At 37.2% G+C, this 72,089-nt stretch overlaps 2 protein-coding genes across 2 annotated transcripts; one reads left to right on the plus strand and one right to left on the minus strand.

Annotated features, from left to right (window-relative positions):
- Positions 1 to 30,755: 30,755 nt before the first annotated feature.
- On the plus strand, positions 30,756 to 34,066 carry LOC113271392 (photosynthetic NDH subunit of lumenal location 5, chloroplastic-like). Its single transcript, XM_026521244.1, has 7 exons — positions 30,756 to 30,849; positions 30,952 to 31,140; positions 31,321 to 31,471; positions 31,620 to 31,708; positions 32,307 to 32,361; positions 32,527 to 32,612; positions 33,676 to 34,066. Exons 1-7 carry the CDS (start codon positions 30,826 to 30,828, stop codon positions 33,829 to 33,831), a joined length of 750 nt encoding a protein of 249 aa, XP_026377029.1. The 5' UTR covers positions 30,756 to 30,825; the 3' UTR covers positions 33,832 to 34,066.
- Positions 34,067 to 45,372: 11,306 nt separating this feature from the next.
- Positions 45,373 to 47,637, minus strand: LOC113271393 (ACT domain-containing protein ACR4-like). Its single transcript, XM_026521245.1, has 6 exons — positions 47,379 to 47,637; positions 47,244 to 47,289; positions 46,996 to 47,110; positions 46,238 to 46,905; positions 46,041 to 46,145; positions 45,373 to 45,923 (listed from the first exon to the last, which is right to left on the minus strand). The coding sequence occupies exons 1-6, from the start codon at positions 47,450 to 47,452 to the stop codon at positions 45,624 to 45,626; spliced, it is 1,308 nt and encodes a 435-aa protein (XP_026377030.1). The 5' UTR covers positions 47,453 to 47,637; the 3' UTR covers positions 45,373 to 45,623.
- Positions 47,638 to 72,089: the final 24,452 nt, after the last annotated feature.

Below are 72,089 nucleotides of genomic sequence, written 5' to 3' on the forward strand. Positions count from 1 at the left end.
TATTGACATGACATAACGATTAATGTTCGCTCACAGCTGAGTAGCATGAATCTCCCGAAGTGTCAGGATTAAGATCTCCATGAAAGTACTTATTTGGAAGCACACTGCGCTGCTATCTGAGAATAAAATTAGTGATTTTGTTCCAACGCACAGAAATCATCAAATTTGATTAATTTTGTGACAACTCACAAAATTCAATTTTTAACCTAATTTTACCAATTTACAAAGATTAGGTTTTTGTGGCCTGCGCAATATCTCGAACCCTATTGGTCGAGACCAAATCTAAGTAAGCTAGGAGATTGATCCACCATGGACTAGTATGAGCAAAATCCTACCAAAATTCAAAAAACAAGAAATAAAGAGGAATTGCGGTAGGTAAAGGCAACAACAAAATGGATGCGACCGCGCCACTTCGCCCTAGATGGCGCCACCGCACCATCGGCCTGCCATTCCCATATTGCTGCCTGCCGGCCCCTCTTTCCTATCGACCAATCAAATCGCTCTAAATGCGCAGCCTACAATTTTTAATTAAAGTTGGAAGTTGGCTGGTCGACAAACCTAATTCCTTAAGGAATCGAATATAGGCTGCCCACGTCAGTCTTAAAACAATCACGTCCGCATGATTTGGCGGGCCAATTTAACAAGCTTGGACTTCTCCCAGCGAGACCAAACAAGCTCCGTGGTGTTCACCGGAGGTCCCACTACTATTCCAACCTATCGAAATTCTTCTAACTCGCCAGTAACAACCCAAATCGCTGGCCAAAAGTAGGCTAGTTGCGGTATTAACAAAGGGTTTAACGAGTTAAGACTGGCCATGCAAGTCTCAAATTCATCGCATCCGTCCAACTTAGCTAGCCTAGTTGGATGTCTTAGATTTCGTATTGAGCAACCAATGAAGTACCAGTATGCTCACTGGCGGCTTGCCTTCAGCCCTGACTAATCGAATTGCTCACAGCCAGCAACTAATGCCTCAAACCGTTATCCCAAAGTAGGTTGGACACACGGCTTCAAAACCTCAAGGTCGACCAACGACAGTATATAACCGCCGCAAAGAAATCTCGACCGTCTAACTTCGCTAGCCGAATCGACCGTCCAAAATCTGGTTTCAAGCAACTGGAAAGGCGCGATCATGTTCACGAGCGGCTCAACAATAGCCCCGACTAATCGCATTGCTTCAAATACGCCAGCAGTGCCACAAACCGATCAGCCAAAGTGCGCCAGTCACGCGGCTTTAAAAACCTTGAATTGAATCAACGGCAGTATGCAACTGCCGCAAATCATCTCAGCCATCCAACTTGGCTGGCCAAATTGACCAGCTTAGATTTAATTATGGGCAACCAATAAGGCGTTGTCGTGCTCACCGGTCGCCACTCCGCCATGAGACCCGATCGACCTGCCCTCGGCTTTCCCAAGCGATTCCTGGAAGCTGCTCGAAGATGGCTAGCCGCGCTCCTTTTAAGACATTAGGTTCTGCGATTAACCAAGACGGGCTCTATACAACGATGCTTCCTGAGCATCTATTATTTTGAGCTGCTTGCTTAAAAGCGATGCTTTACATGCATCGGTTACAAGCGATATTCAATAAATATCGATTTCATGAATAACTTATTTATTCAACTTAAGAGCATTACATGCTATTTCTTGCGGCAAGTCTCACAACTTGACTTGTCACATATAACTTCCCGCAGCCTAGCTTGCGTGTGTTTATAATTAGGTCTTGCAGGCAAGACCCACTCAGCATATTTTTCTACAAATACTCGAGACATCAAACCTGTTACAAACTGGGGATGTTCAACAGGGTATTGGTATGGCGGTTTACAACGTACGTTGTGTAACACGCCCATTATGAGAAAGTGTCAGGAAAGGAGAACAGTTAGTGGCAGCAGAGAAGTAGTGGGTGTAACTGACCGTTCTTCCCCTCATAGTAGGGGGTGGTTTTCAATACTTTAGACGATCCCCACTTCTCCATCACTCAACTACTTCCACTTCCTATAAGATCAGGGTGCGTTCAAATATGACTTGTATAAATAGGTTTTCAACCAATTTTTCAACCAACAAGTATTATCAACACAAGTATCCAGAAAACACCAAGAACTTATAGCTTATATTTCGTAAGCAAGTTTTACATTCTGATACAAGTCATAAACAGACACACCTTTAGAGCTAACCATTTCTGATCTCAAACACCTTCTTCGCTTCCCTCCCTAATATCAACCCTTATCCTTCATTTTGTGACCGAAGCAAGACTGGAACGGCCATTTCTTGGTTTAGGCCAGGATTGTACAGATTGATCTCTCGAATCTAAAGTACTCCCGTGCAGTGCATTTGTTTAGGGTTTAGATTCGTTTCTCGGCGGCACACCCAAATTTACCATTTCCAGCAGAATCATTTTTTACCCCAAAACACTTGTAAGTTAACGACTTAAAAACTTCATTGGGATTGTAAAGCCAGACCTAACTATTTTCTCTGTAGATATGTGTTCTGATCTTGTTGTTTTCTATCTTGATCGAGTACTATCTTCTTTAAGATTTTCTCGAGATTTATTCTCCGATAGGCAAGATTAAAAAGTAGTCACAAACATCTTCGTCTCATCGCTTGTGCTTCCACAATATCTTGTTTCGTTAATCGATTAAGATTATTGTGAGGTGATTGATAATACTAGGTTATTCTTGGGGAATGTAAGTCCGGTTTATCAATTGGTTCCTGTTCACCTTGATTTATCAAAAGACAGAACAAAACTCATAGATATATCTGTGGGGGACAGGTTTATCTATACAATAGACTTTTCTGTGTGATACAGATTTTTTATCAAGTCTTTTGCATTGCTCGGTCGAACTCGCATGCGTTTCTATCTCAAGCATGTTTGTCAATGTTAGTAATCAAAACTATAAGTCTTGATTTCTAGTCTATTATAGATAAATCTCGGACTAGGATAGAAAGTTTAGTTAAGCTCAAGGACTTCATGGAGATTCATCATACAAGTAGAAGAACTACTCAAGGAACCTGTGGAACTTCTCGACAAAAAGGTATGTGAAGATTTGAACTTATCTATCACTAAAAATTCTATCTACTCTATCTTCTACTCTTTGAGACAAGAAGTCGTATGATATATATATAGACTTTGATTATACACATTTGGTATTTTGAGCCGAGTATACCTCTCCTATCTATATCTCGAAATATGAGTTGGTAAGCTTTTCGCTTTAACCAAGTTATCTTTACCATGTGATGAAAGTCATGATATGTTTCAATCATCTTGAAAATTGCTTTGACGAGAAATGGTGTAACAACTGTATAACGTCCTCTAAGAATGTTCCAATGATTGAAATGAGAGTTTAGATTACATAACCAATGTGGACATAAGCATTGTTGTGGAAACACATTTATGTATAAGTCCTATTCCTTGATCCAAAGTTTGCGAACTTTGTTGATCAAGAGAACCGGAAGAATGGCGTGAGCCAAGTCCGCGAACTCAGTACGCGAACTGTCGAAGTTCTTAAACCCGAGAATTTTGCCGGAGTTGAAAAAATGCTTGCGTGAAACTAAGTACGCGAACTCAGTCCGTGAACCGGCGAAGTTCTCATACCGAGAATTTCTGCTGGAGTTTGTAAACTCTGCCTGGTAACTTAAGTCCGCGAATCTAGTCTGCGAACTTGAGAAGGTTATATACCTGAAGATGATTTCTGAACTTAAACTTAAAAAGACTAAGGAATGCATCTTGAAAACCGTGGCTATAAAAGTTCATGAACCGATTCGAGTGAATCAAATCATCTTTGCTTCAATTGTGTCTTATGTAGTACATGAGATTTCCTTGCAATTGAACAACTATCTAACTAGTTCATTTGAAATCATTTGAACTAGTTATGGTGAAGAAGAACGTGGTTGATATGGAATGCTCATATGGCTAACCTTTTGGTTAACTATTGTTGAACCAAAAAGTGCATACGTTTGGGTACGGTTAACAAACCTAGAAGCATGCATTATCAAGTGTGTGTAACAAGATAAGTTTTCGATCTAACGGTTGAGAAATATTAGCTTGAATCTAAATCAGGTTTTCATCTAACGGTGGATATTGATTGCTTTGTTACCAAGGTAACTTAATTACAAACCCTGATTTGAAAGACTATATAAGGGGAACTCTAGTATTTGTGCAAAACTAATCGCCACACCGCACGCCTAATACTAGTTTGCATACTAGAGTCGGTTATCCTTTAACCTTTGGTTTTCTTCTTCTAAAACCAGGTTAACGACTTAAAGAATTCATTGGGATTGTGAAGCCAGACCGATACTACTTTTATATTAGTTGTGTGATCCGATCTTGCATCTTCCATCGTACAAGTACAATCATATTGATTGGCTTGAGATTAATATCTCCGATAGGCAAGATACAATAGTAATCACAAACATCTTCGTCTCATTATTTGTGATTCCGCAACATCTTGTTTCACTACCATACGATTAAGATTGTTGTGAGGTGATTGATAACTCTAGGTTGTGCTTCGGGAATATAAGACCGTATTATCAATTGGTTCTTGTTCACCTTGATTATTATCAAAAGACAGAACAAAACCTGTTAGGGTTTATCCGTGGGAGACAGATTGATCCTTTGATGACTTGTCTGTGTGAGACAGATTTGTTTATTGTCAAGTCTTCGACTTTGGGTCGTAGCAACTCTTAGCTATGGGTGAGATCAGCTAAGGGAATCAAGTGCGCAGTATCCTGCTGGGATCAGAGGCGTAGGGAGTATAACTGTACCTTGGATCAGTTGGAGACTGATTGGGGTTCAACTACAGTCCAGTTCGAAGTTATCTTAGAGTAGGCTAGTGTCTTAGCGTCTTAATACAGTGTGTGTGTTCAATCTGGACTAGGTCCCGGGGTTTTTCTACATTTGCGGTTTCCTCGTTAACAAAATTTCTGGAGTCTGTGTTATTTCTGTTTCCGCATTATATTTGTTTATATAATTGAATTAATACAGGTTATGTGTTTGAATCAATCAATTGGGATTTGGTTGTTGATTGATATTGATTGATCCTTGGATATTGGTCTTTGGTACCATCCAAGTTATTCCTTGTATTTGATTAGAACTCGCAGTTCTTACTTGAGTAAATCAAATCAAGAAGAGAGATATAAACTCGTTGATATACTTTAATTGATTGAGTCTTGTTGATTCTCTTAAAAGTATATTCGAGTTTGTCCATACAGATTTCTAAGCGAAATATTGGGTGGTGTTGTTAGACCTCCGTTTTTTCAATTGGTATCAGAGCAGGCAAATACATTTAAGACCTTACAAGTATGTGTTTGTAGTGATCTGACCCTATGGACAGAGGCGCTATCTCTATTAATGTACCACCAGTCTTCGATGGATCTAATTATTTATGGTGGAAAATTGCTATGCGAGCTTTTCTTCAAGCGCTTGATTTTCAATCATGGGTATATGTTGTTAATGGCTATGATGCTCCCGTTGTGGCAAATGGAGATGTAAACGTTCCCAAGAATATTGGTGAATATAGTCCTGCCGAGATACTTGTTGCAAAGCAAAATCCGACGGTTTGAATGCCATTATACATGCCATTACCCCAAATCTTCAGCACCATGTGTCAAATTGCACTAGGTCTAAAGATGCTTGGGATATCTTAGAATCCGTATTTGAAGGTAACTCCAGTGAAAAGGAAGCTAGGCTTCAAAACCTTAATTCTAATTGGGAGAACCTTCGTATGGCAGATGAAGATACATTTGATGAGTTTAATCACAGAGTGTCTGAAATTGTTAATGCATCTTTTTTGCATTGGGTAAGACTATTCCTGAAAAGGACATTGTGATGAAAATTCTCAGATTGCTGCCATCTAGATACGAGTCTAAGAAGCATTCCATCGTTGAGGGAAATAACCTTGATAATCTTTCCAGAAATACTTTGGTTGGAAAATTAAAGATCTTTGATCATGAGCATACATCCAAAGTCGGAAAGGATGTTGCCTTCAAAGCACAAAAGAACACTAAATTACTTGATAAAAGTATAAGTGTTTATGTCTCTGAGGAAGATCAGTCGGAGGGTGATTTTTCGGATGAAGATCTTGACAAATCAGTCTCCTTGATCACAAGGAAGTTTAGGGATCTTCTATTGAAGAGAAGTGAACGGTTTTCAAGAGACAAACCCAGGTCATCAGATAAACCTCACAATCGCGTTCCTCCTAAAAATAGGGATGATGACGAGGATATGCCATAATGCTTTAAGTGTAATGGTTTTGGTCATTTTGCAAACGAGTGCCCAAATCGTAGAAAATACACTGGGAACAAAAGTATTTCTGTAACACTTGATGAGATGTCTGAGATCTATGATTCTGATGAAGATAGGAAATTAAGTGTTGGTCTTCTATGTGAAAACATTGATTTTGATAATTCTAGCAATACATATATCAACCTTGATGGTTTCGGTGAAGAAGAGAATCCAATCAAGCTGGAAGAATCAATTGGCCCATCCTTTGGAAACTCTATCTGTAATGTTTGAGGATTTACTATGTGTCTAGCTGCTTTCACACCACAAATTCCTGAATACTATCCAAGATTGACGTGCTCATTTTGTTCTCAGAGAGGTCATGAACTATCAAGATGTTACAAGTACAAACATCAAGTGAGGCACGCCAACAAACTTCAACGAAGAGAAAATCGATTGGCAAGGAAGCTTAAACTTGCTCAGAAGACTGTTGAGGTATGTAAGATTTTATCTTCATCTAAGAGGTTGGTTTCCAAAGACAAAATGATGCCATTAGAAAAGAAGGTATGGTCAAATCTCTTTGATAGACAGAAGTCAGAGGATTCATCTCAAGAGGAAAATGGTGGACAAATTGTCGTTCACCACAGCACAAATTAATTGTGTTGATTGGTAAATCTTGTCTCATGTGCCTGTTCAAAAGAGATAAGATTGTGTGCCGCTCAGGCTTTAGGAAAAGTTTTTTTTCTTAGGTTTGTTTTTCCTGTCTATCAAATAAAGGGTTATTATCGACAATTCTACTTTTTATGGGGTTTAGAGTTGGTCGTCCACGAACCTGCTTAAAGGTTGCGAACCCTACATTCCTTTTTCCTCTCTGATATCCTTTATATCTTAAGACTGCTTGATGAAATTGTGAATTCCACTCACAAAAACCAGTCGTTTATAACTGTTCTCAGAGCATCATGTCTTTGGATGGAAAAGATGTCAACATGATTGTTAAGCCTTTAATCAAGGAAAAGAGAAATCTCCAGTAACTCCGTTCTTGAAAAGAAAGGGAGGAATACAAGAAAGCCAAGGGCTATTCCTTCCAACTCTCAGAAGTTTTATGATGTTCTTGATGAGTTGAAGGAAGTAAGAAAGGAGATTCGTGAAATAAAGGCTTCCGTTTTAAGATCTTTGGAAATTCAGAAATCCCTGGTTCGACATCATCAGCCAAGACGGTTTGTTGATATTAACTCCTATTTCCAGGAACCTTATGTTCCAATGGCTGTTGATGACAAGGAGTTTGGGAATGATAAAGAATTTCTCAAAGATATTATTGCCTAGTATGTCTTCTTTTTGGTTTAGTTGGAAGAATAACTAGTGCTTTGGATAGCAATGATTGTGACTACACATAAATATTATTTTTCATCTTCTTGTTCTTTTTTAGGTTTATTGGTTTAAATTCTAAAAACTATTTGGAAGATGATGTTTTTGCATTATTAATCCTTATGATTTGTTATATTGCAATTTGTTATGGGATATTGGTGTTTACGTCCGTGAACGATGTTTGTCCCATACTTTGTCAAAAATAAAGTCGTTCGTGATCGGTATTCATGTATTGATAAAAGAATGAATGGACTTTTGACAAATACAAAAATTAAGCCTATATTGTCAAATATTTGATGGAAGATAGGTTAAAATCTTTTGTTTTCAAGGATTATGTCTATTAATATCGTTATGCAAATAGTGATGGAAAATAGAATGAAACCTTGTGTATTCCGCAGTATTGATCATCCCTGATCCATATTTTATATATTACTGAGAGGCTCCATAATGTATCTTATGTTGAGCACTATACAACCAAGTTGATTTTTAGCTTAGTTTTTGTTCCGTGAGATATGTTATGTCGAGCATATTGAACTAAATTAATCATCTTGTTTGGTTATTTAGTTGTTGCTCCGTAAGTTTTCTTATGTCGAGCAAAACAAACGACAATTAAAATGATTACTTTTGTGATTAGTTTGGTTGGGTATTCCAATTAGATTAATTATGGGTTCTCTTGTAATTAATCTAGTTGATTATTTTCGTGTCTCCATAAGTTCTCTTATGTTGAGCATAATCAATTGAATTGATCACTTTTTGTGTTTAATTTGATTGTGTATTCCGATTAAATTAGTCATGGGTTTACTTGTGATTAATTTGATTGAGTTTTTGGATATAGGAAATCATTCTCATGGTTTTTTGTGTCCAATAAAAATCCTTATTTTCTTTCGAAATTAAGGTCGCTCTTGTTGTTCCTTCGGGAATGACATCAAATGGGGGAGAGTTATTTTGAACTTGTGCTTAATGGTCATATCTTGAGGGGTGTGCGGCTGTGGAATTTTAGAGGGATTATCTTGTATCTTTAAACTCCTTGATGAATGCATTTAGCTTCGGCTTTATGATTGCATCTAAATTAGTTGGCATGTATTTTTTTTCCTTTTGTCATGAAATGTCTCTCTCGGAAATTTCATTATGATCCCGTTCTTGTACCTTTGCCAATTTTATTGACAAAAAGGGGGAGAATTTATATGTAGTTCACACTACAAATACATATGGTTTTCGGATCATTGTGTAAGAGGGAGTGGTTTCCATGTGAGATGGAGTATTGACTAAGGGGGAGTGATAGATATCACCATAGTATTATTGTTGAAGTTGTGATACAATTGAACTTTGACACTGTGTAATAATACTATGACATTGTATAACAATGATCGAGAACTATGTTTTCTCATTGTTATAGGTACGGATCTTCAACAGCGGTGATGCTAAACTTACAACCTATGGGATCATTGGAGTACTTGGAAGTGACGAAGATTCCGAGGAATGTTGAAGATTAGACATGTGGAATAGGAGCTACTAAATTTTCTTTATCTTTTTTGTATTCCATATGTATTGATAGTTTTGTCACTAAAATTGACAAAGGGGGAGATTGTTAGAGCATTGCTCGGTCGAACTCGCATTTGTTGCTATCTCAAGCATGTTTGTCAATGTTAGTGATCAAAACTATAACTCTTGATTTCTAGTCTATTATAGCTAAGACTCAGACTAGGATAGAAAGTGTAGTTGAGCTCTACTTCATGGTGATTCATCATACAAGTAGAAGAACTACTCAAGGAACCGGTGGAACTTCTAGAGAAAAAGGTATGTGAAGACTTGAACTTATCTATCACTCAAAATTCTATCTACTCTATCTCCTACTCTTTGAGACAAGAAGTTGTATGTTATATATATAGACTTTGATTATACACATTTGGTATTTCGAGCCGAGTATACCTCGCCTATCTATATCTCGAAATATTAGTTGGAAAGCTTTTCGCTTTAACCAAGTTTATCTTGACCATGTGACGAAATTCATGATATGTTTCAATCATCTTGAAAATTGCTTTGACGAGAAATGGTGTAACAACTATATAACGTCCTCTAAGAATGTTTCAATGATTGAAATGAGAGTTTAGATTACATAACCGATGTGGACATAAGCATTGTTGTGGAAACACAATTATGTATAAGTCATATTCCTTGGACCAAAGTTTGCGAACTTTGTTGATCAAGAGAACCGGAAGACTGACGTGAGCCAAGTCCGCGAACTTCCAAAGTTCTCAAACCCGAGAATTTCTGTTGGAGTTGACAAACTACTTGCGTGAAACTAAGTTCGCGAACTCAGTCCGCGAACCCAATCCGCAAACCGACGAAATTCTCTTATCCGAGAATTTTTGTTGGAGTTTGTAAACTATGCCCGGTAACTTAAGTCCGCGAACCTAGTCTACGAACTTGAGAAGGTTATATATCTGAAGATGATTTCTGAACTTAAACATAAAAAGACTAAAGAATGCAGTTTGCAAACCGTGGATATAAAATTTCATGAACCGATTCGAGTGAATCAAATCATCTTTGCTTCAATTGTGTCTTGTGTTGTACATGAGATTTCCTTGCAATTGAACAACTCTCTAACTAGTTCATTTGAAATAATTTGAACTAGTTATGGTGAAGAAGAACGTGGTTGATATGGAATGCTCATATGGCTAACCTTTTGGTTAACTATTGTTGAACCAACAAGTGCGTACGTTTGGGTACGGTTAACAAACCTAGAAGCGTGCATTGTCAAGTGTGTGTAACAAGCTAAGTTTTCGATCTAACGGTTGAGAAATATTAGCTTGAATCTAAATAAGGTTTTCATCTAACGACAGATATTGATTGCTTTGTTACCAAGGTAACTTAATTGCAAACCCTGATTTGAAAGACTATATAAGGTGAACTCTAATATATGTGAAAAACTAATCGCCACACCTCACGCCTAATACTAGTTTGCATACTAGAGTTGGTTCTCCTTTAACCTTTGGTTTTCTTCTTCTAAAACCAGGTTAACGACTTAAAGACTTCATTGGGATTGTGAAGCCAGACCGATACTACTTTTATCGTAGTTGTGTGATCAAATCTTGCATCTTCTATCGTACGAGTACAATCATATTGGTTGGCTTGAGATTAGTATCTCCGATATGCAAGATATAAAAAGTAATCACAAACACCTCCGTCTCATTGTTTGTGATTCCGCAACATCTTGTTTCACTACCATACGATTAAGATTGTTGTGAGGTGATTGATAAATCTAGGTTGTTCTTCGGGAATATAAGACCGGATTATCAATTGGTTCCTGTTCACCTTGATTATTATCAAAAGACGGAAAAAAACCTGTTAGGGTTTATCTGTGGGAGACAGATTGATCATTTGATAGACTTGTCTGTGTGAGACAGATTTGTTTATTGTCAAGTCTTCTACTTTGGGTCGTAGCAACTTTTAGTTGTGGGTGAGATCAGCTAAGGGAATCAAGTGTGCAATATCCCGCTGGGATCAGAGGCGTAGGGAGTACCACTCTACCTTGGATCAGTGGGAGACTGATTGGGGTTCAACTACAGTCCAGTCCGAAGTTAGCTTGGAGTAGGCTAAAGTCTGTAGCGGCTTAATACAGTGTGTGTTCAATCTGGACTAGGTCCCGGGGTTTTTCTGCATTTGCGGTTTCCTCGTTAACAGAATTTCTGGTGTTTGTGTTATTTCTATTTCCGCATTATATTTGTTTATATAATTGAAATAATACAGGTTGTGCGTTTGAATCAATCAATTGGAAATCCGACCTTTGGTTGTTGATTGATATTGATTGATCCTTGGATATTGGTCTTTGGTACCATCCAAGTTATTCCTTGTATTTGATTAGAACTTGTAGTTCTTGCTTGAGTAAATCAAATCAAGAAGAGAGATATAAACTCGTTGATATACTTTTAATTGATTGAGCCTTGTTGATTCTCTTAAAAGTATATTCGAGTTTATCCATAAAGATTGCTAAGCGAAATATTGGGCGGTGTTGTTAGACCCCCGCTTTTTCAATTGACTTTGGGTCGTAGCAACTCTTAATTAGTTGTGGGTGAGATCAGCTAAGGGAATCAAGTGCGCGGAATCCGGCGTGGTTCAAGAGGCGTAAGGAACTTGATTGTATCTTGATCAGTGTGAGATTGGTATGGGATCAATTACATTCCACTCCGAAGTTAACTTGGAGTAGGCTAGTGTCTGTAACGCCTTAATACTGTGTGGTGTTCAAATCTGGACTAGGCCCGGGGTTTTTCTGCATTTACGGTTTCCTCGTTAACAAAACGTCTGGTGTTTCTGTTATTTCTTTTCCGCATTATATTTTGTTATATAATTGAAATATCACAGGTTGCGCTTTGAATCGATCAATTGGTAGATCCAACCTTTGGTTGTTGATTGAAATTGATTGATCCTTGTACATTGGTCTTTGGTACCGTTCAAGTTATTTCTCTTATATTCAATCGGGCTCGCAAATTCCTATTTATTTGTTTGTAGATTGAATTGAGAAATTGAGATACAACTCTTGGATATACTTTTCTTGAAATTGAGTCTGACTGTCTAGTTGATTCTCTCGAAAGTATATTGGAGTTTGTTCATACAGATTGCTAAGCGATATTGGGTGTGTTTGTTAGACCTCCGCTTTTTCAATTGGTATCAGAGCAGGTAAACACGTTTAATACCTTATAAGTCTATGTTTATAGCGATCTGAATCTGTGGACAAAAGTTTATCTCTTGTTTTTACGAATACTAAAATATCTTCCAAAGCTTTTAACTATGCCAAATGTCTTGGGCTTACCTCAAAGGATAACTCCTTAGCTGATTCTTCTGAATCCGAGGTAGAAAGTTTGTTATATCAAATTTTTATAACATTTCCTCAAATAAGACACTTGACACTATGTCAGAAGCTGAAGTGGAACTCACTATAACTCCAAAAAAATCCAGTGAGACTATTGATTTTCAAAATCATGCTTAACTCATTGATGAATTTGAAAAGTCTCTTGGTCGAGAACGGGAACTCTGTAGTATCATTGAGTCCTTCTCTAACAATATCGAAAAACTAATTCAACAAACTACCCTACAGTGTGAAAATATTAGTGTTCCCAAGGATATTGTTAGAGAAGATTCAATTATAGAAAAACGCTTGATCGAGATGCATTCATTTGATCTGAACAGTTTTCGTGTTGAAAAAAAGAAACTAGGTGCACCCCTTCTTCTATCCCAAAAACAGTGCAAATCCTTGAAAGACGAAAACTCTATTTTAATGAGAAATTCTTCTGTAACATTCTCTAAATCTCAGACAGATTTACAGTACATGAAGAAAAGTTCTCCAAAGGAATTTCCTGCCAAGAAGTGTTTACATAACTTGCAGTCTTCTAATAGGGTTATGAATTTAAAACAGGTTTCGTCCAATGTTTCTCTTCCACGAACCGTTTCTTTCTGTGGAAAAAGAATCACCATGTTAAACATTGTTTTGCTAGAAAGAAACATATTTTTGATCTTCAAAATCTACTTCTTTTTACTGTTGACAGAGTAAAGCGTCTGACAACATCTATAATGGATTTCATTCCTGCAGAAAGCCAGAACTCTCATAAAAGGGATTTCAATGATCACAAAAATCGAACTTACATCACAAAACTACGTGTTCCCAGTGTCTATGAGAATAAGTCTGGCAGATCTAAGTCTATAAGGTGGAGACCTCTCTCCTCTAATCCTATGGAACTGATTCCTAGAGGTCCTAGAATTAATCCTCAGAAAATTCCCTCTAATGAATTTTCTAAAATGGTTAAGCCAAATTCTTCTGGAATTAGAAATAACTAAAGGAGGATAAGAAATGCTGGGTTCAAACTCTCAGATGGAACTCACGGCTCATCGATCAATACTCATGGTGAGATCATATCTCACTTTTCTACCTAGTTCTAGGTAATTTCATCCTTGTATCTAACTTGAGAGTTACAAGGATGATATTTGTGAGATGCTCAAGTTTACTGTGAGTTACCATCTTGTGTTTCGATGTTTTTCTCTTATGTGAAGGTTGAGTCATTCTTGACTCCTTGTGTCTAGTGTATCTCTTCCGAATGCTTTGTTTAAATCTGTTTGATTTTGATCCTTGTTGGTCAGAGATATTTGAAAAACATGAAGTATTTCTTTTTGCATCTTTCTTGATCCACCAGTCTTCCTCACCCAGTCCACGAACGTCTGTGTCTCACTTGGGAATTTTAGGGTTTCCACAACAAGGGTGTCCTTCTCTTGTTTGAAAACATATATATATTTTGTTTCACCTTCTCTAATAATATAAAAAAAAAATGGAACGGAAAACTCCTCAAGACCTCAAGAAGTGGTGAATCTTGAGATGGAAGAATGCATTGAAGGATGCGACAAGAACTTGTCTCGAAAAAGATGATTGAAAGGAAAGAGTATAACTCCTGGATTGGAGAATCTGTCAAGGACTTAATTCTTTTTCAGAATGACTTTATGTTCGAACTTGCAAATCTTCAAATCAAAATAAATCAACTTCTTGATGGTCAGACCAAAATCCTTGTTAATCAACAGATCTTGATCAGGAATCAGAAGAAACTCATCTCGGATTGTGTCAAAGCTAGGCATCTTGCGCGCATCGTTGATCGTAAAGTTAATGTTCTAACTCATCAACATGGAGTCTCTAGGGTCAAGAAAATCAAGGATATCAGTGATACCTTTTATGATGGACCCTTTCAAAGGTATGAAGTTATCAAAGAAACTTTATTTTCTCTATTTTGTCTAGGAAACTTCTTATGCGAATTTATTCTTGTGTTTTAAAAAGAATAACTAGGGTTTGGAATAGCCATTATTCTGAGTACACATAACTATTTCCAATGATTTTCATATTGCAATGTTTTTAGATTTATTTATTTAAATTCTAAAGTTTATTTGGAAGATGTTTTTGCAATATTAATTTTTACGGTTTCATATATTGCAACTTGTTATGGGATATGTGTGTTTGCATCCATGAACTATGATTGTCCCATACGTGGTCAAAAGTTAAGTCTTTCATATGTCATTATGCAAATATTGATAAAAGATTGAATGAACTTTTGACAAACAAAAGTTAAGCCTATTATGTCACTATGCAAATATTGATGGAAGATAGGATGAACTTTTGTTTACAAAGATTAAGTATATTACATGTCTGTATGCAAATATTGATGAAAAATAGAAGGAATCTTTGAATATTCCGCAGTATTGGTTGTCATAATCCACATATTTGTGTAAATACTGTGCGGCTCCATAAGTTTTCTTATGTTGAGCATTTCCGATTTAATTAATCATGGGTTCTCTTGTGGTTAATTTAATTGAGTATTTTGGACGCAAATTCGTATTTCATGTGATTTGTTATTATCCAAAGAAATCCTTCTTTTCTAAAGTAAGGTCACTCTTGTTGTTCTTTCGAGAATAAAATTTTATGGGGGAGAGTTCTTATTTGAACTTGTGCTTAGTTGTCATATCTTTGTGGGGAGTGCGGCTGTGGAATATTATAGGGGTTATCTTGTATCTTTATAAACTCCTTGATGAATGCATTTAGCTTCCGTTATATGATTGCATCTAAACAAAGTCGATATGTGGTTCTCTTTTGGTCACAGAGTATCTCTATGGAAATTTCATTAGGATCCCACTAGTTTTCGTACCTTTGCCAATTTATATAGACAAAAAGGGGGAGAATTAATGTGTAGTTCACACTACAAATATATATGGTTTACGGATCATTATGTAAGGGGGAGTGGTTTTCATGTGAGATGAAATATTGAATAAGGGGGAGTGATACAGATCACCATAGTATTCTTGTCAAAGTTGTGACACAATTGAACTTTGATGTTGTGTAATAATACTATGACATTGTATAACAATGATTGAGAGCTCTTGTTTTCTCATTGTTATAGATACGGATCTTCAACAACTATGATGCTGAGTTAAATGCATTTAGAATCATTGGAGTACTTGGAAGTGACGAAGATTTCGAGTAATATTGAAGAACCAAGGAGATCAAGCACTTGGATGAGAAGCTAACAATGTTTATTTATTTTGTAATCCATATGTACTGATAGTTTTGTAACTAAAATTGGCAAAGAGGGAGATTGTTAGAGCACTGCTCGGTCGAAATCGCAAGCGTTGCTATCTCAAGCTTGTTTGTCAAGTTTAGTTTCTAAAACTATAAGTCTTTATTTCTAGTCTACTTATAGATAAGTCTCGGATTAGGATAGTAAGTGTAGTTGACCTTTAGACTTCACGACTTTCATTGAGAAGAACTACTCAAGGGAACTTGTAGAACTTCATCAACAAAAAGTATGTGGAGGCTTGAACTCATCTATCACTCAAAATTCTATCTACTTTATGTCCTATTTGAGACAAAAAGTCGTATTTCTATATAGACTTCAATTATACACATTTGATGTTTTGAGCCGAGTTTATCTCGCTACTATTTCTCGAAATATGCGTTGGTAAGCTTTCGATTTAACCAAGTTCATCTTTTATTCTTGACGAAAGTCAAAAGATAATCATGTGAAAATCTCCTTGTAACATCTTACATAATTTGTGCGAGACAGTCATTTGATGTAGACTCGGAATGTTTCATATTGATCATTCGATCACTTGAAAATTGCTTTGAAGCTAATAGTTTGTGTGAGACAGCTATTATCATCTTCCAAGAATGTTTCAATGATTGAAATGAGGGTTTACAACATGTAACCATGATTGGATATAAACATAGTGTGTATTCACATTTGTGTAAAGTCCAAAACTGGGAACCATGGTATGCGTACCCATATGCATACTGGTTGGTTGTTGGAAGTCCGGAAACTAGGTATGCATATTCGTACGCATACTGGCGGAAGTTCAAGTTCCGTGAATTTCTGCTGGAGTTTGGAAGTGTAAATGGTATGGGTACCCGTACGCGTACTGGCATAACAAACTCAGTTCGGCTACTTAGGTATGCATACCCGTTTGCATATTTAAGAAGGTTATGTTCTAAAATCGGGTTGTTCATGAACTAATACATTAATATAATAAGGAATGAAATATTTTGAAAACCGTGGTTATAATGTTTATGAAATGATTCGAGTGAATCAAAATGGATTTTGCTTCAATTGTATCTTGTATACTTCTATGATAATATAAACAATTGAACACTCTAACTAGTTTCATTTGATTCATTTGAACTAGTTATGATAAAGATGAATAAGGTTGATATGAAAGTGCTCATATGGCTAACGATTGGTTAACTATTGTTGAGCCAACTAAGTGTACACGTTTAGGTACAGTTACCTTTATCTAAATGATGGTATATTTCATTTGTGTATAACTAGCTAAGTTCGATCTAACAGTTGAAAGATATTAGCTTGAATCTAATCAGGTTTTCATCTAACGGTGAATATTGAATATTTTGTTACCAGGGTAACATGGATTGCAAACCCTGATTTGAAGTCTATATAAAGGAGAATTCTAGCAACTTGGAAACCTAATCCACCTTCTGTGTGATACTAGTTGCGACTAGAGTCGATTCTCCTTTAACCTTAGGTTTTCCACGAAACCCTGTAGGTTAAAGACTTAAATACTTCACTGGGATTGTGAAGCCAGACCCAACTATTTTCTCTGTAGTTGCGTGTTCTGATCTTACTGTTTTTTATCGTGATTGAGTACTATCTTCTTTAAGATTTACTCGAGATTTATTCTCCGATAGGAAAGATGAAAACGTAGTCACAAACATCTTCGTCTCATCGTTTGTGATTCCACATTATCTATTTTCGTTAATCGATTAAGATTATTTTGAGGTGATTGATAATACTAGGATGTTCTTCGAGAATATAAGTCCGGTTTATCAATTGGTTCCTGTTCACCTTGATTTATCAAAAAACGGGACAAAACTCATAGGTATATATGTGGGAGACAGATTTATCTATCCAATATACTTTTCTGTGTGATATAGGTTTGTTTATCAAGTCTTCGACTTTGGGTCGTAGAAACTCTTAGTTGTGGGTGAGATCATTTAAGGGAATCAAGTGTGCAGAATCTGGCGTGGTTCAAGAGGCGTAAGGAACACAAATGTACCTTGATCAATGTGAGATTGGTTAGGGATCAACTACATTCCAGTCCGAAGTTAACTTGGAGTAGGCTAGTGTCTGTAGCGGCTTAATACAGTGTGGTGTTCAAATCTGGGCTAGGTCCCGGGGTTTTTCTGTATTTGCGGTTTCCTCGTTAACAAAACTTCTGGTGTCTCTGTTATTTCTTTTCCGCATTATATTTTGTTATATAATTGACATATCACAGGTTGCGCGTTGAATCGATCAATTTGTAAATCCAACCTTTGGTTGTTGACTGAAATTGATTGATCCTTGAACATTGGTATTTGGTACCGTTCAAGTTATTTGTCTTATATTCAATCGGTCTCGCAAATTCCTATTTGTTTGATTGCACATTGAATTGAGAAACTGAGATATAACTCTTGGATATACTTTTCTTGAGATTGAGTCTGACTGTCTAGTTGATTCTCTCAAAAGTATATTAGAGTGTGTCCATACAGATTGCTAAGAAATATTGGGTGTGTTTGTTAGACCCCCGCTTTTTCAGGAACTTAACCGGACTTTACTGATCAGAACTCATCGTAATCCAACAACAGTCTATCATTATCAAACACGCAAAGGTCTTTCTCTCGATCTAACACATAAAATTCAACACATCCATAATCCATCAGTTACCATTGATCTCACACATTCTTAGATTTCCTCCTACAGATCGAGCCTCATCCCTCTTGTGACCAAATTGACTCTGGAACGACCATTTTCTTGGTTTAAGCTGGAGTCTTACATATTGATTTCTCGAATTCAAGTGTTGATGCGCAATACATCTGTTAAAGGTTTTAGACGATTTTCTTAATTAAGGATCCGCCTACTCCAAAACTCTCCACTTTTACTTTAAAACCGGTAAATAGTTTTTACACATCAACAACTTGACACTATTTATTTCAGCGTACACTAAATGATTAGTCAGTTCACAAAACTAGTTGATTTTGGGTGTTTCATGTCAATTTTTTATTTTCAAGTACACAAACTATTTTGTATATTTTGCAAGTATGTCAATATAAAAAACTCCAAAAGTTACAAGGCGAATTTTTAGTTCATAGACTGTCTCGATAGTACTTGTGACACGATCCCAACGCTGCATGTTGGACTCGTATTGTTTTACAAAATCGTTGCAATATGGGAAGTATTCTAAACACCTACTTATTAGAGGTGATGGAAAATCTTTCTTTAAGCTTAAACCGATAAAATATTTGTTATTCACCCATGCAATAATGACTCTTCTATCCTTGACTAACTCCTCGCAACCCATCATAGTGGACGCAAACATAACACTCAGTCCCAAGAAAAGATGACAAAAATAATATACCATGTAATTCAAAACACCCGCTAGAAAATACCCACATTTCGGCATTAGCATCCATTACTCGTCTCCTTATCTTCAATCCCTTTTGGAATTTTACACGAGTATATCAATTTTGAATTCTTGTTCTTTTGATTATCTATCTTCTTCTCTCATTATTTCAATATATAATTCATTGTCCTTGAACAGTTTGGAAGTCTGCTTATTTATTAAATATTATCATGGGGTGATATTCTCGGCAACTGCCCCGTTTAAGTGTCCAATTTGTTTCATCGCAACGTGAAAACCACAATTGCCATCCACATCGATGTCGTCGGTGGACAAAACAAATGGTATAATGAGTAGAGGGGTTGTTCTAAATGTTCCTCATATATTATATATGTAGCTCGATTTGGTCTTTCTTCTAGATCCCTTGTGGCATGAAAAGCACTATTATTCTCTTTTATAGTCATTACGTGGGTTGGACTTGTGGCGAGGCACCCACTTGTTCAACAACTTCTAAACTTGTTTGGGTCTCTACCAAAACAACACTTTCCTATGGCTCGGCTTGACTTAGTTGAGAAGGAAGCGTAATGACCTTTAATTTGACTTGTCACAAACTTGTTTAGGCACAGACCATCGCGTGCACAAGCTTGACTAGCCATGGGTAATACTTAGCCGGCCAAAGGAGTTGGGCTATCATTCATGGAAGAGAAGTTTATCCATTTATGAGAGGAAATTTCCGAACATGGGAAGATTGCTTATCCGGTGATGGGAATAATCTCGGCCAGCAGTGAGAGATTGTGCTTGGGATTGCCGCGAGTGTCAAGTCTAGGTCATGCATGAGACATTTTTTCTTTGTGCATGTGTGTTAACTATGATATATGACCCGCTAAGTACATTTTCTCAAGGTTGGCATAAATTTCTTGAGTAACTGTGCAAGTATTGCATCTTCGAGGTCTCATGTCAATAGTTTTTTGCACATAATAAGATCACACAAGTACTGTGAGTACAATAATGAATCAATAGTACTCAATAAAGTATAAATATTAAATATAAAATAAAATCTAAGATCTAGCTGTGGAATATTGCACTATAACGAGTTTAAAATGCTTTATACTAATGGGAAATCCATCTATAATCTTGATATTCATTCGTACAAATTAAAGAATACTTGGGGAGTATCGCAACAAACATCAAAAATATTCTGAAAATTCATACATAAACGAATATTGAGTTATACGATACAAATATAAAATACCAAGTCATACATTAAATATTTGTATGTATATATAGAATACTGAATTTAGTTGGGTGATGTTCTAGCATACAACTTTATATAGTTGAGATCCTAGGGATGAATACTTATTATTATCAGTGATTTTTTGCGAATGAGCACAAATATACAAACTATATATTTATGATAATCATAAATAAATTTATGAATTTTATACTTATGACATGTATATTTCTGTTACGGGATCGGAAACAATTTCAAGAATTTTATATTTATGATATATGACACAAATTAATTTATAAACTTTACCTTTTGCAAAAACACGTCATCAGCAACTTAATCCGTTCACTAATAAATTGTAAATTTTCACCTTTAACAAATACCCATCATCAACAACACCCCAATCCACGCACTAATAGATTGGACGACGATGCATTATTTCAAATCGGATTTTGGATTGTATGCGGATGCATAGCTAAAAATCCGATGGACTTCCATACCAGTTTAATTAGTCAATAGTTATTCTTTTTCGGTATGCTTATCTTGTTTACTAAATCGAAGTATTAGCATATAAATTTTCTGACGATATTATATTAAATAAAATCTGAAATGTTATTTCATCACTAGTATTTGATGAAGGAGAGTAAAGATGACGTCGATACAATTGTGTAAATTTGAGTTAATATTAAAAATCATAGTGACAGTAATATAAGTCAGTTTTCTTATTTTTATCTTTATATATTTTAAAGATTGATGACAGAAGAAATTCATCGGATCATCCAACCTTCTTATCCAGGCATCCATTAGATATTGGATTGGATGCGGATGTTAAGCTTGAAATCCCAAAACAATGATTGGAAGCGGATGTTAAACTTGAAATCCCCAAAACAATGATTGGATGCGGATGAGGGAAAACCGGACCAATCCCGACAATGCTAACAATGAACCATTTTTTAGGGACCATGGTTTTTTTGGGGGGACCATCGTCTTATTAGGCCAACCTCCCTATACTTATAAGGGGTGTCCTAAAGTTAGGTAAATACACATTTACCCTTTACTTTAATTTAAATTAAAACTAACTTAATACCTATATAAATCTAATCATATGCATCTAATCTAAATGAATTTATTAACAAAAATAAAAAACAAAAACAGGAGGGGAATCGAAATTTTTTAGTTTTGAAAAAAAAAATTCTCTTTGTAGATGGTGGATTTTCTACAAAGGCTAAAATCGTAAAACCATAATCTTACATATTCCTGATCCAGCAATCAGATGACTATTGAGGCTCATGTCTCTTATCGAAGCATGAAAGCTCATGCCATAAGAGTTTCTGACTGTGTATACTTCTCTCAGAGCATACATGAATATGCAGTCTCTCAACTGAGGCAACGGCATATTTCATGAATACCGAGCAATTTCAGTAATCACTTCTATATAGAATCAAACGATTAGACGGCTCCTAGACAGCTTGCCTGCTAGTATAGAGCGATAATGTCTCCGGGATGTAACAATGTTTTCCCTGACTATATAAAAGACATGTGTATAGAATCTTAATGATTGAACGGCTCCTAGACAGCTTGTCTGCTAGTATAGAGCGACAACGTCTTCAGGATGCAACAACGTTTTCCCTGACTATACGTAATAAATATGACGCTTCAACAAGCTCATATCGACCAACTCCCAGATAATTAATGCTCCTAGACAGCATGCCTGCTAGTATAGAGCCATTGGTTAATCATCTATAATCTTTAAATTCATTAACTGAATATTTGGAAACATTCTATGTTTTTCATAATATTTCATTACTTCAATTCATGGTTTTCCCAGCAGAATTCCATGGGTGAGTAATAAATATTCAACGGACGGGTGTCTGAGCCACTATCGAGTAAGCCCTGACCAAAATGGTGCAAGTGTACTCAGCAATAATGCACAAGCGAGCACCTGAATGCATGAACGAGCATTCCAAAACACGAAGGAACGATGAACCTATGCAAAATAGGAAGAAAAATAATAATATAAAATATTAGCAAAGGCGCCAGGGGACTGGGCCAGTCATACCGTGGCCAGTCACACGCCCAATTCTATATTTTAGCATATTTTATTATTTTTCCCTAATCTCATGAAAATCCCTTCATTTGAGCAAATCTCCTTCGTCTCAAGGAAACTCCTCAGTCTCATAGTGTTTCCTCATATCAAAGAAATAATAAAAATTAGGAAAGGTGTCGTGGGACCAGGCTCACTAGCCGGCCGACCATGCCCTAGCCGTGGCCGGTCCCACACCCCATGACTCCATATTATATTATTATTATTTCCCTCATCTCATGAAAGTTCCCTGATTACCATTGATCAATCAGAACTTATCTTATTCCTTTACGCAGAATACACAACACACCTACAATCTTCGATTACCATTGATCTCACACATTTCTCAGCTTCCCTCCTACAGATCGAGCCATCCTATCTTGTGACCGAATTGACTCTAGAACGACCATTGTCTTGGTTTAGGCCGGAGTCCTACAGATTGATCTCTCGAACTTAAAGCACTCCCTTCTTGTAGTGCATCTGTGTGAGGTTAAGCAGTTTGCTCGGTTCAAGGAACCTCCTCCGTACGGTCGTCTCCTCAATACCGTAAAAACCAGCAAATCGTTTTTCCCTGTCTACACTCTTCTTCTTCTCTCTTTCCTTGACGTTCTTCGTTCGATTGAAAAACCCATCAATCTTTTTAATTCGTTTTCTGATTGAGAAAATTGAGTAGAAATCATCAAAATATGGTTTAAATGGAAGTTAAAGTAGCATGTTCGGTTAGGAATAATTTTAAAAAAAACTAGTTTTGTAACCGAACATTCTGAAACCAAGAACGCGAAGAACACTTCGGTTATCACGAATTCAATTTTCCGTGTTCGGTTTTAACCGAACTCCTCATTGAAAACCAATATATTGTGTTCGGTTGGTCCCCATAAAATTCTAAAACTAGTTAGTAACCGAACTCTACCCATACTACAAAAAAATAAAATAAAAATCAATGTAACCGAACTGTGTTATTCCCGCTATGTTGAGTTATGATTTAATCGAACTTTTCCTACTCTGTTCGGTTGGTTCACAAAAATTTCTAAAACTATCTAGTAACCGAACTCTATCCATATTACAAAAAAAAAAAAAAAAAAAAAAAAATCCAATGTAACTGAACTGTGCTATTTTTCCTACTATGTTGAGTTTCAATTTAACCGAACTTGTTCCACTATGTTCGGTTTGTTCGCAAAAAATCTTGACAAACCGAACTCTTCATTAATTGCATACATGTGGAGTTCGGTTAGATATGTTGTTGGGTTAAAGTTTGCGAACCAACCGAAGATTACTTTGTAAATCCTATAAACAAAGTTCGGTAACATGTCTGTTTACCGAACGACTAAAAACCTCCATTAAAGAGCGAGTTCGGTAACCTGCGTGTTTGAATAAAGTAACTGAACTACACTTTCATATGAGTTCGGTAACCTGTTCTTCACATAAGGTAACCGAACAAGCCCAAATCTACTCTAAAAATTTACAGTTTTTTGAAAATTTGGAGCAATTCAACCAACATTATCTAAGTTTGAAGCATACCTGGGTACCCAAATACCCTTTCTCCGGTTGTGATTGGTAAAATCCATCGTTTTTCATGTTTTCCTTCTTCATTTTATCCCAACTTTACTCTCTCAATAATTCTACTTCTTTTAAAAAAACACATCTGATTTTTTAATCTCACTAATTATCTTTAACTTAATCATCTCACTAATCATTACACTAACTATTATTAACACTAACTAATCATTATCAAAAATTAATCAGGAGGGTAATTTAGATATTAATATAAATATCTAAATAAGGGGTGACCTAGATTTACTTCTAGTGTGTTACCCAAAATTAGGCCTGTCAATGGAAGAATGTCCGCCGGATATTTAGAAATACGATATCCGACATGTTAAGCACTACCGGATATTCGATATCCGATAATATCCTATAGGATATCAAAATCAGATATCGATTCCGATAGGCTAAGCTGTCGGATATCCGATAAATATCCGATAGTATCCGGTTATAACAAAAAAGTTTAAAAACTCTTGTAAAACATTTTCATAATTGACACTTATGGGATATTTATCCGACAATATCCGATACTAGACTCGAAATTAGGATAAATTACAAATAAGTTCCTATACTATCGGATATTAACATTTCGAATGGGGTCTAATCCGTTTCCGATATGTTAAGGAAGAAATATCCGATAAAATATCCGATCCGATATCCGATAAAACGGATAAAATCCTATAGGATCTCGAATACTCGGAAACGGATACCGGATATCGGACAAATATCGACAGGCCTACCCAAAATAAAACCATGGTCCACCAAAAAAACCATGGGCCCAAAAAAACGTTCCTAACAATATAGTTTTCACAATTATAGGCTCTGACGTTTGGGGCTTGGGCCTATTGATTATCACAAAACTTGAAATCAATTCTATTATATAAAGCCAACTACCCTTAGTTGAAGCTGCACATTTTTTGGACTATTTTACCCCTGCTTTTATATATCATAGTACACATTAGGCAAATAACTGAGAGCATAATAGTAATTAAGCTACGAATTAATTGTATTACAAATTTACCCCTGTTAAAATATTTCAAATATGCGTTGGTATAGATAAAATAAGGCCACTAAAGTAATTTATTTTAAGGATCTTAAAAATGAATCTCTAGATTCATCTTCTGTAGCCTGTAGGCTGTAGCCATATTCTTAGCAACAGTGTGTGTGATCAAATCGAGCATCCAACATGAAAAGAACAAATAGATCAAACAAGCCTTCATCAACAGAAACAACATCATGTGATTAGTTAACTTTTTCTTTTTGGTGTTTAGATAGATGCGAGTAACGCTTGAGGCGGTGATGTTTAAGATCCGTGTAGCAGAGAGGTGGCAAAGAAAAGAGAAGAAGGATTACCGCTGAAGCAGATGGAGGCAGGAAAAAGAAAAAAAAGGGCTTGGAGAAGAAGGTAGTAGAGGAAAGGAAGGAGAGAGAACGGTGAGAAAAATCTAATTATTGGGTTTCGTTTTAGGTATAGGGATTATTATAAATTAATGGGAAAGGTCAAATATAATTTAGGGTTAATTTACGTTACCTCCCCTATCGAAGATCATAATTTGAGTTACCTCCCCTACAGAACAAATATTAGTGAAACCTACTCTCGTCACTTTTTCCATCCAAACCCAGTTAGCTGAGTCAGCTGCTTCGTACAGCTGGACAATTTCTTACACGTGGATTTTATACTTTCCCATAATACCCTCATGTATGATCATCCAACGGCTAGACACGTGTTATGGTCGGATTTTCTGAGATTCGACCGTTCAACGGTCGAATTTGTGCGGTCACCTTCAACAGTCACCTGCAACCGTCATCTTCACCATCCAGTTCTATATAAAGCATATATGAAGAGAAAATATTTTGCACCTCTCCTTAAATCCATTACCACAGACCTGCTCTTTTCAAACAAAACCAATCTCACCATCTGAAGTGCTGCCAGAATTATGGGTGATTCATCTTCAAACTCCACCGATGTAAGTAAAACCACCATTAGAGGAGGTAACACTAATTTTTATATTTACAGTTAGGAGGTAAAACTAAAGAATTTTTCATATTTTTGCAGTGTCTTGAACATCTGTGTAGCTGTCAAATTTGCAGGGAAACTACCCATTTAGCCATGAAATGCCCTTACCTCTATTCCAAATGTAGAAAATGTGATGGCTTGTGTAGAGTTTGGGAAGCAAACACTCAACCCAACAAAGGAAGGAGATTCTTGAGATGCCAAAACCAACCAAAGTGTAATGAATTTGAGTGGTTGGATAAAGTTGCTGTAACAGAAATACCAAAAACAGAAAAACAACAGTTAAGGGATGGGTGCTTCAAGTGTGGTAGTGATTCTCATTGGGTTTCACAATGCCCAGAAGCTTCACCTGCATCCAACAAAAAAATCACACCAATAGCTGGCCTTGATGGGTGTTTTATCAAAGGGAAATATTCAATTGAAACACATGACATGAAAATGGTCATTGATTCAGATGTTAGTGACAATATGTTTGCAAAAATATGTGACAGGTTTAAAGGTGCAGTGACTGTGGAAAAGGGAGAACAAAAAGAAAACTAAGAGCATTCACAAAAGTCTTATGTAGCATTCACAAAAAAGGCAGTTTCATCATCTGCTTCATCATTAGCTATTGTTATGTAATAGCATTCACAAAAAAAGGAAGTTCATCATCTGTTTCATTAGCTATTGTTCAATTGCTATGTAGTATTATGTAATAGCATAATTAGTAATTAAGTAAAAGTCTTAAGTTCCAAAAAAAGATGCTCATACTGTTAGTTAAATCCTGCATCTTGGTGGCTTGAATGTCTGAGAAGCTGGTCTATTTGGTTCCCTCATTCCATCTGGCATAGTCCCATATAGATTCTGATAATTTCCAATAGTGGCTGATCTTGATGCTGACATTGGGGCAGACCTTCCTCTGCCTTGTGTTGCTGTAGACCTTCCTCGCCTGGTGATGGTTCAGTTGTTGTCCCAAAAAGCAGGTATTCAAAGCCTCTTCCCCTTCCTTGTGTTCTGCCCCTTCCTTGTGTTGGTGGTGTAGAAGCAGCTCCCTCCATGCCCATATTCAATCAGTCTAGGTAAGATAATTGAGTTAATATATTATTATGTAAACATTGAAAAAAGGCATAAGAGAGAAAGAAAACAGTACTGACCTTCCCACAGCATGTGATACATTAGGTGTAGATGAGGATGTTGTGCCTCTACCTCTGCCCCTTCTTTTGCCACTGCCATTTGGGGGTGTAGCCGTTGCATTTATGGTTGGGCAAGTCCTAATGTTATTTTTAGTAAACTGGCAATTGGTACAAGATCTCTTTGCCTTTTTGTGTGGTTGTTCTCCTTCTATATCAGACCTAATTCTCTTAGTTCTTGGTCTACCTGTCTTTATCTTGAACTTAGGCCTGTACACCACCATTGGATGCTATCAAGTACAAAAAACAAACAATTACACTCAACTAAATAATAAAAATGAATGCTAAAAGTTAATCAATTGCATTAAATGACATTACTAACTGACCTCCTCATTCCAGTGATCTTGACTATCACATGCAACAACTTTTCCAGCATAAGCCTTTTTGTAAGATGATATTTTGTGATAATCATCCACCAGACTGCACAAAATCAACAAAAAGTATCAAATGAATTATTAAATGGAAGCTGAAGTTACAAACAGTTAGCATGAAGTGTTTAACTGACCTATTGATATCCAGTCTAAGGTGACAAGCAACAACAATAGCATGTACACAGGGTATTCCTGTAAGTTCCCATACATTACAATTACAAGTCTTCTCCTTGACATCCACATTCCATCTACTTGAGGTTTGATGGTTCTGCACACACCAACAGAACTCAGAAGAACCATACAAATGGTATCTTCTCTTCTTCTCAATCCTGTTCTTGATTATCCTGTTAGCTCTAGGGACAAGAACTAAACCTTCAGCTTCCCATTCCTTCACCTTCATCTTTTTATCAAACATCAGACCCATCATTTTCAAATTAAACCCTTCAAGGATCATGTGCAGAGGTTTGGATCTTACATCCAAACTCTAACTATTAAAACTTTCTGAAAAATTATTTGTCACATGCTCACATTTTGAAGTAGTATCAAAAGTAAATCTTGCCCACAAATTTGTTGGGATATCAACAAACCAATCCCTTGCCCTCTTATTATCTGTTTCCATGGTAGCCATACACTTATTGTGATCTGTGTTCCTGTAGGCCTTTGCTGCACCCCATGCTAATGTCTTCAAGTGAGTCCCCTTGTGGCCTTTGGTCTTAAAATTCTCAAATATGTGTCTAAAACAGAATCTATTCCTACTTGAGTGAAACACTTCTTCAAGTGCTGGGACCAATCCCTTCTGCCTATCTGAGATGAATGTTAATGGAGCAGGATGTTCTAGAAATCTATCCTTGATTAGATTGAGAAAAATAATCCAATTTTCCTTGTTTTCACAATCACAAATAAACTTTGCCAGAGGATACATACCATTGTTTCCATCAAGTGCCACTGCAGAAAGCAACGCTCCACCATACTTTCCTTTGAGAAAACACCCATCTAGACCTATAAATGGCATGCATCCATCCTTAAAACCAGTCAAAAAAGCATCAAATGCCAAGAAACAATAACTGAAGTCATGGTCAGTATCAGTGGAAACAACACATATACGCCTCAGATTCTTTTTCATTATCTGATCCATAACCTCAGGTGCTAACTTGTACCCATCTTCATAAGACCCAAACTTCTTTGTTAAAGCTTTACCTTTACCTTTCCAAGCAACCCAGTAACTAAGTACAACACCATACCTTGTCTGCAGTCTACTTTTGATCTTTTTAGGTTGCAATGAGTAATCATCTTCATTAATATCTTGTTCAATGACACTAGCTACCCAACTTGAGTTTGCCATCCTATTGTAGCCAGTACCAGTTATACTCACACAAATATGCTTAGGAATATACTTAGTGATCTTGATAGTATGCCCATCTGGTTGCCTGTTGTAAACAAAAAAGCCCACAAAGTGTAAAGTTAGATATCATTAAGTTACAAACAAAAAAAGGCCCATACTTAAATATGGTATAACTGGGCTTACCTGTTAGCATAGAGTCTGAATGGACACCTTTTGACTTTGCATCTGCACCTCAATCTGGTTGGATCATCCTTAAACTTCTCAACTTCAATACTGTTGGCAATGCAAAATTTAGTTACAAACAACTTATACTCTGCCACATTGGGCCACATCAACCCTTCCTCAACCTCTTCAGTATCACAAGTCCATTCAGTAACTTCCTCACTCTCAACATCAGCATACACATCATCATATTTCTGGTGATCACTTTTATATTCATTGTACCTTGCAGGTTCTTCTTCTCCTGTTTCCTCATCCACATCAGTATCAGGTTCACCCTCATCATTAAATTCACCTTCAGAACTTGATGAATTGCCACTATGATAATCATCTTCTATTGGAAGTTCATGTATTGAAGGAGTCTTCAGATTGGTGCACTCTGGTAGTACATCAAGCTCTTCTTCAGGCATATCTAACAACTCATCCACAGTATCATGTTCTTCATCTAGTGCAATAATTGATTCCTTTCTCTTGTTCTTCTTTGTTGCAGGTGACTTCTGTGGAGTTTGAGGTTTGGATGCAAGCTTCTTCTTTATTGCAGGTGACCTATGTGGAGTTGTAGTTTGGGTATGCTGAGCAGTCTGAGTTGGCTGCTCTGTTGTCACTGCAGTCTAACTTGGTGGCCATCTATACCATCACAAAGAAAGCCACTCTCCAAGTACTGAAAATCACAATGGTGGCCATCTGTCCCATCAATATACTCATAAACATTGTGCAACAGATCCAGCATGTTCAGAATGTCTCCATCATGCTTAGGCCAATACACCTCCTTTCCATTCATATAATCAAGGAAACTGAATCCACAAACAGGTTGTTGCCTAGGCCATTCTCCATCATAGTGTAAATAGACATTCTTAGTATCATAAACAACACTTTCGCTGCAACATAACCAAAAACCTAAATTAATCACCACAATCAACACTTTTAATAGACTGTACAATATACAAAAAACCCAAATCACATGAACAAAAAAAAACAGAGCGTCAAATACAGAAATTATAAAAAATGAAATTAGGGTTACTTTGAAAAACCCAATTCCTACACTATATCACATCAGAGACCCTTTTCTCAACTATCACCAACTCACACACAGGTAATTTCTACAATCGATTAAGCATATAACATCCATCCTAAATCAGAGGATAATGATAAAGACCCAAGAACAGCATGCATAACATCAAACCCATAATCACGTATCGAATCATTAAACGAAAACAGAATGGAAGAACATAAACCCTAGGAAAAAAAACTCACAATCTTCGTCTCCGGTTATGATTCATCACGATTAAACCCAAGAAAACATATGAAACAGAAAGAAATAGGAAGCCAGTTCTTCTCTTCGATCAATTTCTTCTTCTCTCTGCAACTGATAAACTTTTTTCTCTCTCTCTAATGTGTGTTCCCGCTCTATAGAGGGGTAGTTATACAGACGAAGAGGTACGTGTTCAATTCTAATCGGCTACTCAAACGGTGCCAAATCGAAACCATCCATTGTCTGACGTGATGCACAGCCGTTGGATGATCATACATGAGGGTATTATGGGAAAGTATAAAATCCACGTGTAAGAAATTGTCCAGCTGTACGAAGCAGCTGACTCAGCTAACTGGGTTTGGATGGAAAAAGTGACGAGAGGAAGTTTCACTAATATTTGTTTTGTAGGGGAGGTAACTCAAATTATGATCTTCACCAGGGGAGGCAACGCAAATTACCCCTATAATTTAAGACGGATTCACATAGGTTGTAGCACGTGCAAAGCACGTGCGGTGTGTTCTTGTACTTATAAGATTAGAGGGTAAAACATGTAATCGTCGGTATCACTATATCGTTTAGTGGAAAACCTCGCTCTACAATCCCCCAGTTTCTCAACAATGGCGACTTCACTTGCTCCTCTGGTAAATTTATCCCCGTAGATTACTTGCTTCCATATTTACCCTTGAATTTTCATCAAGTTTGCACTAATAAGAGATTTCATTTTTCTCCGTGTCTTTTTGCAGATGAAAATTAGCTTTGCAAATGTTACCAACAAGCCCAAGTTTATAAACCCTAGTTCCTGTAATTCTCTCAGATTAAGAAAATTATCTTCTTCTTCTAGTTTCTCTGGTTCCGTATTGCGCCTTACATCTTCATCTCCATTTCCTTCTATTCAGAGAAGAAATGGTTTTGTTACACATGCTTCTTCTCAGGTTTGTGTTTTCATTTTCTCGAATTAGATTTTGTGAATTTGAACAATTCAATGTCTACGGTTTTGAATATTTTTTTTTTCATTTTTTTGTGTGTATTAAAAGATGCTTTTGGTGGGAGGTACAACTACCAAGTGTGTTATATCCCCTTTTGTAATTCACTGTCTACCCCGGAATTTTCAGGAAGTGGCATTGCAATCAAAAGTTACACACAAAGTATATTTTGATATAGGAATTGGTAATCCTGTTGGTAAGGATGTCGGCAGGGTTGTCATTGGTTTGTTTGGTGATGATGTCCCGCAAACTGTAGAGAACTTTCGGGCTCTTTGCACAGGTTAGCTTGTTGTTTAACCGTTTCTTTTTTGTGGTTTGTGTGTTAGTATAATATTTGTGCTTCTTGGTAGGAGTGGTTAAGTGTTCCAATGAAATGAGTTCTCAAAACTGTTTATTTTTGTTTGTGGATTGGATTTGTGTCTTAACAGGAGAGAAGGGTTTTGGGTACAAGGGTTCAGCATTCCACCGTGTTATTAAAGATTTCATGATTCAAGGAGGAGACTTTGATAAGGGAAATGTATATTTTTATCCTCTTAAACTCCTGATGTGCTAACCAGTATTCTTGTGTAGCATGGTGTGGTTCATATTGGTTTTGTAAGTTGTCTCATAATTGCTTAAACAAAGGGGACTGCTCTTTGAGTCCAAAAACACAAACTGTTCACGAATCAAGAATTAATGAAGAGATAAGCCCAAACATGTAATTTGATCTTAATTGATATCATACAAACTGTTGCTAGAACATAGATGAAAAATGAATTCTCCGTGTTTATAATCTTACAGGCTTTGTCTTTCGCACTGCTTGTATTAGCTGAAAACTGTTAATTATTTGCTAGGTTTTGTAAGAAAATGTAAACAGGAGGTTTCATCTGTTAGACTGATATGCTTATATATGCAACTTACCCACTTTAGAAGGAACTGTCTTGCACAATATTATGTGTGTCTGTATAGACTAGGTTAATGAAACAAACTAACAGAACGGTGGAAGTTTTCATCTTTTATCTTTGGTCAGTACAAGTCAGTAAATGTAATCTCTTTGGCGTTTTAAAGTTTATCATAATCTTCACGACAAGCCCTCTATCGGATTCTAATTCCTTCATGTGCTAATTTAATTGCAGGGAACTGGAGGTAAAAGCATCTATGGTCGTACATTCAAGGATGAGAACTTCAAACGTAAGTTTGACTCGGACCTTCTGTAAATGGTACTAAATGTGAATGTGTTTTCTCAAACGTATGGTGGGATATTAATCATTTAGAGCTGAATAAGCAATATATTTTGCATAGAAGACTGCACCCTATTTGTTCATTATTCATTTTTATGGTTGCCCAATTTTGCAGTGGCTCATGTTGGACCAGGAGTTGTTAGTATGGCAAATGCAGGACCCAACACCAACGGAAGCCAATTTTTCATTTGCACTGTCAAGGTAATAACCAAAGCTTATCTCATTGAATCCTGTTATTTCTTGTTGTTTGAATGGCTATTGTAATTGCTCCATTTTTTTTGGGTACAAATTTCCAGTCCAAAGCATTAGCAACTTGATTTGATAACTGAAATAGTCATTACATTATGATTCCCGATAGAACTACTTTTAAGAACCTTGTCAGTTGTCCCCAATCAGATAGCCATGTTTGATAGCTTAATAGATGCCAAATAGTCTAGGCATTTTTAGTCTTTGGTTATACAGTGTTGGTGCTCTCTGTTTGAAGGCAAGGTTCGTTAACATGTCATCCTCCTGGTAGCACTCTATTAGCTGCGTGGGAAGTGTCGATCCGTAGCCGTTATCTAGTGCACTGTATATAACAGCTAGCCAGCATCCACCACGTCTTTTGGATATTTTCCTCTTACCTAGGTTGTGCCACTAACATGTTATGGATCCTATGGCTTTTGAATGCTGAAAGGAAACAGGTCAGTGCATATGATAAAATAACTTATGGCAACATTGGTATATACATCCTCAGTTCATGATAGACCGTTAAAGACATGGCTTTAGAATGCTGAAAGGAGACGATAAAAACTGATGGGTTTCACTTCCAGACCTTCGGATGACTCAATTCACTTTTTTGAGGGACCTCCTGACCAGCACTTGTAAAGAAACAACATATTTCTCGTTACTACTACCTGCTGTAAAAGTAACAAGGGAGACAAGATGGAGTTCAGAGATGCACAACATTTGATGTATAGTATTCTGAGTTCTTAATGATTCACCGTATTCTTTAATGAATGTGGTAAATTCATTGTTGGAGGAAGTATCCATTGATTGGATAGTTCAAAACGTCAAAACCAACTATAACATGTTGGCACAAGTCAGCTAAGGACATATGAATTGTCCGAGGAAGCAAAGAACTTCCACCTCCCCATATCATTACCCCTTTACTTCTTGAAGGGAGAACATTTGCACATAGTGAGTACGAGTTTTATACTAAATTGAAGATTTACGCGAAATGACAATAATGCTAAAATTTGGTTGTTTGCATGGATGAATGCAGACTCCGTGGTTGGATCAGAGGCATGTGGTGTTTGGGCAAGTGTTGGAGGGGATGGACATTGTAAAGATGATTGAGGCCTCAGAGTGCGACAGAGGTGATCGTCCTAAAAAGAAAGTGACTATCAATGAATGCGGCGAGCTTCCAATTGTCGCCTAAAAAGTTTGAAAGCCGAATACGGATCACTCTGATACATTAATCCGTTTAGAGATCTAAATTTTTTATCATCTGTTGCATTGCCGAAGAAAAAGGCTTTTACCTTTGTCTTTTGGAGTGAGTGCATTTTGTTTGTGCTGACTTGATACAAGTCCTACTATCAGCAATAGAGAAATATGAGGTTTGTGATATTGGACTCTTAGTTTTTGAATTTCGAAGAAACTTGAAATTAGTATTATTGTCCTGGTTCACTTGGATGTTGACGTTGTAAGTGAGCTGTGCATACGCCGGCACTACGAACAACCTACGAAGGCCACCGAACACTGTGAGTTGTCTCTCTCTCTCTCTACATTCAATAGTGTGATTCTACAGGGATCTTCTCCCATTATGGGACATTTTCAATTTATGGTCCACACCAGATGTGCATCCGAGGCTGACAATGAACACACTAAATCTATACCGTATCAAAAGTTATTTTCATTCTATTTTGAGGGAATTCTATTGCGCCAGAAAAGGCTACCCTTGTGACATCGTGCCCCTTAAAACATTGATTTTTTTTCTTTTTTTATCATCTCCTACAGGGACTGATCACATCTTATTTAGAAGTGTTGTGTATAACTTGGTGTTCTTACGACTTGGTCATTATACTTTTAACTTGTATTGTAGATCAGAATTTTCACTATCAACTAAACTAGGATTACCTCAGTTGGATATGTCTATGAGGCTGCACTAACCGATCAGCAACGGAAAAAATAATTTAAAAAATTAGTTATATAACTGATTTTTTTGAAATAAAAAATGTGGAGTGACCCAACAAATAAACATTGCGGAAACAAATCAGTGTTCTTCCGGAAATGATACCCTCCACCTAATTAGTTAACTTGGTACAACGGCCCTTCAATTTTGTTTATTTTTTTTCTTTTGTATTCTGGATAGTTGGGAGTGGGACTTGGATTCTCCACGAGAGTGTTATCTCTTTTGGTTTAAACAAACTAAAGAAAAACAAAAGGCATGGTGTGTCAAATGCGAAAGTGGTGGGGCAACAGAATCACCCGACCAAATATATTGGTTGGATTCGGGTGCCAAATTGGGGTCTAAAAAGTTTTCTCATCGGGGTTCACACAGGTCACAACAGCTATATAAGGGAGGGCACGTGATTCTGTTAATTAACAAAGTCATTAAAGAGCTCAGGGACAGATCTTCCACAACTTGGTGTCTGTGGGGGCTAAAATATCAGAATTGCCTCATCTTAGCTGCAAAGAACAGAGATCTCTGCATATAGGCCCAACTTGAAGCTGTAATTGAACATAAAAGACGGCAAATTTTGTCCAGCTTTAGAATGGGAGAAAAGGATATCTCATTGTGTTTGGTTTTTCTCGATGTCTATGCAGATTCTGCGTATCCGGGTCAATTGAACGTATTTAATATATTATAGCCTAATGAGAATCTTAGCTTGGAATGTCGTGGGGATTGGTAATTCTCTTACCAAAAATCATCTAAAAAGCGAAATTAGTTCTCATTTACCTGATTTCATTTTGGGGGATTTTGGGTTTCCCGCTATTTTGTATTACCCACTTTATAAATCATTAATTGGTAAAAATTCCTTTATGTTATTACTGCCGTTTGAATTCAATTAGATGTGCACGTGCAGGTCACATGTGTGTAAATTCTTCCGACCAGACACAAATATCTTGAACCCTCGACTTGTGTTGCATTATTGTTCACTCTTCTCTCTCACACCCATTAATCATTTAAAAACCCGTATTTCACTTAAACATGCTCTCAATCTTGATTTGAAAATTTAAGGCAGATTTTCGAAATTGAATTCATGAGTTTTAATAATTTGGTATTTTAGATTGAGGATTTAAAAGAAGAAGAATCAGAGAAATAGTTAGAGAACATAAATTACGCAGTAAGATTATGCAATGCGATTCTAGTATTCTCACTGTCATACCTTAATTGAAGTTTCAAAAAATCTTTCATCTAATTTTAGGGGAATGTTTGCAATTAATTTGTTGGGTGAAAGAATGTTTTGATATTGTTGATGTTGATGAACTATTGGAATGCTTATTCTTTGACTCGTCAATGGCAGAGATAGTGATGTTGTTAATGGCGGCAACGACGGTGTTCATGGAACATGGTGAATATTGATTAATTAGTTAACAGTGATGTTCGATTCCCAAAAAGCATAATTTTCTTGCTTGATTTGTTGTTTTTAGGTTAATATAAGTCATACTCGATTAGATTGGGAAACGAATGCTTTTTGTGAATCTTATGGTTCTTCATGTAATAATCTAGGGTTTGAGCGAGGAGATGTAAGTAGATGCACACGCTCACTTGGCACACGATAACCAACCCATAAGAGACAGAAAAGATAACCGAGATGGGGTTTTACCAATTAATGATTTAAAAAGGGATAATGCAATTGGGGGAAACTCAAAATCCCCCTTTCACTTTTTTTTTACGAGAAACTATGCATGGGTTTCATAAAATGAAAGTTCTTTTAAGAGAATTTTGTTATCCTAACTTCTGGATTCCAAGTTCAGTAGGATTGTCTGGAGGGTTGTGTATCTTATGGAAATATGACTTTCACATAGAGTTAATTCAGGAAAGTCGAAATATCGTGTCTTTCATATTACAAACTGATGCTTCAGTAGGTAAATGGATTCTAACTTGTATGTATGGTGCATTAAAAGACCAAAAAAAAAAGTAGAACAATGGCCAGCTATGCAGGACCTAAACAACACTTACTCATTGCCTTGGTTAATAGTGGGGGACTTAAATACCACACTGTCTACTGATGAGAAAGTAGGGGTTCGTAGTGGAGTAGCTAATAAACATGTTTTTGTTGCTCAGAATATTAACAATTTGGGCTTAACCGATGTAGTGTGGTCAGTGGATCCATATATTTGGTCCAATCGTAAGAAAAGTAAAGCTCTAATTAGGGTTCGATTGGATAGAGCTATTGTTAACACTTAATGGCATCAGCATTTCACCGAGGCAAAATTGTTTAACTTATTACCGGTTGGGTCTGATCACACCATGGTATTTATTGACACTATCTCTGATGGAATTAAAAAGGATAAATCATTTAGGCTTTTTGAATATTGGCTTGGTCATGCTGAGTGTAGAACTATTATTTCTCAAGCCTGGAAAACTCCAGTCCTACATTCTGAACTGATTGTTTACAACAGAAACGTGCTGTAACTCAATATGCTTTGTCTCAATGGAGTATTATAACTTTTGGTAGTATAAAAAAGTAAATCACTCAATTAAAAACTCAACTTCATTGGTTGACGCAGAATAATCCACATGCTGAGTTGTTATCTCAGTATCAACATGTTAAGTTAGAACTTTCTAAATGGTATGATATTTTTGATCAGCATGCTAGACAAATATCTAGGGATAATTTGTTTGCATATGGGGATCGGAATACTAAGTATTTTCATGCTAGGGATAATTTTCGGCGTAGGCGCAACTACATAGCTTCTTTATAGCATCCTTTAGGAATGTGGTGCAAGAAAAGAGAGGAATTTGGGGATCTCTTAACTAGTAATTTTAAGCACATTACTACTTCTTCCAATCCAGGTAAGGACACTGATATTCTTAGTTTAATTGCTCCGTGTATCACGGAAGACGATAATCAAAAGTTACTACAAATGTCTACTGCTGAAGAAATTCGTCATGTGATAGCTGAAATACCGTCTTGGAAGGCCCCTGGGCCAGATGGATTCAAAATAGGCTTTTAAAAGTTTAGTTGGGAGATAGTAGAGCATGATATTGTAAATCTAGTCCAAGATTTTTTTCGCACTCAAACTTTTAACTCTTGCTTGAATTTTACATATCAGACTTTAATCCCAAAAGTTGATTGTCCTGTAACTCCTAATGACTTTCGGTCAATAAGTCTGTGCAATGCAACCTATAAGATTATTACCAAATTGCTAGTTACTAGGATGAAGCCTATCATGTCTAAGATAATATCTCCATATCAGTCAGCATTTGTTCCGGGGAGGTGCATTCAGGATAATATCATTATAGCACATGAATTACTTGACACAATGAAAAAGAAGAAGGATCGAATAGGAGATGTAGCTATTAAATTAGATATGTCTAAAGCTTTTGGTCGTATAAAGTTGTCTTTTGTTTATGAAATCCTTAAGCAATTGGGTTTGCGGAATAGTGGTGTTAGATGATTTACTTTTGCATATCTACTTATTCTATATCTTTGTTGTTAAATGGTTTGCCTTGTAGTCTTTTTGTTCCCTCGCGAGGTTTAAGGAAGGGTGATAGATTATCTCAGTATTTGTTTATCATTAGCATGGATGCGCTTTCTAGACTATTACTTAATGCTGAAATGCAGAAAAAATTCACGGAGTTAAGCCTACAAGAAATGGCCCTTCGATAAGTCATTTGTTTTTTTGCAGATGACGTTATCTTATTTCTTAAGGCTAAAACTTCTGAGCTGAAGTACGCTCAAGACATTTTGACTCGGTTTAGTAGAGCTTCGGGTCAAGTTTTTAATCATGTTAAAAGTGGAATAGCTTTTAGTGGAATTTTTTTGCGAAACCGGCAAACTGAGTTAGCTAATTTGTTGCAAATGAAACCTATGAATTTAATGGATAAATATATAGGGGTACCGTTGTTTCTCAATAGGTCTAAAGTTGTCAGTTTTCAACCTTTAGTTCTTAATATGTACCGTAAATTGGATGGTTGGACAGAAAAATTGATTCCACAACCAGGTAGAGCTATCCAAATCCAAGTGGTTTTAAATTCAGTTGTTATGTATCAAATGACTTGTTTCCCTCTACCTGTGTCAATTATTAAGCAGTTGGAAACTATTCAACGACGATATTGGTGGGGACATCAGTCCAAGAAGAAGGGATTGAATCCAAAAGCTTGGTGCAGCCTTTGCAAACCAAAGAGGTACGAAGGTCTAGTATTTAAAAACCTTAGAAAATTTAATTTATCCCTTTTAACTAAAATGCCTTGGAAACTAGTATCTAAACCTCATGACCTCTTTACTAAGGTTTTGAAATCCAGATATTTCCCAAAATATTCTTCTGCATTGTTCTCCTAAAAAGCAAAGTACTTGGATTTGGAAAGGTATTCAGAAAGGTTTGGAGATAGTTAGACAACATCATGTGTGGGAAGTTGGCAATGGTAATGATATTAGCATTTGGCAGGATAACTGGATATATCCAAATAGTCTAACATTAAAAAGGACAACTGATTATTATTTACAGGATTATCATGATGTATCTCAGCTCATTAACCACTATGATAATGAATGGGAAGAATCAACTTTGTAGGAATTGTTTACCGAAACCCAGATTTAGGCCATAGTGAAGATAAGGTTACCTATCAATGGTAAGGATCAAATTAGGTGGTCCTTGACAAAAGCATAAGGGATCAATGCATCGCTTCTGAGAAAGAAAAATATCAGTGGTTACGATTGTGGCATTTATATATTTTTCCTAAATTTAAATTGCTTCCGTGGAAGTGTGTGCATAATATTTTACCTTTAAAGCTATTTTTGTTTCGCCAAGGAATTACTGATAATTTTTTGTGTCCATTTTGTGGTGTTGATGAAACTATGAAGCATATTTTTTTGTCATTGTGCTTTTACTAGAGCGGTATGGTTTGGCAGTTTTCCACAAGCTCTTTCTGTAATTGGAACTGTTAACACCATTAAAGAGTGGATTTTCAACTGGTTAGCAAATAAATACCCTACTGCCTTGTTTAAGGAACGAAAGAACTATATTATTATTCTTTGGCTGGCGTGGAAAGCTATATGTAAAGCGAGCATAGAGAATCTGCAGAAACGCCCTGAGATAGTTATTCAGAGAATAAGCTCCCAAATTGCAGACTATGTTTAATACTCTTAAACAGACTTCAATTGTTCCAATGCCTCCAAAGTCAGCTTCTGTTTTGACAACAGAGCTGTTACATCCTTATGCAGACTGTGATGTTGTGTTTGTAGATGCTTCTATTTCTAACGACTCTAATATCGCAGGGTGCGGGATCATCTGGTAAAAAGCCAATCGACAATTTGGAGTAGCAAGGTGCTGGACATCTTATGCAGACTCAGTAATCCATGCTGAGGCTCAAGCGTTGTACTCGTCTATCCTTTGGTTTTCACAAACCCAGCTGCAAAAGGTTATATATGTGTCTGATAATCTATCCCTAGTCAATGCAATCGATAGAGCATTTTCGTCACTGCATTGGACAAAATTTTCTCTTGTTCATAACTTTAAAGTAGGCTTAGCTTCCATTGTAACATCTTGCTGTGTGTTTGTAAATAGTCCATGTAATCGGCAGGCGGGTGCCTTAGCGAAACTAGCACGGAAAAACCATGTAATTAAGGAATGGTGTGTGTTTCCTTCTTAAGTAATTTCAGAGGAAACTCCTTTTGGTGTGTAATTCTCACCTTTTTAATGAAAAAATTTTACCTTCAAAAAAACAAAAAACTTATTTAATATATTGGGTATGTTTCCGTCGAAGTTGAAATCTATGGCTCATAATGGATGTAAGTGTAACTAACAAAACAAAGGAGTGTAATATTCCTAATTCGGTACCGTGTGTGTATTTAATGAATTGGAGTTTGAGTTTTGAGAGGAAGGACAAATCATGGTTAGACAATGTCCAGTGAGAAAATAAGTAGAATGTGAATGTCAAGTCCTATGATAAAGAAGGAAAATCAGATTCAGATTGGAAAATTTATCCCGATAGTGTCACGACAAATAAAAATAATTTTTTTTCTCAAAAAAAAAAAAAGGTATTTCCGATAGGGAATGATGTACTTGTAAAAGAAACAAAGGAAATTGGGAAATCAAATCCTGAAACGGAAGCAAATATTTGGTAGTGTATTAACTACGGGCAACAAGAAGCTATTTCAGTTCTTCTAATTCATTTTACATTTATTAATTATGATATATGTCAATATTGGGTAGTGTATTATTTTTCTTCAAAATATTGTCGAGAATTATAAAACATCATAAAAAGAGTAATACTTTTAATTTATTTTAGATGATGCAATTTAGTTTTGCACCAACACACATGATATTGCACTTCAGGAAAAAAGAGAAGTAATTGCCCTTCATTATGAGAAGTATTGTATACTCTGTTCGAGCATCGCTCGTTCAAACTTACAAGTTTTGGTATGTCAAGTTTGTTGTCCATTTAGTTGATCAAAACTATTTCTTGATTTATAGTCTACTAAAGTCAGTCTCGGACTAGGAACAAAGCATTATAGTTGATTATCAGAATTCACCAATCGATCTTGAATATTGAATAGTGAAAAACAACGGCGTCAACAAAAATTCAACAACAAAGGTATGTGAATACTGACTATCTAATTTTCTCATATTATCTACCATTCTTTTTACCGAGACAAGTCGTGTGGCCTTAGTATAATGATAAACATTGTAAAGAACGCAAGCTATACAGAGTAGTCAAGTTAGTTCTTAAAGTTCAAGAACTATTTTACCAGTTTACAAACTTGAACTTATACATACAAAAGACTTGAAGTTTAAAATCTCAATTAACTATGGTACACGGACTGATTTGCTCAGTTCGCGAACTAGTCGATCTTGAGATAATACTGGATACTATTTAATTTAAGGGTACACGAACTAATTCATACATTTCGCGAACTAGTTGATTTTAGATGTTTCCTTTACACCTCTTGTTTCTAAGTACACAAACTGTTTCGACAATTCGCGAACTTGTTAAATTCAAAATATTCCTGAGTTACGAGTCGACTTTGAGTTCATAAACTTTTTTGAAAGTTCACGAACTGTGAAATATATTCTACTTATGGTTATCAGTTCTATAACTACTTAACTGTGGATCTCTAGTAAACTACTTGGTGCACTAAAATTGCATACATCTTCTTTGTAATTCAAAGAAAACTTCTCACATGATTTCATGGACAATTTTATACGGATAAGTTTAGTTTGCTTGATTACAAAGCAATTCGCAAACATGGAAACTAGTTCACACCTACTTTGTTTCGAATTATTCATCAATATAAATAGAGGACTCCCTTTACACTAGAATCGTAATCCTGTCACTTATGTGACCTAGTACGTTGCAGATAGAGTCGTCCTTTAAAACCTAGATTTCCTCTGGTAAAACTGTATTAGGTTACGACTTTAAAAGACTCACTAAGAGATATGTGAAGCTCGGTCAAACTATCTTTTACCTAATAGTTCTTGTTATCCGGATGTTGTTCTTATTGATCTTTTAGTTTCCGAACTATAGATCAGGAATGAGATAGATAGAAATCACAAAGTACTCTTCATCTTAGACTTTGTAAGTCCAAAAGATATATATCTGAATCACTCCTTGTTTGATTTGTTTAGATTTTTCTTTTGAGATATAACTGATTAGGTATCTCTATAAGTTTTGAAGAAAATAAATTCATTCTAATTTTGAGTTAGCTTATTATCTTATTTTCTTGAAGATTCCTCATAAGCATATAAATTTCCATACCTTGATCGAATGTCTTTCTGAAGGAAATCGAATATACTTTCTGTTAGAAGCAGAGTAGTCATAAAGTCTTCATTTAGGTTGAAGCAACTCACAAGCCTATAAAGGACGCCAGCTAAGGGAATCATGTTACATAGGGTCTTTTGAGAAGTTATGTAACGAGTTATCTAGTTATTATATCATTGTGATTGTTATATATAAGTTAAATTGTACACTTATACGTCTAGTAATTCCTAGTTGCAAATAAAGTGATTTACGCATTTTGTCCGGAAGAAACTGTAGGAGGCGGGACATCATTTGAACGAGATAATTGGATTAAGATCGGTTGTGGGTTCATTCCATAAACAAGTTGGTTAATGTAATTTCTTTTTTTAACGGATTAACATTATGGACTAGTTCCCAGGTGGATAAGTTCCCTGAAATACTATCTGCTTGTAATTCTTTTACATTATTCTGAAATATATTTATTTTATCTGTATAATTAACGCAGATTATATGAGTTATCAATATTTGTATTCAACATACTCTTTCTCTATTAGATTATCTATAAGAAAAATGCGTAGTTTTCAGGTTTTCATAAATTTTCATGTCACCGTAAAAATCTAGAAAAAGTTACACATTTTAAATCATGAGGCAAATCTTAAGTTACGAGAAATTTTATGAATTGACATAAAAATTTAGGTCATGCAGTAGACTTTGGGTCGCTTGGTATTTTTATTTTATTTTTTCAAAACAAGATAGTTACTAAGGTCACACACTCTTTCGATTTCTGAGAAAAGGATGTCACCAAAGTAGTAACTAAAATGTTAAAAAAAAACAATAATTCTCGGTACACTACGAGATAATCCAGCAGTATATACCAAGCGAGAGTAAAAAAAAATGGACCCCACCCTTACAGTACCCCCTGCAAATCTCCATGTAGAGCTCACCATTTTTATTCTTGTAGGAAATGCCAATTAGTCATAGGAATAATATATTAGAGTTAGTTTGGTCCAGTTGACCCGCAAACAACTATCTGTTTGGTCCTTTTTTAGAATATATATAATTGTTTGGTCCTACAAATTATAGTTTGGTCTTAGGGTGGATAATACCCATATGTGATGACGTCATGGATGATGTAATTGTCAAATGGTAGTGGCAGAAATACCCTTTTAATTGAGACTATATATATACTCATTATTAAGAGAGAAGAGAATCATTTTCAGATTTATTTTCTCTCTCCTCTCTATTTTTCAGATTTACTTTCTCTCCCTCTTTTTTCTTTTTCTTCTTCTCTGCTACATTAGATTTGTTTTTTTAGGGTTTTGTTTTACAGAGATTTGAAGACGATGAAGATGATGTTTATTGAAGACGATGAAGACGATGAAGATGATGTTCGTTGATGATATGTTCTTTCTTCCTCTGTTTTGTTGTTGTTGCTGTTGAAGACGATGAGGGTTTTGTAAGATTTTGTGAGATTTTCTTAGATGAACTCTATTTTTTTTGTTCATGATAAAGAATAAACTCTATTTTTTAGATGTTGAGTTTTTTTGTGTGTTCATCTTAAATAATGAACTCTAATCTAGGTTTGAATTAGTTTGTTTGATAGGTTTTCATTTTGACGAATGAACTCTGATTTTTGTTCATTATATTGAACTTTGATTGGGTGTTCATTTGAAAGAAAGAACTCTGATTTTTTGTTCATAATTATGAACTTTGATTGGGTGTTCATTTTGACTAATGAACTCTGATTTTTGTTCCTAATTATCGGTGTTCATTTTGACAAATGAACTCTGGTTTTTATTCATAATTATAGGTGTTCATTTTGACGAATGAACTCTGTTTTCTGTTCATAATAATGAACTTTGATTGGGTGTTCATTTTGACGAATGAACTTTTTCTTTTTTCTTTTGTTCTTAATAATGAAAGTTTTGTTGTATGTTCATTTTTAAGAATGAACTCAAATCTACAAAAGCATTACCAAACACCTGATAGTTCATCAAATAGAATGAACTCTTACAAAAAAATAAGTAGGAAGTTCAGAGTTCATTAGAAAAGATGAACTGAAATAATTACGGGAATGGAACAACTACGAAAATTAACACAGAAGAGTATCTTGATCCATTCGATATTTTCAAATAATTATGGACCAAGCAGAAAACGCGTTTTATAATTATGGACCAAAGAGACAGACTTGGGACCCCTAAAAAAAGACCAAACGATTATTTCCCCTTTTATCTTTCACTGGGGACATAATACGGGGCTATATCCCGGTAAGTGTATCTTTGCTGTATAAAAACCAGGTACCAAACCAAATAAAACAACGTAACCTTGCCACTGGGTCTCTAGTCTAGATTGATACCAGAGCTAGTTTCAGTACCGCCTTTAGCAATAGTGTGTTTTTACATTTCTGTTCTTTGTAACCTCCCCTGTATTATTTTTTTCTTTCCGAAACCAAACTAATTACGCGTGTTTACCTATTACCTAGTTGCAAGACAAGGCAAGGAAAGAAACCGCCTGGTGTCAATATTTTGCGATGCTTACTATGAGTTGTTTTAGCCGCTGTGGTCCACCAAAATAGCGCGTTGTAAAATTTGCCACAAGAAACAGCTTCGGACAAAGAAGCAGTGTGTCATGAGACCCATCACCATCACCACTAATCTAATTCACTGCATCATTATATTTTTTACTAAGCGAAGTCAGCTCAGCTCACATGCTTGGCCACATTCTCTCGCGACTCTTCGCCATGACTTGTTTACCTTGTCGGTAGCTTACTTAACCTTTCAAGGTTTCCAAGAGACACACCACCATCCTTAGAAAAAGATGAAAATTCTAGGGTTTTGAAAAGCACACAGATTCTTGTCAAAAAGTATGAATAAAAAAAGAAAGAATCAAGTGAAATATCTCCTAACAAATTGGACTTTACACCCTACGAATCTTCTTCAAACTTTTATCAATCACAAAATCTAATCATCCTACTGTCGAGATCTCAGAATAGTCGTCGTAGAATCTAACTACTTTAGAATCATTTTAACCATCCAAAAACATTTTTCCACTTGTGCCACATTTTAACTGTTTTTGCTAAAAATGTTCACTTATGCAATTGCATTGTTTCTTCAACCCAAATTTACTTATATACAATATCTACAATGAAATTTTCCTCCAGCCTTCGAAATGAACAGTAAGAGAAAATCTATTTCTACATGTAAATTTACATTTACGTGCGGGAATTAGACATCGAAGTTACATTTATGCGAAAGAGCTAACCGTCAAAACATTTACATTCAGTAATCCTGAGAGTGTTCTAGCTAATGTTTGGTTTAGGATTATCTTGACCAAAAGAGATTACCAAGTGAGAATCTCCCTTGTTCTTGGGGAGGTGATTTCGAGAGCCTATCCTCTTTGACACGTATAATTGAATGGCCAATCTCGCACCTCACTGCCTCTATTGTTTCACTGTTGACCACATTCCCTGATGCATCAGTAACATAAAACATGTTAACAGCTTGAGAACCCCTCGTCGTAACCTCAGCCCTTGAAACTGATAACCCATTTTCTCTGAATATGCGTGTTACATCCGATAACAGCCCCACCCGGTCCTCACCGCATAGTTCAAGTCTTATTCCCTGCAATCATATAAATGTAACAGGAAAAAAAGTTAGCATCCATACGAACCGGATTGTAATTCTGCGCAAACCCGAACATGTGGTTAGTAGAGAAGATTCTTTTACGGCTATACATACCTCTGATGTTCGCCTTTGAACGGCAGCCTCTAAGCAATGGATCACTCGCTGTCTCTCGGCTTCAGAACTAATTGTACACCCATCTATATGCCTGATGTAGAATTCCTATTAGCACAAAAACAATGTAAATATAAATCAGTATCTCGTTCACAAAGGAGAGAAACACAGATATACACATTAGGTTCGTGAAGACAAACCTGATAAGCCTCTGGCTCTTCAGCCATGATAGTTGCGTGGAATACCACGTACTGCATGTCCGTTAATGTGCAAACGGTATCAAAGAGCAACTTGGGCCGGTCCGGACACCTCAAGTTAACAACAGTGTAATCCTTATCTGAACAATTGGCAACAGTCACTAAGGGTTTGTTTTCATCACTTGCAATATCTTCATCAATACTATCCCTGTCATAGTCGCGATCAGCGTACATCATCTGATGCAACCTTCTACCGGTATGAGTATCACCTACTGAAACAGCAGTTTTTGCACTTTGTTTATCTTTAATCCCTTTGAGCACGTAGCGAAGTAGAAGTTTGACCTTAGCGAGTCGGTCGGGATCATCAATTGGTCCCCCGGTCACTTCATCAGTTATATATACAACAGATGCCATTCTTGAATTGTGAGTCCATACCTCAGAAGCTACTACATTGCACCTGAGGTCTGTAAGAACAGCAAATATCTCTGAGAGTAGACCAGGTCGGTCTTTCCCAGTTAATTCAATTGTTGTATGCTCGGCCGCTGCTTGAACACCGACCGACCTTCTCAAGGTCCAAAGACTAAGCACTCTTGATCCTAGTGACTGTTGAATTCGATCTGAGACTTCTCCATCAGACAGCTTATTGCCATCTTGGTCAGTTACATGGAATACTAGAAAACACAGAAATTAAAGTTATACATTTATCGAAAAAGTCGTAATCAATTTTCTGTACAAAAACACCATTAGAATTAAGAACTTACCATCCATAAACCATTCACCATCAGAAGAAATATATGCTCTGTTAATAGTAAGATTCAAATCAGTTAGAGCTTGTACAACCTCTAACAAACTTCCATGTTTATTCGCACTATCCACCTGACAAAACCAAAAGAAAATGAGAATTTTCTCAAATTACACACATACTGCAATCAAGCATGATGCAAATTTTCTGGATACTAATACGAAAATTCTCAATAGAAAAAATTGTCTGGTTATTTGTATTGGTTACCTTAATCAAAGTAGTGTTTCTGCTTGAAGTATTATCAACAGTAACCCTGCAAAACACACAAGAACGAAAGCGTTTAAACAAAAAATTAATCATTTGGAAGAAAACTTAAGGAGATATGATTAGATAGATATTAACCTTGGTGGGTTCATTCTGATAGCAAGTTTCTCAAATTCATCATCGATATCAAGAGAAGGAGCCCAGTAATCCATCAAGTCTTTCTTCTTCTTGCTATTCCTTTGTTCTTCCTTTTTTTGGTGTGTTTGAATGGGAATTGAATGAGAAAAGTTTGTAAGGAGAGGGAGACAGAAAGACTGAAACAGAGTGAGTGAGTGAGTGAGAGAGGTTGTTGTTGGTTTCTTCTTCTGCTGCTGCTTCTTGTCTCTAAATAGTGGTTGCTAGATTTTGTCAGTCAATCCCATCAAGAAATCTTGATAATAAATAAATAATTTAGAAAAGGAAAACAAAAACAATTCTGCCTGCTAAAGTTTGTGGTCTGGGAATGGGACCTGGACCCATACTACAAATCTACACATGGCTAATAAAAACCAAGGTCAATTGTACCACTCTCATGTGATCTCTTAAGTCTTGACGCCTATGGATTACAGTATTACATTACATTTAAACTTTCTCAGGCAGTATAAAGAGTACAGGTCTTTTGCAAAAAAAAAAACAACTGAAAAATGTTTTCTATCCATTTCTCTGGTGCTGTTCAAGTTGTTCAAGTCAGCTTTTTCTTTAACATCCGGACCACTGTAGTGAACATCGCATATTGGCCTCGTTCCGTCGGGATATCTCGGATGTCAAAATTGTTGGGCTGGTCACTCCTTACGGCCCAACAGTTAGGCGTCCCTTACTCAAACAAGGGGGAGTTATATAAAGAAGGTTAGGTCAAGTTAGGAAACAGTTTTGATATATATATATACACTAGGATATGACCCGTGCCGGCCATGAGTTGTTTTGGTGTTGGTTAGATTTTTTTTTTCTTGTGAGACTAGTAAGAGCCGAGTGTGGAAAGCTTGGAGGAACTGTAATATTTCTCAAACTGAATTCGAAGCTTTGATCGATATTATAAGCATTAAGAGGATCGGTTTCTTGTTAAATGGTGATTAGGATGTCCACACATGGATGTACACTGGCATATATACAACAACAAGTATTTTTTTGGTGGTTAAGATATCAAAATTGTAAGTGTAAACATTTCGTTTATGGTAATTGAGATAACCATCCATTCATATTTGTTGTAAATAATACCAACAAACTTGAAAAACCTAATGTCCCAAGTGGGAACATATAGAAATTCCAGGTTTGAATAAAAGTAACTTGTCGATTGCATTCCAAATTACAAATGCAGTTCAGTCATCATTTAAATAGATTGTCATTTTGTGCTAAAAAAAAATAATAATGTTTTTTTTTTCGAAATTCAAAAAGTTAAATCTAAGTTGGGAAGGATTCTTTCATATCCCTAAAAGTGTTATATCTGCATTAATTTTGGGAAGCGTTGACTGTTTTCAAAGTTGAATATTGACTTTGTACTTGTATTAATGTATAATTGGCATGGTTACACATTAGTAATACTCGAACCCATGGTAAAAAGTTTAATCGGTTGGGTTAATATAATTTATGACCATTAAACATCACCATTCCCTACAATATTTTTGGTTTGAGAGACATTAAATCCTAAAACATTTCCTTGGATATCACTGATACGAAGCGTCCTTGAATCTTTCTTAACGGTGAAAAATGACGCGTATGATGAAGTTGCATGCATCATATGCCAAGTATGCTTTTCCTTGCAAATACAATCTTGTTGTCTTACTAAATAGTTGCAGATCCAAACAAAAGAAATTTCCTCCTCTAATACGATACATGTATAAGAGAGTTACTCTTTGTCAGCATATGCGTTTGAGACTTAGAAGAAAATAAGAGACCTAGTTTAAATACCTATGGTATAAAAACTTGCAAATTGAACTGATATTACATCTTTACCTAAGAGTACATAAGAGACCTTAAATAGGCATAATTTTATAATTTGAACAAAAAATGAACATGATAATACAACTGAATATTAAAATATTTCTTAAATCAACTTCTAGAAAGTGTAAGGTATTCGTACCGAGTTTGGTTAGTTGGTATCTTCAATGAAATAAAAGAAGCTCAAGTATTAGATGATATCCACATATTAAAAGATAGGTGATGGATCTAGTATTAGTCATGGTAGATGGGTTCATACTTCCTATGCACAAAGATCTTTCAAACCAAGATAATCTTTAGAAAACTCGACAATTTATTTATCGCAATCACATATGTGCATATGAACCACATCTTTTAGCAAAACTTATACTTGTACCTTTTTGGGATACAAAAACTTCTTCATCTGCATCAATGATAAAATGCATGGAATGGTAATTTATCTAGTCCTGACACATATAGGTATAGTGACGCATCCCACAAAAAGACATTTTGCATTATTATATTGCTCCCTAAACCGCTTTTTTCGTTGCTTAAAAACAATCTCCTGAAATCAAAAAATGAAAGATTATAAGTGAGATACAATAAGCCACTTCCGTGTTGCTTATTTTGAGGATTCCTAAATTCCAGTATAAGCAAGATGGTTGGCTATGTATAAAAATTTTAAGATGATCTTCTAAAAGAATAACCATTTTTAGATATCAATTGCAAATAAACATTATTTGACTATGCATGAAGAATTTTGTTAGAGCACTACTCGGCCGAACTCGTAAGCTTGCTAACTCAAGCTTGTTTGTCAAGTTTAGTTGCCAAAACTATAAGTATTGATTTCTAGTCTACTTATAGATAAGTCTCGGATTATGATAGAAAGTGTAATTGAGAATTAGACTTCACGGTGTTCATCGATTGAAGACGAAGAACTACTAAGGGAAGCTTGTGGAACTTCATCAACAAAAGGTATGTGGAGACTTGAACTCATCTATCACTCAAAAGTCTATCTACTATATCTCCTATTTGAGACAAAAGTCGTATAGCTATGTAGACTTCAATTATGCACATTTGATATTTCGAGCTGAGTTTAACTCATTTACATATTTCTCGAAATATGTGTTGGTAAGTTTTTGCTTGAACCAAGTTCATCTTATATTCTTGATGAAAGTCAAAAGATGATGATGTGAAAATCGCCTTGTAACATCTTACATGATTTGTGTGAGACAGTCATTTGATATAGACTCGGAATGTTTCGTATTCATCATTCGATCACTTGAAAATTGCTTTGAAGCAAATAGTTTGTGTGAGACAGCTATTGTCGTCTTCCAAGAATGTTTGAATGGTTGAAATGAGAGTTTAGAACAATTGGATATAAGCACAGTATGCGTAATTGCATATGTGTGATCCAAGTCCGGGAACCATGGTATGCATACCCTTATGCGTACTGATTGGTTTAGTAGAGGTCCGGGAACTAAGTACGCATACCGTTACGCGTACTGGCGTGAGGTTCAAGTTCTGGGACTTTACTGAGTTTGGTGGTATGCGTACCCGTTCGAATACTGGCGAACCCAAACTTAGTCCGACCACTAAGGTATGTGTACCCGTTTGCATACTTGAGTGGATAATGTTCTAAAATCGGTTTGTTCATGAACAAATACATTTATATATTAAGGAATGCAATCTTTTGCAAACCGTGTCTATAATGTTCATGAATCGATTTAAGTGAATCAAAATCGATTTTGCTTCAATTGTGTCTTGTATACTTCTATGAGAATACAAACAATTGAACAACTCTAGAACTAGTTTCATTTGAGTCATTTGAACTAGTTATGGTTAAGATGAATAAGGTTGATATGAAAGTGTTCATATGGATAACTTCGGTTAATTATTGTTGAGTCAACAAAGGTGTACACGTTTAGGTACGGTTACTCATATCTAGTTATGGTGAATATTGAATGTTTTTTTACCAAGGTAGCATTGATTCCAAACCCTGATTTGAAGGGAGAACTCTAACAAATGGAAACCTAATCCCCACAACTCCTGTGTGATACTAGTTGCGACTAGAGTCGATTCTCCTTTAACCTTAGGTTTTTCCAAAACCCTGTAGGTTAACGACTTGAAGACTTCATTGGGATTGTGAAGCCACACCCAACTATTTTCTCTGTAGTTGCGTGTTCTAATATTGTTGTTTTCTATCGTGATTGAGTACTATCTTCTCTAAGATTTGCTCGAGATTTAATCTCCGATAGGCAAGATAAAAAGTAGTCACAAACATCTTCGTCTCATCGTTTGTGATTCCACAATATCTTGTTTCGCTACCATACAATTAAGATTATTGTGAGGTGATTGATATTTGTAGGCTGTTCTTCGGGAATATAAGTCTGGTATATCAATTGGTTCCTGTTCACCTTGATTTATCAAAAGACGGAACAAAATTCATAGGTTTATCTGTGGGAGACAGATTTATCTATTAAATAGACTTTTCTGTGTGAGACAAATTAGTTTATCAAGTCTTCGACTTTGGGTCGTAGCAACTCTTAGTTGTGGGTGAGATCATCTAAGGGAATCATGTGCGTAGATTCTTGTTGGGATTCAGAGACGTAAGGAGCGCAACTGTACCTTGATCAGTGTGAGATTGGTTAGGGCTAAAATACATTCCAGTCTAAAGTTAACTTGGAGTAGTCTAGTGTCTGTAGCAGCTTAATACAGTGTGGTGTTCAAATCTGGACTAGGTCCCGGGGTTTTTCTGCATTTGCAGTTTCCTCATTAACAAAACTTCTAGTGTCTGTGTTATTTCTTTTCCGCATTATATTTGTTTGTGTAATTGAAGTATCACAGATTGTGTGTAAGTTCAATCAATTTTGAATCCAACCTTTGGTTGTTGATTAAATTGATTGACACTTGGATAATGATTTTTGATATCGTCCAAGTTATTTCTTATATTCAATCGGGCTCGCAAATTCCTATTTGTTTGATTGCAGATTGAATTGAGAAATTGAGATATAACTCTTTGATATACTTTTCTTAATATTGAGTCCGACTGTCTAGTTGATTCTCTTGAAAGTATATTGGAGTTAGTCCATATAGATTGCTAAGAGAAATATTGGGTGTGGTTGTTAGACCCCCGCTTTTTCAAATTTAAGATAAACAAATACTCACTTTGTAAACCATCAAAAGGTTATAAAATATGAAGAAATGTAATTTCAAGGTTCACATGATGCAAAAAATTAGAAGGATAACATACATATATAACCAAGATACTTCAATCCATTTGATACCAACATATACACGACCCTAATCTAACTAAGAGTGTGAGATCTCCAACAACAGTAGCAATACAATTAAAAAATGTTATTTACCGACCCAAGTTAAGGGCAAACAATCATCGTTTTATTTGTCGTTTATTTTCACTCCATCCAAATCCTCTGATTTTGGCCTGAAGAAGTCAATATCTAATTGGACAATTTTCCAAGTCCAGAGAAAAATAAAAAATATAGTGTAAAAAAATAGAATTAAATGGTATGGTATCAAAAAGAACCTAACATAAGAATAAAAATGAATAGATAACAATCATATCTGATAAGTATCTTTTGACGGTAAATGAAAAAACAAAATCGAGATTACAGAATACAATAGTAATGAAGAATAACAAAGAGATCCTTTGCACAACTCTATTCTCAAGGAATGATTCACTATTGTTATGGTTGATTGAGATTATTTTTGTTGGCTTTTCTCTTTAATTTTTTGTTTAACGTCAATGGATTCATGGAGCCTCGCGCCTAATTTTTGTGTCATTTATGCAGTTTAATTTGTCTTTCTTATTTTTCATTAATATTGTATTTTGTCTCTCAATTAGAAATATAACATACATATATAATCAAGAAACTTCAATCCATTTGATACCAATATACACACCACTCTAATCCAACTAAGAGTATGTGCTCTCCAACATCAATAAAAATACAATAAAAAATATTATTTACCGACCCAATTTATGGGCATAACAATGGAATCATCGTTTATTTCGTCATTTATTTTCACTCCATGTAAATCCTCTGGTTTTATCCTGAAGAATTCAAATTATAATTGGACAACTCCATGGCCATAGAAAAATAAAAAAAAATATAGTGTAAAAGAATAGAAATTAAATGGTATGATATTAAAAGGAACCTAACATAAGAATAAAAACGAATAGATAGGAAATTAGGAATCATATCTGATCAGTATCTTTTGACTGCAAATTAAAAAACAAAATCAAGATTACAAAATAAAATATTGATGAAGAGTAACAAAGAGAAATTAAATTGCATAAATGACACAAAAATTAGGCGCGAAGCACCATGAATCCATTGATGTTAAACAAAAAATTAAAGAGAAAAGCTAATAAAAATTATCTCAATCAACCAATGCAACAGTGAGTCATACCTTGAGAATAGAGTTGTGCAAAAGATGAACCATTTACAAAGTGTGCAAACAATCTTCTAAAATTAGATAATGAAACAACAATATAAGTGAGCTTCAAAAAGCCAGTTCTGTTGCTTGTTTTGAGGCTTCCTAAGTTTTAGTATTAGCAAGATTGTTGACTATGTATAAATTTTTTAAGATGATATTCTAAGAGAATAACCATTTTGAGATGTCAACTGGATATAACTAGTATTTGACTATGCATGAAGAATTTAGGATAAACAAATACTCACCTTTTAAACCATCAAAAGGTTATAAATATGAACAAATGTAGTTTCAAGGTTCACATGGTACAAAAAGTTAGAATAATAACATACATCTGTAATCAAGAAACTTCAATCCATATATATATATAAATATCTTGTCCATGAAAACAAGAAGAAGCCGTGAGCAAAAACAGTGAAAGGTCTTTGCTACCGTGAGAAAAACTAGGAGAAGGAGAAAAGAAGGAAGCCACCGTTAGAGGAACTTGGTGAAGCTTTTGTGAGATTGAAGAAGAAGGATGGTCTAACGAAGAACCGGTTTCGTTGGTGAAGATTTATCCACCGCATCCTACATCTCTTCAAAGGGGTATTTTTCAGGGTTTGTTCAAATCCTAGTAGTAGTAAGTTTCTCATCTTCCTTATTTTGTTATTGGTTGAATCCACCTAATTATTTGGTAAAGAATTTGGTTATCCATCGTTAGCGGTGAGAAAGAGGGCATTGTTATCCAAGTGATATATACACCTTGAAGTTTTATGGAACCCCAATTTGGGAGATATCGTTGTAACCCATTATTTGTCATAGTGGAAGTTTGTCCCTAATCATTGGTGTTGTGTGATTGCTTTTCGTCGTATTTGGGTGTTGCATATTATTGCTTGTTTAGGTTCTATATTTTGAATAGCGTCCCGGATCGGTAATTCCCCAACAAGCGGTATCAGAGCTACGTTGGTCGGGATAACCGTGGGAAATATGGAAAGTAGCACTAGCACTAGAATGGTTAGTTTGACCAGTGAAAATTACATGATATAGAAGGCGAAGATGAAAGACTTATTGTACTACAAAGATATCTATGCTCCTATACAGAAGAAGGGAGTAAAGCCTGACAAGACAGATAAAGATGTGTGGTGTAAATTTAACCGTAAAGATGTTGGTTTTATTCGACAATGTATTGATGATTCTATTTTTCATCATGTGGCTAGTAAGACACTAGCATATTCTCTGTGGACAAAGTAAAAAATATATATGGCCAACAATCTCCTTGTGCAAAAGCTCTTCAATTTGCAAAACTTGAAAGTTAAAATATACAAGGACGGAAATTCAATAGCGCATCATTTAAGTGAGATGAAATGCATCATGAATCAGCTCACATTTATGGATTTGAAAATTCCTGATGAAATGCAAGCTTATCTATTGCTAAATACATTACCGGAATTTATGCATTAAGGATGTCTTTAGGTTATACTGCTGAAGACAAGAAGTTAACTATAACTATTGCAACAAACGATTTGTTGAATGAAGAAATTAGAAGGAAGTCATCAGACTCGTCTCATTCAGAAGCTCTTGTTACATAGAAGCGGAGGAGAAGAAAAAGCATAAAAGACGTTGAATGTTGGAACTGTCGCAAGAAAGGTCATTATGCAACTGAATGCAGGAAGCCGGAGCAAGAACCTAGGAATCAAAATAATAAAGACAAAGATGCTATAGGTGTTGCGGTAGATCATGGTGATATTATTTTATTGTCTGATTGCAATGATATGTTGACAACTGATAAGAAGCAGGGGGAGTTAGTTGAGAAAATCCATACATATGACAACGATTCTGATATGATGTAAGAGTCACTACCGAAGTACAAGCATGTATTCCTACAACAAGGAAGATGTGGTGCTGACATATACCTCGCCATAAGTCGTGAGGGGAAGATTGTTGGGCTGGTCACTCCTTATGACCCAACAGTTAGGTGTACCTTAGTCAAATAAGGGGGAGCTAAATAAAGGGGGTTAAGTTAAGTTAAGAAACAATTTTGATATATATCTCTTATCTGTGAAAACAAGAAGAAGCCGTGAGCAAAAACAAAGAAGGGTCTTTGCTGCCGTGAGAAAAACTAGGGGAAGGAGAAAACAAGGAAGCCACCATTAGAAGAGCTTGGTGAAGATTTTGTGAGCGTGAAGAAGAAGGGTGTTCTAGCGAAGAATCAGTTTGGTTGGTGAAGATTTATCAACCGCATCCTTCATCTCTTCAAAGGGGTATTTTCTAGGGTTTGTTCAAATTCTAGTAGTAGTAAGTTTTTCATATTCCTTGTTTTGTAAGTGGTTGAATCTACCTAATTATTTGGTAAAGAATTTGGTTATCCATCGTTAGCGGCGAGTAGAGAAAGATGGCATTGTTATCCAAGTGTTATATGGACCTTGAAGTTTCATGGAACCCCAATTTGGGAGGTATCGTTGTAACCCATTATTTGTCATAGTGGAAGTTTCCCCTAATCGTTGGTGTTGTGTGATTGGTATTATTTTCGTCGTATTTGGATGCTGTGTATTATTGCTTGTGTAGGTTCCATATTGTGCATAGCGTTCTGGATCGGTAATTCCCCCAATAAAAATCTAGTTTTTCTCTTTTACGATAAATTTTGATTTTGTATAATGAAATATCCATGGTAACTGTCAACTTAACAACTCATCTCGGCGAGTTTTTGACCGTCTCGGTCAACATTAACCACGATGCTCCGTATTTATCCCACCTCTTACGAAATAAATATCGGGGGTTAAGCATAGTATCGGAATCCACTATGTATCATACAAATATAAAATAGCAAGTATTATTTTGGCCTTAATGTAGAGAAGAGCAATCACTATGGTGCTCAAATTCTATACAACGTGGTAGATAGCGAAACATTAGCGCATGTAAACTAGGCATCCGAAAAAGTCAAGGACGAGATACTAAATATCTGGCCCATATTTAATTTTTGTTTGAAAACATGTTGTTACATTCTTCTCACACTCGATCATGACTCTCCGTTTCTGTGTGCTGCTCTACTTTTTGAAAATATAGTCATTGGGTTTTTCGATATAGAAAAACGCTTCTTATTGAAAATAATTTTTTTAAATCAATTTGGTTTTCATTGATTTTTCTAATCTATTACTCAAATGCTCTTTTGTTTTAGTTCTATACGGCGAAGAACTATCAATTTTTATAAAGATATTCGACTTCTAAAAGCTTTCATTTGCATGACTATTGATGAAGTCGTTGGTTCCATGCAACAAGGATCGATATTTTGGCAACTCATATTCGAGATCTTTGTCGAGTTTACCGGAAATATGAAATACCGGGACAGGCGTTCAAATAAATTTGGTAATATTATTAAAAAAAGCCATGAAGGAGTACCTAGGTATTATTTCCGCTATATACCGTCAAAACAAAAGCGAGGCATCATATTGAGACTTGGTAAGTTTTACAATTAAATTTATAAGTTAACACTTGAACTTGTTTTGATAATAGTAGCAATAAACTATTTGTTCAATGTTTTCAGACTGGAGATGCCCAGGAGCAATAACTAATCTAGTGGTACACCATTTGAGTTTGATGCTTTCTATGAACCTTCGAGGGAAAGAGAGTAGTTTTGGATATAAATAGGAAAAAGTTACCATTGAATAAAATACTCAAAACTCAACACAAAATGCTAACAATTCACCATCCACAAACGGAACCAGAATTTTACAGAATGGCGAACTTTGTTGGAGGTACAAGGAGGGGATCTCGCTCCTTGGGTTATCTCGAAATAAAAATTTCATCGTGAAAGTAATTCAACAATTACATATGAACTGAGTATCCATTGAGAACAAACTCAACTCATGGAGTTGATGCGAGAAAAACTATGAAGAAGTGTATCCTGAACAGACACTCAACATATCCACCTTTTAAACTTTATCGCAACTAACAAACAAAATATTTGCTTAAAGCAAGTGGAGCAAGAAATATCTATAATGGATATGGATACTAGTAAAATAAACCCAATTCAACGAGCCTATTATCAAGCTGTAAAATGAGATGTTTTGTCTCTTAAAAAGTATGGCAAACCGGATGTAGCAAGAACCAGCAAACATTCGATCGGAGAACGCCACCAAATTTCAAAGATGGCACAAAAAATGTTGAATCCTTGCCTGAAGTATGTGCCTCCGCGAACGATGATGCAGACAGAGTATGCGGACGTATCAAACGAGAGAAAAAGGGAATGACCAACACCAATTACCGTCCGCAAGCGCAGTCAACATATGCATCCCATGACGTTACATCCTATAGCACCAACACCGGCAGCGCAGGAAACATTCTCTCCGGCGTGGCGCCTCCTATCACCATAGCCAGAGCCGCCGTCACCCTTCCTAATGTTTCTTCGAGCACAACGCCCCCGCTACCAGAGCTACTGCCTCTCCTCCATCAGAACGAGAGGCTGGAAGAGCGCCAGAGGAAGCCAACCCCATATTACCACTGTTCATTTGATGGAAAGACAAAAGTTCTCGTAAGGCTCAGACATGGCTACAACTCAGAAAGAGATACTTATTTTCCTCAAGACACTAATGGAGTGGCTACCGCAAGAGTCACATCAACCCCAGATAGAGCTAACAAGGAATACTTTTAACACCTGGCGCAAGCACTTCAGCAGGACGCGCCTTTATAGATGAAGAGGCTCGCGTTGATCCTGAACGCCCAGTAGAAAGAAATCAGCAATCCAATTTCATCATACGTGAGGATCAGGAACGACTTCTCCAAAATCGAGGCAAAGAAAATCAACAATCCTCCTGAGTTCACAAAGACCCTCTTCCCTTCAGGAGCCGCATGACTTCTGGGGACTCCGTCCACAAAATCGTACATTCTATGATGGAACATTTATATGAGATTCTGCATTTCTCCAAGGCGCAGCGTCAAGACATATTTGCATCCCTCAACCGCACTGTATATCAGGAAAGCAGATATTTCCATCCAGGGAAGCCGTTTCCAAACACCAACCTCTCTTGTAAAGCACGATTGATAGATGGAACTGGGGACTCCTAACCACTGCTCACTTGAAGGATATCGAGTTTGATAGCATGCTGATTGACGCAGCTTCCGACCTCAACATTGTAACTGTCAAGACTCTGAGAGTTACAAGGGAAGATCAAACAGAAGAAGCGCATTCTTTCACATGAGGAGAAAACATGACTTTACGACCATCACTATTTGTATGCCGTCTTCCCATCCACCATATCGTATCAACTCGTTTTTCGATGTCAAGAGTTAATGGCGCCGTCACTGGAGTTCTCTACAGAATCCGCTTCAACCTTCTCTCCAGAATCCGCTTCAACGTTCGCTCCAGCAGCCGCTCCGCTTCAACGTTCGCTCCAGGAGCCCCTTCAACTTTCTCTCCAGAAACCGCTCCGCTTCAACATTCTCTCCAGAAGCCGCTCCGCTTCAACGATTCCCTCCAGGAGCCGCTTCAACGTTCCCTCCCGGAGCCGCTTCAATGTTCGCCCCAACAGCCGCTTCAACGTCCTCTCCAGGAGACGAAGCCGCTTCAACGCCCTCTCCAGGAGACGAAGCCGCTTCAACGCCTCCTTCCTACCAAGGTTCGTTCCCGTAGCCGCCACTCCTTCCTGCCAAGGTTCGTGCCCGTAGGCGCCACTCTTCCTGCCAAGGTTTGTGCCCATAGCCGCCACTCCTTCATGCCAAGGATCGTGTTGTAGCCACCACTCCTTCCTGCCAAGGATCGTGCCATAGCTGTCACACTCCTCCCTATCAAGGATCGTGATCGCAACCAGCCAAGGTTCGTAGTTGTGGCCACTTTTTGTCCCAACCCGCCAAGGTTCGTAGTTGTGGCCACTTTTTGTCCCATCCCGCCAAAGCTCGTGGTCGTGGACAATTTTACTCGCTTACATATCCAGCCAATCCCCTTGCTTCCATGGACGCCCATGCAATTCCAGCCAACCTATTTTGTTCTCACAAAAATGCAGCCTCTTCTGATGACAACTGCTGCCAAAAACCTTTACCGCTCGTTTGTTGATACCAGCCAGAGATTAACCACAGCGACAACCACTACAAAGGTAATCTGTACTTCTCCATATTTTAGTTTCACATGGAAGAAGTAGTAGAGTCACCAGTACGGATGCAAGATGGTGATATCTTTATCATGGTCAACCCATCGACCATACAAGATAGAAACATGTAAACCACACTTGGGAACTGAAGATCTACACGGAATCCCTCCATTGTCAAAGCTCAGAAAACACGGTAGCCACGACAAGGTCATCTACTCCTAAAAGGTATAGCGTAAGGATATCATCACCTCTATATCTGGAAGGCGCCTGCAACACTTTAGGAGACCGTGATGGATCCCAAGCCTACTCAGAGAAAACAACTTCAGTAACTAAAGAGAAGTGCCACTGGGGGCTGTTCATCCCAGTCCATCCCCGACAACAATCAAAGATTCATGAGATAACTCCATAGACGCGGCTGAAACGTTTTTCTTGAAGAAACAGGGGGAGCAACGATTAACAACATAACTCTCTCACTTCTACCTCTTCGTTATCCAGAATATTTCGTCCATGTGATGTTCCAAGCATCCCAGCATGGCATCCAGGGAATACAATAAGCTTGTATCAAATCCCAGAGGCGTGGATTCAAAGTGATACAAACAAAGTAGGCTACACTTGGGGACTGAAGCCTCCTTCAGGTTTAGAAGTTTAAACGCAGTCACCACCTTACCATCGAATGCAGTAGAAGCACATCTTCCACGAGAAAACAGGCTCAGGATAATTACACATGGGGAGCATGGGATGCCTTCACTTACCTCAACCAGGTTATTTATGATGTCAACATCTTCACTGTCGAAGCTTTACGAGCCGCAGGAATTTCTCAACATGAAGCCATACACGTGCATCAAAAACTCCAGAAGCACGCCGCAGAGATATTCACATATCCGGCCACGCCATCGAATCTATGACCAGACAGAAGTGTAACTGGGGACTTCTCATCGTATCCTATTCGATACAATAGTTCAAGATTTAGAAGGTGGTTCAAAGGATGTCGCTTGGAATGAAGTTCGTGAAGACTTGATAACAGCACGCCGGCAACGGAACGCCTCTCATCTCATCTACTTCACCCAATGGCTCTGGAAGATTTCGACCATACAAGCATCCACAGCATATCATCATCGCAATCAGAAAGGCAAGAATAAGCCTTCCAGACGCCGGCTCAGCAGTCCAGACACCAAATAACTTAAAGTCAAGGACGGATCAACAACGCAGCTACACTCTCCAAGATTATCCCTGACGTGATCACTGCTGAGCATATATTTCATCCGTCCATCCCAGGAGTGCAATGGAGTTTGGTAAACTTTTTAAATCCACTGGAGGGGTTAGATGCTCATTCTTCTGGAGTCAAAACCTTAGTACACATTCTGGAGAAGATCGATGGTACTTTTGGGTGGCTACATGCGCAAAATAGAAAAGAGCACCTACCTTGAGTTCACTTGGCTAGCCTTGCTGCTGATTATAATTATTGGAGATTGCTTTGTTGTCGTTGACGCCGCTAACAAAGAAAGTCATTCGCACCGAGCTAAATGTCCAAGTTTGATCAACTACTCATGGATATTACACTCACAGCTAAAATACGAAGACAAGATGAACTTACCTTGCCGCCGACGATTGGCACGCCTATGATCGAGCTGCTGCAAACAAACACGAGAAGCAGACGAGCGAATAATAAAAGGAGAAGAAGTTAGCACGCCCTTTTAAATGCATATCACTTTTGAAATTCGAATACAAGAGGTTTTTCATTTTGGACCTGTAGATGGGGAAAAACGATTTGTTGGTTTTACGGAATTGAGGTGACCGTGCGGAGGAGACTCCTTGAACCGAGCAAATGCTTAACCTCACACAGATGCACTGCAAAAAGGGAGTACTTTAAGTTCGAGCGATCAATCTGTAGGACTCCGGCCTAAACCAAGACAATGGCCGTTCTAGAGTCAATTCGGTCACAAAAGAGGATGGGTTGATCTGTAGGAGGGAAGCTGAGAAATGTGTGAGATCAATGGTGATCGAGATTGTAGGTGTGTCGTGTATTCTTCTTAAGAAAGTTCTGAATGATTGAATTTTACTCAGTTGAGAGTGATTGCTTAGACGATGAGTTCGTGTAGATGAAAGATTGTATGTGTGAACTTGTCGAGAAATTCTTGTCTAGACTAATGTCCTTTTTCTCAATCATGATTCAGAGGTCTTTTATATTGCTGGAATTATAAACATCATGATCCCATGAAGTGTGACAGTTGATGGAGTCAGAGAGTGGGGAAGTGGGAAATCGTTTCAAAACCAGTTGCTCTTCGTGCGGAGACTTGGTTAATTTACCATGCAATACTTTGCTAACTCCTCCAACTGATTGCACGACTTGCTCACATTCTCATCGTGTGTATGAACGCACGTGTCGTAGAACGCCAGACCAAAACCCTAGTTAATATCCCCCCATGTGACACGATTGATTGATGTCTCGTGTGATTCAGTTGCTGACTTTATGGGACGATGAGTCCTTATATTGCTAAGTTGAACATAATTTTGCAAATGTTCTGAGACTCATGAATTGAACATGTCTGCTGAGACAAAAATATCATTGTCGAATAAATGTCGATAACTTGAGCAAACTGTGTTGCTGAATTGTTGAATATTGATAGTTGAACCAATATTCCTTAGTCTGAGCAAATATTACTTGTTTGAGCAAACATTGCTCATCTGAGCGACTGTTGCTCGTCTGATGAATTGTTGGTGGCAGGACCAAATAAAATATTAATTTAAGATACTGACTACTAGGCCGAGTATAATAATGAAAGTGTTGATCATGGGATCAACGTAAAATTATTAGTATTTGAATCTACTCAGAAATTCGTTTTTGCAGAGCTCTGGATTCGAAACCCTAATTTTGATCAATTGCTGATTTATTGAAAATCAACCACGGAGTGAAGGAGGGACCGGCTACATGGGATGATGAGTCGACCATGTAACGCCCAGATGCTCAAGTGAGCAAAATACCAAAGTCTCTGAAGACCGGTTGGTGAAAGGATGATTAAATGCCGGTTTAATCATTTATTAAAATAATGCTCGTGTGAGCGTTAGGTAGTAAAACCTAGTTATGAAAAGATGAGGGACCGACCAAGAGATCATGAGACCGGCCCTTGGTGGTGGTCATTTGAGAAAACTCCAAGTTGTTTGAAAAGAGTTTGGACCTAATATGAGCAATTGAGCAAATTAGGTCAAAATTATTAAAACATGCGGGACCGGATATTTGCAAGCCTTAGGGACATCCTTGGTCAAGGGGATATGCCCATGTCACCATAATGTCCGTGTCTCATTTCTGAGAGTTTCGATATTTTCCGGTGCGCGTTTGAGCAACATTTTGAGAAAATATGAAGGATCCAGGGTTTTGCTGAAACTAGGAAAAAATTCATGAGATGATGAAATAATTAATAAAATATGAAATCGCAAAGTATGGGACCGGCCACGGCTAGGGCATGGCCGGCCAGCTAGCAAGCTCGGTCCCGCAACACTTTTCCCAATTTTATGTATTTTCCCTGATGTGAGGGAAATACCATGAAACTGAAGAATTTCATGAGATTAAGGAATTTCCATGAGATTAGGGAAATAATAATAATAATAAAATAGGGAATGATGAAGTGTGGGACCGGCTATGCCCAGGGCATGGCGACCGGCCAATGGGCACGGTCCCAAGGCACTCTTCCCAACTTTATGTAATTTTTCATGATTTTAGGGAAATATCATAAAATCAAAAAAGGTTTGTTGAAACCAGGGAATTTTTTTTGAAATCAGGGAGTTTCCATAAGATGATAAAACATAAAAAATAATAATAATAAAGCAAGGGGCGTGTGGGACCGCCAAGGGCATGACCGGCCGTCTAGAGCCCGGTCCCATGAGTTTCCCTAATTTTATATTATTTTTCATGGGTTTAGGAAAATATCATGAAATCATGGAATTTTCATGGGATGAGGGAAATAATAAAAATAATAAGGAACCATGAGGTGTGGGACCGGCCACGGCTAGGGCATGGCCGGTCGGCTAGTGAGCTTGGTCCCACGACACTTTTCCTAATTTTTATTATTTCTTTGACATAAGGAAACACCATGAGACTAGGGAATTTCCTTGAGACGAAGGAGATTTGCTCAAATGAAAGGATTTTCATGAGATCAGAGAAAAATAATAAAACATGATAAAATATAAAATTGGGCGTGGGACTGGCCACGACGTGACTGGCCGGATGGTGAGCCCAGTCCCCTAGCGCCTTTGCCAATATTTTTTTTTAATTATTTTTCTTCCTATTTTGCATAGGTTCATCGTTCCTTCGTGTTTTGAAATGCTCGTTTGCGCATTCAGGTGCTTGTTTGTGCATTATTGCTGAATACACTTGCACTTTTCTAAACAGGGCTTACATGATATCTTCTCAGATGCCTGAACGTTGAATATTTATCACTAAGTCGTGGGAAAAACCACAAATTGAAGTGACGAAATATTACAATGAATCGTAGAATATTGCTGAATATTCAGTTAACGATTAGAGATAATCAATTGATGGCTCTATACTAGCAGGCATGCTGTCTAGGAGCATTAATTATCTGAGAGTTGAGAGATATGAGCTTATTGAAACGTCATATCTATTTCATATAGTCAGGGAAAACCTTGTTGCATCCTGAAGACGTTATTGCTTTATACTAGCAGGCAAGATGTCTAGTAGCCGTCCAATCATTAAGATTCTATACACATATCTTTCATATAGTCAGGGAAAACATTGTTACATCCTGAAGACGTTATCGCTCTATACTAGCAGGCAAGCTGTCTAGGAGCCGTCTAATCGTTCGATTCTGTATAAAAGTGATTACTGATATTGCTCAGTATTTATGAGATGTGTCGTTTCCTCAGCTGAGAGACTACACATCCACATATACTCTGAGAGACAGCCTTCTCAGTCAGAGATTTCATGGCATGAGCTTTCATGCTTCAATGAGAGATATGAGCCTCAATACTCATCTGATTGCCGGATCAGGAGCATGTATAATTATGGTTTTACGATTTTAACCCTTGTCGAAAATACACCATCTACATTAAGTCCCCTGCTTAGTGAGGGACAGTCATGTTCCTCAGTCAGCACTGAATGGTGATTTTCCAATTGCAAATAAAATAAGTAATTGAACTTAGTCATAAGATAAGACGTTACCGGATTTTGACTGAATGATCAAACCATGGTTTGAATGAAAAACTCCAGTGGCATAATAGAGCTTCATCCAACGAGCATAAGTTGGTGTAGAACCGCTGATTTGATGGTGGAACCTTGGTTAGCCTAGGATTCACGGGCCGGGCCCGAAAAGGAAATCCTTATGGAATTAGGTTTTGGAAATAAAATTGATATAAAAGGGAATTAATCCCTCTTTTTTTTTGTTTATTTCTTCCCACTACCGACCACCACCTACCTCCCTTCATCACCTTCACGCCTGAGTTCTGAGGAGAGCGGAGAAAATTGCCGGAGATTCTGATCGTCGGGGACGTCCGACGACCGTCCGGCCATATTTCGGACGGCACCGACCAGGTGAGTTTTTTTTTTCCTGAGTTCATGAGTTTTTCATGCTTTAATCATGTTAAAATTTTATACATGTGTATATATGAGTGTGAGTTTTGTTGAAAACCCTTGTTTTAAAAAACGTATGTTCGTTCGATCGTTAGTTTAAGAAACTAGTAATAATTCCTGACTTAGGAGAGATTTTTCTTTTTGAAATAGACCTGTGTCCAGTGATAAAATTTTGTTTATGAGCTTTCATGAAAACCAAAACTTTATCTTAAAAGGTGTGAACTTTTCGCAAGACCGAAATAAACCTTCGTTTGAAAGAAAAATTCTCATACGAAGGAAAAGAGTTTTTTTTTTATATGTGGAACCGTGACATATAATATAATGCCATATATTTATTTACGTGAGTTTGCTCACGTTAGATAAAATTTTTTTGAAAATTTACGTGAGTTATTCACGTTAATTATGGTTTCGTAAAATTAAAACATGGGTTTTGAGTAATCCTCGAAATTAGACAATTTATTTATGATGGAATATCGTCTTGGTGTAAATTTCATAGTCCAGCTGTGGATGTTTATACTATGAAATTATGTTCATGATTTTATGAAAAATCGGGTTCCGATTTTCAAATGATAATGCTTTGTTCGTTATTACAGGTTTCAAAGAACGAACTAGTTTGGAGTGTTAACTCTTATATCACAATTACTGTGTTAGTGAAATTGTAAAGAGGTAAGAGTTAAGAATTACCATTTTTGTAGATTTCTGCATAAGTATTATGTCGTCAGGTTATATAACTCCATCATATTGTCGAAGCTTGCACCTTGTATGATGATACACTGAAGTAGAATGATTTGTGCACATTACAGCTACTTCGCAAGGATGTCTGACTCCTAGGAAAATGATGCCTCCAGAGACGATGCATGTATGGATGATACTTCTGCTGGTGAAGAAGAAGAAGAAACTCCTGGGCTCAAAAACGTTCCAAACATAGATGATGCATTTTTCTCTCTTCAACAGGGAACTGAAAAACGTCTTCAATCTCCAGCGTTTCGCCTTTTGATATATCCTAGATAGGTTGTTCAGAAGAAACTGGTGACTCCTCGAGCAGCAATTCGATTTTGTCTTGAACGAGGACTTTTCCTTGCGTCGATTATAGAATTAAAGCTTTCTCGACGGCCTTTAGAAAAATTCTATGGATGGGCGAGACACATGCTGGGTTTTCCTCGCGTTAGAGGCATGTTGGATAGAGCACAAGTGACCAAAGCTATCCAAGCGTCTGGATATTTGTTCATTTTTCATGACGCGCGAGGTATTGTAGCTCTACTTGCTCGCTGGTGCACTCCAACTCACACCTTCATATGCAGATGGGGAGAGTTTACTATTACCTTGGAGGATGTAGTTGCTTCGTTGCATCTCCCGATCACATGTAACTTCCCTGAAGAGATTTCAACAGAGGAGACAACAGTTTCCAATATCTTGACAGCCGAGATGGAGAAAATTAATAAGGCGTCTGGCAAAGGTTGTTATGCCCACTGGCTAACACACTGGTGGCCACGAGACATTCCTCTTGACGAGCCTGACGGTATGTTATGTATTGCCGCTTTCTTGTGTTTGTGGATGTCCAGGGACGTGTTTGAAGACATCGGAACTTTGCTAAAACCATTTGTAATCCCTTTTTCTATTAAGATGGCACAGGGTGAACAACTTTCCATCGGTAGTCTATTCTTGGGTTCTTTGTACTCTAACCTGGATTCCTTGGTTATAGACTCCAGTGTTTCGAATGGCTTTATGAAGATTGAATGCTACGCCAATACGATGTTTCTCCAGGCCTTGATGTGGGAACGCTTCAAGAGTTATGCGCCTATTCCACGCAGCATCTTGCAAGAGCTGAATGCTGCTGGTTCTCGCCGTATTTTTCCTGAGAGGGATAATGCCAAGATTATGCGCTGGTCTATGAAGCAACCTCAATCTAAGACACGCTTCATTGATGTGTTAGATAATGAATCTGAGTTTAATTTCCGCCCATGGGTTCTGATTCCTCCTTATGTTTCTCAGTTGCAAACTTTCAACACCGGAGAAAGTATGACTTTGAAATCTGGCGTTGACTCGAGCGATGGCGAGAGATCTTTTATGTTGAGTTGTACTCCAGGTCACTTGATATCAACAATATATGGAGACTTTTCAGTAGAAGAATACAACATTGATAGAGTGGCTCGTCAGATGGGCATGGATCAATGTATTCCAACTTTTCAAAGGAAGAAACCACCAGTGGAACAACTTTAGACCTGTTTAAATCGCACACGTGTGGAAGGAGGTTCTTACTGGTTCCCTGGTTCTGAACGAATTACATATGTAACTCCAGGTTACATAGACTTCTGGGATCAGCAGATTAAGCGTTTACAAGATTTCGTAATGGTTGGCCAACCTTTAGTGAAAGAGCCTCATTCTGCTAATATGATTGCTTCTCGACCAAGATTGAAACACATCTCCGGCGGCGATAAGCGAAAGACATCTCCAGGATGTTCACCAGTATGTATCTTTTTTCACATTCTTCATAAAATTAAAATAATTGCCTTTGATTATCACCTCAATTTCTTTTTGCAGGACGGTCGTGCTGTGAAACCTCATCTTGAAGTGAATTTCTCGGAAGCAGAAACAGTCATTCACGGTGGAGAAGGTAGGAACAAGAATTGTAAGCTGCTGCCTAACACCATAAAGTCCCCGGTTGTTTCTTTGGTGAGTTGTTAACAATTTTCCGCTGTGATTTATTCTATCCGTATTACTAGGATCGTAAAACCAATATTTGTTATTTGGTTACAGAACTTTGCTCCGTCAAGTATTGACGGTCTTCAATTCTCTGCTGCTGGGCAGACAATTTCCGATTTAAGCGTTGAAGAAGAAAATGATGTGAGTACTCTTCCACATAGCCAAATATGATGCTTCACATATAAAATGTTAATTGTTTGAGAATATGTCCAGGAGGATATCGTTACGGAAGTGGAGAGTGTTGATGCCCGTTCATCCTCGGAGAATAGAGATAAAGAAAATTCCCAGCGTTCGAAATCAAATGGAAGTAATGAGCCTCTTGATGGTAACACGGGCAATTCCGATTCCTTGAACGTTTCAGAGACCCCCCAAGTAATTATTTCCCTTAAACTTTATCCATAGAAGTATAAAATTTCTGATTTGTGAATGAATGAATGAGAATCCACGTGCATATACGAAAAACTTTGTCGAAATTCGTCGTCAGAAAATTCAGAACTCGGTCTCTTAGCAAACACCATAAGACCTTCATCTAAAGTCGGATTTTTATGGTCTGCATATGTATCTTTAAGCTCGGAGAATATACAAGCTTTATAAATGAAGCTTTTTAAGTTTTGAGCACGTTTAGGAACTGAAAAAGACGAAACAGTAAACTTCCAGGAGACTTTCAGAACTTTTTCAGACTGTACGTTGTCCAATGTTTTGACCACATCTCCTTGCCCGTTCATCGGATTTTTATGAAATTTTGATATGTCGTAGAGAACATCCATACGAAGAGCATGGTATATAACGCATCCTCATATTCTTTGTAGATTGCTCCATGTTCGTTATCTTGTACATGGAAGAGTAAAATCTCTTCAGATGAGCTTGCCGCTAAGCGTATTTTTATGACTTTCACGCTATTTGCTTGCGTCTTGAGTGCATAATGATGAACCTTGATGATGTTAGACTGCTTATATGCTGTATTTTATGATCCTATTTGGTTTCCATGTCTAGATTTCTCTAACCTCATGTAATCTTCGTATTAGGTACCAAATACCGAAGTTGAGGATACTGAAATCAATAATGATATCGCGAGCAGCCCTGGAGTTATTGATGAAGAGACAACCATACCTGCAATTAAAGGACATGAGAGGGTTGTTACTGAAGTTATGGAAACCTCGATTATTGCTACTCCAGTAGTAGAAGAAACTGAGCCACAAGTAGAGGAGACTGAAGAAACTACTGCCATGACCGTAGAAGTTGTTCCAGTAATTGAGAACCGTATAGTGGTGCATGACTATCCAAGTGCGACAGTTTATTTTGATCCTCCATTTGATGCATTGCTTCCATATCATGAATTAGTTGGTGGATTCAGCGTTCCTATTGGATATGCAGGCTTGTACGAGAAGATATGGAGGAAGTTTGGTCACATCGTTGTTACCAGAGACCCTGGACGCGCTTATGCTTTAACAATGCAAGTAAGTGTCATCTTGCGTGTTGTAAGTGATATATGCACTAGGGCCAGAAATACTGTGACTCCAGATGGACTCTTTGATTGAGAGTTCAACTTGGAGAATTCTGAAAGACTTGGCTTCTACGTGAAGTGGCTTCGTATGAAAATAGATGCAATCAAGAACTCGTGTGAGAATAACATACCCTTTCCCAATGATGCTGTGATGGAGAAGGAGGAAAAGATTGCTAAGCTGACTGAGGCGCTGAACCTGGAGAAGGAGGCTTTGCAAATCTTAAAGGATGCAGAGGAGAAAAAGTCTTTCTTTGCTGACTTTCTTTGATCTCTTTTCATAATCTCTTGAAATTCTGAACTTCTGAGAGATGTGAGGTTTTATTTTGGTTTTGATATTGATTGGTTTTGGATTGATAGATGATTGAAGATTTCCTTTTGGATTTGATAGAGATTTTCTTTAAGTAAAATGAATTGAATTTTGATAAATTGCTGAATTTAAAAACTGAATGCAAGTATTGCAAACGTTTTGGAGAAATTGAAATACAGTGAAAGAAAATCCTAAATGCCAAATCCCAGGCGTCATGAATGCTCGGACTCCCAGTACCTAAAATGCCCAATAATTTCAGGCGTCAAATGCCTTAAGCCAATTCCCGTGGATCACTGGCAGGGTCCTGCCATATGTGTTGATCAATTTGTAGTAGCCTCCAGTTATGGATCTTGCGACCATGAAAGTTCCTTCCCAATTGGAGCTCCTTGCAGAATGGAGATCACGCTTAGTTGTTTTAAGAACTAGATCTCCTTCCTTGAATTTGTTAGGCTTGGTCGTCTGCGCCTTGAATATCTTCTGTTGATTCGGAATTTCTTGCATGATGGGATTCCAGGGTTGCGGCATATATGGAGACTCGTGCAGAGGGGAGTATCCGGCATACTGTCTGTCATGCTTAGCCAAATCTTCAGCAATAAATTTTTTGATAGAACGATCAATTTGAAGAGGCTCCGTACTCAACCATTTGGTGTAATATTGTTGAGGTGAGGCTATCCACTCAAAGCACTTTGCGATGGCTAAGCTTTTGGTGGGAAGAAGTCCCCGGACCAGGGCAATATGATTAAATATTGTTATTATAGGTGCATGAAGGGGAATCAGGCTTTCCTGAGTACGGAACCTTTTGATGAAAGAGTGTGCACTTTCTCTAGGATTCTGCGTAAGTTTCATCAAGGCTTTAACTTCCTCCAGATGCTCAAATGCTGGAGTATCCTCTATTTCTTCCGAGTCAGAGTCCTCTTTCACAGCAGGATGTGCTGAAGGCGTTGGAGGCATATTTTCAGCGTGAATCCAAGTTCTTCCGGGGATCATGTCATATCCTGGATCCTCTCGAATTATGTAAAACTTGGTCCCAGTGCAGACCGAGCTTTCTTTGACCTTAAGGGTGATGTAGCCATACGCGTCTCTGACAGTCCCTTCGTGATCTCTGATTGCCATGGGAGCATGAGTAGCCTTTTGCCGGGTAATTCCAGCGGCTCTGAGATTTTTCAGAGGAATGATGTTGATGGTAGTTCCAACATCAACAAATTCTCTCCTGAATTCATTTCCTTTAATATGCACTGTGGTGAGCAGTCCCCAGTCATACATTTCCTTGTTAGTGGTTGGAGGTTCAGGAGGTACTTCTGGAATCGATAGACGTTTCCCATACACTATGTGGTTCAGATCCATGAACATGTCTCCCCTCTGCGCCTTCGACAGATAGAGCAATTTGCAGACATGTTCGATCATCGACTGAACTGCTTCTTTGACTGGTTGTTCAGAGATGGAGAAAGTCCTGACTGGGAGAGGATCTCTGTGTACTCCTTCAGTCCCCAAGTTAAGCTCTCCTGATTCAACCTTTTCCCAGAATATGCGCTTTAAGACCCTGCAGTCACTTGTGGGATGATTGACGAACCTGTGGAAGCGGAAGTAACGAGGACTTTCCATGTATTCTTCAGTAGGTTCTTTCTTAACATATGGCAACTTGATAGCACCGTCTTGGATCCAAGCATCTAGGAGTTCGATCACCTCTTCAATGGAAAGGGTAAAGTCAGGTGCGTCATGATCAGGAGCCACTGTCCGCTGGTCAGGGGCTTGGGCATCTTGTTTATCCTTCCTTTGTGATTTTCAAGGAGTTGAGGTATGCTTGCGTGATGGTTCGGCTTTCCGTTTGCTCCCTTCTGCGACGACATTTGTGGAAGGCTGAAGGTTGTACTGCTTGTTGATCAGACATCTGCTACCTCGAGTGTCTCATGGTTCTTCAGCCTTAGTAGCTTTTGCTCTTTCCAGTAAAGCAGGTGCAGTAGTTGCCGATCTCTTTGCTGCTTCATGAAGCTCTGAGAAGGTATGGAAATGAATATTTTCCAATAAAGCTCTGTAGACCGGGATCATGCCGTTGATACACAAGTATACCAGTTGTTGCTCTGTGACGGTTGGATCATGACATTCCAGGGCCTGAACTCTGAATCTTTTCACATAGTCATTGGGATGTTCACTGCGCCTCTAAAACATTCTTCTAAGATCAGAGAGAGTAACTTGCTCTGACACAAAGAAGTACTTTCTATAGAAGGCGTTAATCATTTCTCCCCAACTGTTGATAGTCCCTGGTGCAATGTTGTTGTACCAG

Source organism: Papaver somniferum, chromosome 4 (assembly GCF_003573695.1).
Source record: "Papaver somniferum cultivar HN1 chromosome 4, ASM357369v1, whole genome shotgun sequence".
Classification (NCBI taxonomy): Eukaryota; Viridiplantae; Streptophyta; class Magnoliopsida; order Ranunculales; family Papaveraceae; genus Papaver; species Papaver somniferum.

Coding starts and splice junctions, on each gene's coding strand:
- LOC113271393 (XM_026521245.1), bottom strand. CDS start 47,452: ATGGATTACTGGGCTCCTTCTCTTGATATCGATGATGAATTTGAGAAA. Junction 47,290..47,378: donor ATCAGAATGAACCCACCAAG/GTTAATATCTAT, acceptor TGTGTTTTGCAG/GGTTACTGTTGATAATACTT. Junction 46,146..46,237: donor AAGAGCCAGAGGCTTATCAG/GTTTGTCTTCAC, acceptor TTGTGCTAATAG/GAATTCTACATCAGGCATAT.
- LOC113271392 (XM_026521244.1), top strand. CDS start 30,826: ATGGCGACTTCACTTGCTCCTCTG. Junction 30,850..30,951: donor CGACTTCACTTGCTCCTCTG/GTAAATTTATCC, acceptor GTCTTTTTGCAG/ATGAAAATTAGCTTTGCAAA. Junction 31,709..32,306: donor GAGACTTTGATAAGGGAAAT/GTATATTTTTAT, acceptor ATTTAATTGCAG/GGAACTGGAGGTAAAAGCAT.